The sequence below is a fragment of the Rana temporaria genome, chromosome 1, assembly GCF_905171775.1.
Source record: "Rana temporaria chromosome 1, aRanTem1.1, whole genome shotgun sequence".
NCBI lineage: Eukaryota > Metazoa > Chordata > Amphibia > Anura > Ranidae > Rana > Rana temporaria.
In genome coordinates this window covers 181,446,895-181,518,983 of record NC_053489.1, presented here as the reverse complement: position 1 = coordinate 181,518,983, position 72,089 = coordinate 181,446,895, and the positions used below count along the sequence as shown (strand labels likewise).

Sequence of the window (72,089 nt, the reverse complement as noted above, 5' to 3'; positions counted from 1 at the left end):
TTTCCTTTTGAAAAAGAATTTGCATTGTGAGCACCCCTGTCAGTGGTAAACGGTTTGTCTCAGAACTCTAATGCCGCGTACAGACGGTCGTTTTCTGCGATGTAAAAAAACGACGTTTTTAAAAACGTCACTTTAATTGACCGTGTGTGGGAGAAAACAACGTTTTATGTCTTCTGAAAAACGACCAAAAAAAATTGAAGCATGCTTCAATTTTATGTGTCGTTTTTCAAAACGTCGTTTTTTACTTCACAGAAATTGACCGTGTGTAGCAAAAAACGACGTTTCAAACGACGTTTTTACACCCGCGCATGCCCAGAAGCTAGTTATGAAGCGAGCTTCAATGGAAAAACGTGGTGAACGTAACCTCGCTTTGCTAGAGCACTGTGAAAAAACGATGGTGTGTAGGCAACATTGTTTTTGAAAATTGAAGTTTCAAAAACGTTGTTTTTTACTTCACAGAAAACGTTGTTTTTTTACATCGCAGAAAACGACCGTCTGTACGCGGCATAACTGACACTTATTTGCCAGATCACCATAAGAATAAAGGAAACATGCCCAAAAAATGCCCTAAAAATAAAACGAATGCAGCCTTGACACCTGAGGATTGGTAAATTGCAATGTATTTTTTTATTTTTATTTAACACCACTTTAAATATCTTGTACACCTTTGTTTTTGCCTTATGATAGAATAAGCCTTGTATATTATATGTACAATAAGAAAAACTGTTAAAGAAAATTATCACTTCCAGTAAAGTTATTGCTAAGGGAAAGTTTATCTGTTGTAAGATGGTGTTTACAATTGTTATCTACCTAGGCCAGATTACATAAAGGCATAGCTGCTGACAGCAGATAAAGGCCCAGTAAAGCTGCCCATTCTTTCACAAGCAATTAGGACAGACATGTGTTCAAGGTATATTTTATACCCTTTGCTATTGTTATCTAAAGACATCTGGCAGCTGCTGTGATACTACTATGCCAATAAATAAAATGTACAATTTTTCACAGTTTTGCTTCAGTGTTTTTACACCAAGTTTAGAGATGACACTTCTCTACTGTGCATCAATTCTAAACTAGCATTAGCGTTTTCTGCTGCATTCTACACATATAAGGCCAGATTCACAAAGGACTTACGACGGCGTATCTCCTGATACACATCGACTAAGCATTGAGCCGGTGTAATTTACAGAGAAAATTTGACGTGATACTGAGCATGCGCGCGCATGCGCCGTTCGTTAAGTGCGTCATTTACGTGGGGTCACGATTCATTAACATACAACACGCCCCCTACCAGCCTACTTTGAATTAGGCGGGCTTACGCCGGCCCATTTACGCTACGCCGCCGTAACTTAGGGCGCAAGTTCTTTGTGAATACGGTACTCACCTCTCTAAGTTACCGCGGCGTAGCGTATATAGGATACGCTATGCCCGCACAAAGATACCGCCTCCTACGTGAATCTGGCCCATAGTTCCTAAGAGTAAATAAGTGAAAGTAATAAAAATTTATGGATGTATTTTTCTAATAATGTTGTCTGTTTTGTTGGGTATAAGTAAAATATGTTGAAAGAAAATGAATTTAAATTTGTGGAAATGTTTTATTTCAAAATAAATGTGTCATGGTCTCTCCTATCTGTGTGCAATCTAAAGTAGGATTGTTTAACTGAACATAAAAAAGCCAGTTTACTGTGAGCATTTACATGCCCAACCCAATCTCAATGAGCAGAGGAGTTGGAAAAATGGGATTGTCCTCTTCACCATATTGATTGTTTAATGTGAATATAGCTGAAATTTACTTCCTACTTTATAAAATCGGGCCAAATGCGGGTTCACCAATAGTCAACATAACATTTCTAGATGTTCTGACTACAGTAAAGAGAAACATGATTAGTTGCCATTTGCACTATTCACATCATCACTGACTTTTCTACTGCATTACTAAAGAAGCCCAATAAGAGTAACAACATCCATGTATTAATTATCTTCCAGTGAAGTTACAGCTTTAAATAATAACTAATGGTATCAATATAACTATTTATCATTAATATAACTATTTCACTAAATAAGTCTGCGTAAACACGATCAATAAACTCATTATGAGTAAAATGCATCAGGGAAGAGGTGTTCAGGTGGTCTGCTGTGCATTGAAGGATAAGTTTGCCTTTCTTTTTTTCCAGCTCCCCTATGTACCAATATAGCATTAATGTACTTTTTTGGCAAAAATATCAAAGCTTTCCATTAAATCTATAAAAACACATGTCCTCATCAATGATTCCAAAGGTATCCATTCGTTTTGCCTTACTTCCTGGTCAGACTTTAGGTCATGACACAGGAAGGAGTTAACCAGCTGATCTCATTAGCACACACCTTGTATCATCCACCCTCCTACCCACCCACCCATTCCCAGCTACACGTTTGTGAAATATCACATTTAAAAATGCACCAAGCTCAGCTCTAAAAAGAAGTCTTGAAGCTTCTTTGGGGCAATTGTTGTGTGTAGGGCAGCTCATTCCGGTGGATGGGCTGCTCTATGCGTGACGAGTGAAAATGTTCCAAAACGCCCCCTCGCTAAAAATAGAAAACGCATGTGGGAATGCGAGGTACCATTATGCAGAGATGTGAATGGTGTTTGAGAGTGTTTCTGTCCACTCCCTCCTATGTACTTTTTTAAAGATGGCCATACACTATGCTGTTGATTATATATTGTGTATTTAGTGAGATGAGTGATCACTGAATTGCATTTCATTTAAAAAACGTGCAGCTGGGAGTGGGTGGGTAGGTAGGAGGGTGGATGATGCAGGGTGTGTGCTAATTAAGAATGAGCTCTGGCCTGTTCGCATAGAACACGTGCAGAGCCCGCCAGGAAGTGTGCACGGCGCTGCGCTAATAACAGCCAGGGAGACATTTCACGATCCCTGCAGCCGAGCATCGGGACAATGTCTCCCTGGCTGGGATTAGCGCAGCGCCATGCACACTTCCTGTCGGGCTCCGCACGTGTTCCATGCGAACACACCAGAGCTCATCCTTAGTTCAGCTGGTCAACTCCTTCCTGTGTCATGACCTAAAGTCTGATCAGGAAGTAAGGCAAAACTAATGGATACATTTGGAAACATTGATGAGGACAAGTGAAGTAAGTGTCTGTAGATTTAATGGAAAGCTTTGATATTTTTGCAAAAAAAAGTACATTAATACTATATTGGTACATAGGGGAGCTGGAATTTAGAAAAAAAAATGTGAACGTATCCTTTTAATCAATAAACATATATTATGGCTTTTAACTCCAGGAGTGTGGCTACTCTCTTTTTTGGTTGTAAATGAGAGTAAAAACAAAGTAATCAATAGGCAGCAGCAACACACCGTGGGGTTATATACTAAAACTGGAGAGTGCAAAATCTGGTGCAGCTGTGCATTGTGGCCTATCGGCTTCCAGGTTTTTGTCAGAGCTTAATTGATTAACAAGCTCAAGTTAGAAACAAATTGGTTACTGTGCACAACTGCACAAGATTTTGCACTCTCCAGTTTTTAGTAAACCAACCCCATAGTTAACTTATTGATATGGATGTGTGCATTTTACACATTGCCAATGTGTTACTGCATGATAATGATGATTATATCAGTCAATTACTACTTTATTAATGTTTTTTTCCAAAGAAAACAAACTCTATTTTTTTTTTTGCATTATTTGTCATACATGTAAAGGACACAGCAAACCAAATTTTTAGTATGTCTGGTCTAAAACCTTTAAGGAACACTAAAGGTTCGTTTTTTATTAGATCAATTGATTGCTGTAAACTAGAGCATTTAAATATCACTTACCTCGTTTTTCCTTTTGACCTCCACAGTAATCCAGGTTTGAAAATGCCATTTCCTGTCTCTCCTCTTCTTGCTTTCCACCAGCATCTGAGCCGTTTTGCATGGTGGAAAGCGGAATGTGCTCACCCCCTCCCTATGACTACAGCCCTGTGTGAAGATGCTCTCTTATCCCTCACAGGCATGGAGGCTAAGCCTAATGGGAACTGTAGTTCCCATTAGGCCGTGATGTAGCAAGAATGAATGTGCACCGCAAACCAGGAAGTCAGTGAGAATAACGATTCAGGAGTGACGGAGGTGAATAAAATAGCTCGATTTCAACAGGTATCAAACTAGTTATAATGCAAAACATTACTTTTTACTTTATCAGCTACTGTCAGACTTTAATTTAAGAGGAAAATATTTTTGTCTTTACAACCCCTTTAAGGCTGTAAGTCTTATTTTCACATACGCATAGCAGTTCATGCGATGAGCAGTTTTCAAACATTTGGGATGCAAACTGAACAGTCAAAACAGTTGTATTTTTGTTTGCTAAATACGGAGTTAACTGAATGCAAACTATGTGCAAAAGGAACTTGTTTTGGTGTCTTTTGGGCTTTACTGTACCACGTAATGTGGTTTCTACTGCATTGCAGGATGATCCCTGATTTACAGGCCATTTGCACCAGAAAGACATTTTCCATATGTTATTTGCGTCAAGGGAATGCGGTGGAAACGGTTACGTAATCTGCAAAATTTAGTTGGTGTTATATTCTTATATAAGCAGCACTCTTGGAAAAGAAAAGGTGACCCAACGGTCCACTTCTGATGATCAATTTATCTTGAAAACGTCAGGGTTATAGTTCACTAGAAGAAAACTTGGGGGAGACTTAGTTATGTGGATCTGTCACAGCAGTTGGGGTCACATAACCTAGAAAGAAGAGAAACATGGGTGGGACTTAGTTATGTGGATCTGTCACAGCAGTTGGGGTCATAACCTAGAAAGAAGAGAACATGGGTGGGACTTAGTTATGTGGATCTGTCACAGCAGTTGGGGTCATAACATAGAAAGAAGAGAAACATGGGTGGGACTTAGTTATGTGGATCTGTCACAGCAGTTGGGGTCATAACATAGAAAGAAGAGAAACATGGGTGGGACTTAGTCATGTGGATCTGTCACAGCAGTTGGGGTCATAACCTAGAAAGAAGAGAAACATAGGTGGGACTTTCTCTTCTTTCAAAGTATCGGGGATGGTCGGTGTCTTAGTCTTCGTTTTGTACGGTCGGGGTCATAACCTAGACCAGTGGTTCTCAAACTTTTTGAGACCAAGGCCTGGTAAATTCTTCCAAAACCTTCCATGCCCTGACAGTAAAAATAATGTTTTATACTCACAAACTAAAGCATGGGAAAACATGTATTGACATTTTGGTAGGCTCTGAATGTCACTGTGAAGGATGGGGGGGAGTAGGTGAGGGTTGTGGAGTGGGCTAAAAAAAAAAAAAAAGATTTGATGGCCTTGTAGGGGATGAGATCTCTGGAGGGGGCTGAGGGGAACCGTGGGGCACTATGGAAGGCTGGAGGTTCTGCAGCAGGCTGGGAGGCACTATGAGGGGTTGGGGAACACTATGGAGGCTGATGCTGGAGACCCTGGAGAAGGGAAGTTGCATCCTGACAGTGCACCATGGCCCAGTGGTTGAGGTCCAACTTCCTAGACAACAAACTGACTGCAGGTATCTGACCAAAGACCAAATGCTGCAGAGAAGGTAAGTTCAAGGTACTCTGACATTGTGTTTAGCAAACAACAGGAAACAGGACAGGTGGTAGACCCACTAAGCAATGCAATGACATCACAGGGCTGAAACTTTAGTGCTCACATAAAAAAAATGGCGGGCGCTACATCGCAACTCAGGGATCTCCGCAAGACATGTAGGGCACATTCCCTGATTGCCTTTGAAAGCAACGTTCATAGGAAAGCACTTTATAAACAATCCCACTGCAGCCTTTTTAGTGCCTCTTCCGTAAAGAAAACATAACAAATGTCATAATTAACATGTTTCTCTGAGCCAACAAGGCTCAGAAATGTGACTGGTGATGCTGAACACAGAGATGGGGTAGTTATGTAGATTTCAGGAAGCATATACTCAGCCATCTTGTGAGGGTCTCTGTCCTGTGTCACCTGCCTGGCTGCACAATGTGGTGGGAACGCATTAAAATGTATGCAAACTCTAACAATGAAATTATCCAATTTGCTTCCTATTGCCCTGTTAAATATATCATTGAATGTATTTTGTAATATCTGTATGTGAAGTGAAAAATATAACTGTTGATGCTGCCAGAAATCTTGTGGGCTGATAACTTAATTTGCTCTCTGAATGTGCTGTATTCTTTATTTAATTTTTTCAAATAACATTTTTATTTTTAGAAAGATAAAACAGCAGTACACAGGTACAAATGTAGTAAACAGACAAAATCAGAAATTAGATTATGAATATGCCTAGTATATACACAGTAAAGTTGAGGAGGAGGAAGCCTTCCTCCGATCTTTGGCATCACACATTCCAACAGTAATAACAATGCCTTAAAGCGGTTGTAAACCCAATTTTTATTTGAATTTTTTTAATTAAAACCTGCAAGACAAAGGCATAATGAGCTAGTATGACTAGCATACTAGCTCATTATGTATTACTTACCTTAGATCGAAGCCCCTGAAGCCGTCCTCGTCTTCCAATCCAGTCGCAATCATCGATCCCGGAAGTTACTTCCTGGTATCGCCGCTCCGGAGCTGTGATTGGCCGGAGCGGCGATGACGTCACTCTTGCACATGCGCGCGGAACCGTCACGATTCCCGTGCATGCACGCGTTCCCAGCATATTTCTATTCAAGACCCGGCACGCTCAATGCGTCTGCGCCATTGTCTACATGGGCTGTAGATATCGGTGCCCGATTTTCTGCAAATATCTCCTTCACCATGTAGGTTAAGGAGATATTGCAAGCACCGACAGATAAGCCTTAATGTAGGCTTACCTGTAGGTGAAAGTATGATTAGAGGGTTTACAACCACTTTAAATAAAACACAGTGGCCCGGATTCAGATAGAGATACGATGGCGTATCTCCTGATACGCTGTCGTATCTCTGAGTTCCGTCGGTCGGATCTATGCGGCTGATTCATAGAATCAGGTTCCGCATAGATCTCCCTAAGATCCGACAGGTGTAAGTGACTTACACCGTCGGATCTTAGGCTGCAATCTCCCGCTGGCCGCTAGGTGGCGTTTCGTTTTTTGTACGCAATGAATATGCAAATGAGGAGTTCCGCCGATTCAGAAACGAACGCCCACCCGTCGCTTTTATTTTATGTCGCTTGCGTTCGGCTTTTTCCAGCGTAAAGTTACCCCTGCTATGTGAGGGGTATCCTATGTTAAGTATGGCCGTCGTTCCCGCGCCGAGTTTACAATTTTTACGCCGTTTGCGTAAGTCGATTCAGAATACGTCTGGACGCAAGTTACGCTCACGCTGAAACCAATGACGTCCTAGCGACGTCATTTGGAGAAATGCACGCTGGGAAATTTATCCGGCGGCGCATGCGCAGTTAAATCGGCGCGGGGACGCGCCTGATTTAAATAGTACACTCCCCCTAGCCGCAAAATTTTAATTCCGCCGGGGGATTTACGATACGCCGCCGCAAGTTTTGAGGGAAGTGCTTTCTGAATACAGCACTAGCCTCAAAAACTTGCGCCGGCGGATCGTAAATCAGATAGATTACGCGGATCTAAAGATCCGCTAATCTATCTGAATCTACCCCATAGTGTGCAGTACCCTGAGACTGATGCCCCACTTAACTTTGCATAGGTAGCATCCAGAAAAAAAGGAGAAGAAGAAAAGAGAAAGGGGGGGGGGGAGAGAGAAGGGGAGACAAGGTAGGAGAAGACGCTAAGTTACCTAAATGACTCTATTGCCGGCTCATAACGAATCCTCCTGAGAATGCCACCGCTCCCAGACAAAGTTGTGGTCGTCCAGTCTGTCCCGTATTCTGACCGTCATTTTCTCCATTAGTTCTATGTCCTTGACCCTAGCATAAATGGCCTCCTGACATGAGGGCACAGTTTTCTTACAGTGAAGGGCTATTAAGCACCTTGCAGCCGTGAGAACGTGCCTGAACAGTTTTTTGTAGGGTTTGGCTATTTTCGGTTGAGAGAGACCTAACAGGAAGAATTTCCGCGTTTAGAGGTATGGGTGCCTCGAAGAGGCGAGTCAGTAGTTGCTGTATTGAGGTCCAGAACAGGACTATTAATGTCCAATAGATGTGGAAAGGAGTGCCCCTGGCTCACTGGCAGCGCCAGCAGCGATCAGAGATAGAGGGGTAAACTCTATGGAGTACGTCCGGAGTGTGCTGTATTCTTATTAGTTACATTGAAACAAAATTGCAGCGCTAACAATAAATCAAATGAAATAATCCATACAAGTCCATATAAAGTGCAGTGATACAAAGTCAAAATATTGGTAGAAAACTGAGTGAGAAGGGTGTTGTATTGTATTTGAGCAGAGGAGAAGAGATATTGTCATTGTGTGTGTTAATAGATTCAATAAACAAACGACTTTTCAAACTACGAATCATTATCACGAATATATATATATATATGTAGCACTACCCCCGAAGGAGCTGCTGGTTTGATTTGGGCGGCACGTTACCTCTGTCTTCCCGCCATCTAGGGTACTGGATGAAAGCTGTAATAAAGTCAATGTCCACACTGTCGATGTCTTTTCTGTGCTTTTATTACCCAGCCGGGTAAAAACGGTAAAAGTAGAAATAGGTGAATGGATGGAAGAAATGGAAATGGCGGATTTAGGGTTAACTGGTACTGGAAACAGTCCTGCTTCCAATGATAAACCTCTTCACCACTTTAGCCAGAGTGGGTATAGTGCACCTGGAAAGGCCTCTCACCAGCCTAGCAGCCAGAGTGGGTACAGTCACAGTGCACCTGGAAAGGCCTCTCACCAGCCTAGCAGCCAGAGTGTCACTCGGAAACTTTAGGTTAAAGTCTCTGTCACAGACCCTCCTAATGGTGGAGACAATCTTGGTCCAAAATCCCTCTCAACTGGATTCAGCACCCGGATCTCCTTCAAACAGCTTTAGTTACATCAGGAAACTGATAGGCGACCATCGTCCAGCCTCTCAGAAACAAAGGCCCAGATTCACGTAGGAGATATGACGGCGTATCTCCATATACGCCGTTGTATCTCTGAGTCTAAGGCGTCGTATCTTGGCGCCTTATTCAAAGATTCAGACACGCCCGAATTTGTATAAAATACGACCAACGTAAGTCTCCTATGCCGTCGTATCTTAACTGCATAATTACGCTGGCCGCTAGGGGCGTGTACGCTGATTTACACCTAGAAATATGTAAATCAGCTAGATACGCCTATTCACGAACGTACGCCCGGCCGTCGCAGTACACGTAAGGCTTTTTCCGGCGTAAAGTTACCCCTGCTCTATGAGGCGTAGATGAGGCATACCAATGTTAGGTATGGGCGTCGGAACAGCGTAAAATTTTTCACGTTTTACGTTGTTTGCGTAAGTCGTTCGCGAATAGGGCTGGGCGTCATTTACGTTCACGTCGAAAGCATTGGCTTTTTGCGGGTTAATTTGGAGCATGCGCACTGAGATACTTTCACGGATGGCGCATGCACCGTTCGTAAAAAGCGTCATTTACGTGGGGTCTATGAGGTAGATTAATGCTCCGGACCAACGTGGCCCCGGAGCCAGGAACACAGCAACACACACACACACACACCCTGGCCAGGAGGTCCACACACGGGGGTGATAGGACGTCTGCCCAGGTGGAAGGCGGCAAGGCGACGACCCCTAACCAATGGCGTCTGCCCCCTAAATACCCCTCCCCAGCATGCACAGCGAGGCGATCAACCCTCCTGTTTGGCTGCCGAGGAGAAGTATCCACACGACCCTGATTCTACTGCTACCCCCTACCGTCTGGGGGGCCTGAAGTCCCCAAACAGCAGCCGTGGGCACACAGTACAACCAGAGCTGGAACAGAGGCCTGAAATTTAGCCAAATAAACACGGTCAGAGTCAATTAACTCTCTGACCCCCCTTCTAAATTTACAACAGCACCTGCTACGAAAGTAACCAATTTTTATTTTTTTTAAACTCACCAGAAAGGGCTGTTAATATGCGGAACTAGCTCTTCTGCCTCGTCCTACGTCGCGGTGTCTTCTGGTGAATGGGGCGCTCTGCCTTCTGGGAATTGTGTGTATCCCAGGAGGCAGCTGCCCATTCACAAAGCGCTGTGCGAGTGGCGCATGCGCAGTAGGAAACTGGCAGTGGAACCGTAAGGCCGTAAGGCTTCACTTGCTGTTTCCCTTAGTCAGGATGGAGGTGCCACTTGCTGTTTCCCTTAGTCAGGATGGAGGTGCCAGGACCGAGCGATCGCCGTCGGGGGCCCATCATTGCGGGCGCCAAGGACAGGTAAGTGTCCTTATTAAAAGTCAGCAGCTACACTGTTAGTAGCTGCTGACTTTAAAAAAAAAAAACGCGGGTGGAATCCCGCTTTAACTTAACATAACAAATATAACAGAATGAAATGATGTATTTTACGAATGAAAACAAAACTAAACTAAACAAAATTTTCCACTGTGCACAAATCTATGTTACATTGTTCTCAATTATTTCTGAACCCATCCTCTCTATCCTATGAAGGAGATGACGGGGTGTTTGTAGTCCTGTGTTATGATGGCAATGCTGCTCCTCTGTAGACACCATAAGTAAGTGTAGTCACCCTAGAACAGGAAGTGTGTTACTGCCAGGGTCACCAGGTGGGAAAAAAAAGCCTTAAAAAAAAGGAAAACCTAATGCAGACACCACATATTTTTTAAATTCTTTAATTAGGAATCAGCTCAAGTGTACTTACACTATAGTACCAAAAGTATTGGGACACCTGCCTTTACACGCACATGAACTTTAATGGCATTCCAGTCTTAAGGCCCATACACACGATCAGACACGCGTTACAGCGTGACGAATGTGCTATCTCCATTCCGAACCCTAGTTTTACCAGAACGAGTGCTCCCGTCTCATACTTGATTCTGAGCATGCACGTTTTTTTCCCCTCGGAAAAGCATACACATGAGAGGTTTTCGCAACGAGAAAAAGACTGACGGGAAACACAACAGGAAAAAATAGAGCAGGTTCTAAGGGCCAGATTCACGTACAAGAGCGCCGGTGTAACGTAACCCGTTTACGATACACCGCCGCAAGTTTCCAGTTTTAGTGCGCGATCCACAAAGCACTTACCTGGAAACTTGCGGCGGTGTATCGTAAAGACGTCCGGCGCGAGGCGGGCCAATTCAAATGGGCGTGTGCCATTTAAATTAGGCGCGCTCCCGTGCCGGACCTACTGCGCATGCTCCGTTTCGCAATTCCCGTCGTGCTTTGCGCGCAGTGACGTCATTTTTTCGAACGGCCACGAGCGTAGCGTAATTCCGTATTCCCGGGCGGCTTACGCAAACGGCGTTCATTTTTAAATTTCGACGCGGGAACGACGGCCATACTTTATACAGCAATAAGATTGCTGTGTAAAGTTAGGGCACCTAAAACGATGACTAACTTTGCGACGGGAAACTAGACTAGCGGCGACGTAGCGAACGCGAAAATCCATCGTGGATCGCCGTAACTCCTAATTTGCATACCCGACGCTGGTTTACGACGCAAACTCCCCCCAGCGGCGGCCGCGGTACTGCATCCTAAGATCCGACAGTCTAAAACAATTACACCTGTCGGATCTTATGGATATCTATGCATAACTGATTCTATGAATCAGTCGCATAGATAGAAACAGAGATACGACGGCGTATCAGGAGATACGCCGTCGTATCTCTTTTGTAAATCTGGCCCTAAATTTTTTGCGTGCGTCGTGTGTACGAGGCATCAGGACCAATGCTAAACAACAGACAACAATAGCAGAAGTTGCCCAAAAGGTGGCAGTAAAGAGTTAAAAAAATCATGTGATTGATAATGTTCTGCCATGTGTATGCAGAACAAGTTCACGGCCAACGCCTCTTCGGACAAAAATCTATGGAAAAGTCCGATGGAAGTCCGATTGTGTGTATGAGGCTGTAGTCCGTATTGTTCAATATTGAGTTGGCCCACACTTTGCCGCTTTAACAGCTTCAACTCTTCTAGGAAGGCTGTCCACAAGGTTTAGGAGTGTGTCTATGGGAATGTTTGACCATTATTATTAGTTCCAGTGAAGGGAACTCTTAAGGTGTGAGCATACCAAGACATTTTGGACAATTTCAAACTCCCAACTTTTAGGGAACAGTTTGGGGATTGTCCCTTTCTGTTCCAACATGACTGCGCACCAGCGCACAAAGAGAGGTCCATAAAGACATGGATGAGCAAGTTTGGGGTGGAGGAACTTCACTGGCCTGCACAGAGTCCTGGCCTCAACCTGAAAGAACACCTTTGGGATAAATTAGAGCAGAGACTGCGAGCCAGGCCTTCTCATCAGGGCTGCTGATAAGGGGGGACCACCAGCCCTTCCGTACTGAGCTCGGAGCTGCCACCTCAAGAGGTAGAGTGGACGGGGACCTCCCAAATCCTGTCTACCAATAAGCTCATCCCCCTCCTGTGCAGCTATTTAGAAAAAAAACTTCTCCAGGCCCCCTGTATTCAGTGTGAGCCGGGGGACAGTAAGCGGACTATTTCTTAGTTTTCGGGTTGAGATAGATTAATTACCCACTCCTGACCCCTGCACTCTGCATATTAAACCCTCCTGACCCCTGCACTCTGCATATTAAACACTCCTGTCCCCTGCACTCTGCATATTAAACACTCCTGTCCCCTGCACTCTGCATATTAAACCCTCCTGTCCCCTGCACTCTGCATATTAAAGACTCCTGACTAGGGTTTTCCCGATACCGATACCAGTATCGGTATCGGGACCGATACCGAGTATTTGCGGGAGTACTTGTACTCCCGCAAATACCCCCGATGCCTAAATAGAATACTTGCCCCCCGTCCCACCCACCCCGCCGCCACGAATGCCGCCGCCGACCCCGTCGCATACCGCAACAACGCCGCCGCATGGTTAAACAGCGTGCGGGGAATATCACAGCTTTCATTTGAATAGCTGTAGTGTTTCCCACCGCGCCTCGTATAGACACTCCCCCTTGCTCGGGATTGGACGGATCTGTTCAATCCCGAGCAATGGGGAGTGTCTATACGCGGCGCAGCGGGAACACTACAGCTATTCAAATGAAAGCTGTGATGTTCCCCGCACGCTGTTTAACCCTGCGGCGGCGGCATCTAGGTATGGGGGGGACATGGCTGGATATAGGGGGGACATGGCTGGATATAGGGGGGACATGGCTGGATATAGGGGGGACATGGCTGCATATAGGGGGGACATGGCTGGATATAGGGGGGACATGGCTGCATATAGGGGGGACATGGCTGGATGCTGGATTTATGGGGGACATGGCTGCATATAGGGGGGACATTGCTGCATATTGGGGGGACATGGCTGCATATGTGGGGGGACATGGCTGCATATGTGGGGGGACATGGCTGCATATGTGGGGGGACATAGCTGCATATGTGGGGGGACATGGCTGCATTTGTGGGGGGACATGGGACAAATTTAAAAATAAGTATCGGTATTGGCGAGTACTTGAAAAAATGTATCGGTACTTGTACTCGGTCCTAAAAAAGTGGTATCGGGGCAACCCTACTCCTGACCCCTGCACTCTGTATATTAAAGACTCCTGTCCCCTGCACTCTGCATATTAAACACTCCTGACCCCTGTACTCTGTATATTAAACACTCCTGACGCCTGCACTCTGTATATTAAACACTCCTGACCCCTGTACTCTGTATATTAAACACTCCTGATCCCTGCACTCTGCATATTAAACACTCCCGACCCCTGCACTCTGTATATTAAACCCTCCTGTCCCCTGCACGCTGCATATTAAACACTCCTGACCCCTGCACTCTGCATATTAAACACTCCTGACCCCTGTACTCTGTATATTAAACACTCCTGACCCCTGCACTCTGCATATTAAACCCTCCTGTCCCCTGCACTCTGCATATTAAACACTCCTGACCCCTGTACTCTGTATATTAAACACTCCTGACCCCTGCACTATGTACATACCCCGGACTCTGGCAAACTGTACAGTACATACTCCTGAAACTATGTAAGTTACATAGTCCTGACCCCTGAACTCTGTACACTATATATTCTTGACACCTGCATTTTGAAAATGTTATACATAGACCTGGTTCCTGCCCTTCCAAGGTTAGTGCAGTTTTGCCACATCCTTATTTCTCCAAGGCACACAGTCCACGCTGCTTTCCTTTTCCCTGCTTGCTGCCTGCGGGCTAGGGGGAGCGCCGGTGGTCGGGCTCAGGCCCTAGGCCCTGTCAGTTGGGGGGGCCCTGTCAGGTAAGCTGTACAGTACTCGATTTTTAAAAAGAAATCCGGGGACATTTTTTTTTTTTACTAATAATGGTGGCAATCAGCGTCTCTCTGCCAGTCGCCATCAGCTTCACAGCCTGTCAAGTCTTACTCTCCGGGCCCCCGGCTACTACTGGGTGGGGAGTGGAGGAAGATCACTCCACCAGGGAAGGCAAGGAGATAAACAGGTAGGCGGCTGGCCGGGACTTGAGCCAAGGCAGAAGAACATGCGAACAGAGCTGAATGGGCATGCACCCGAAACTGAAGATATATTCCCTCCACTCCGACCAGGACATGATCATCAGAAAGGGACACAGATAATGGAAAAACATACACCCCCTGAGCTAGCAGGAGGGATGGAGCTGGAGGGGGGTGGGGGGGTGGGTTGGAATTCAGATTTTTTTTTTATTAATTCTGCACTGACTGTCTTTGAAATTGCCCCAACCCCTGTTCAAATCCAATCCGGGGACAAAACCAGGGAGAGACTTGGTCCGGGGACAGTGTCCTCAATCCGGAAACCGGGGATGTCTGGTCACCCTAGTGTATGGGGCCCCAGGATTTCTAACAGCAGCCCTGCTTCTCATACACATCAGTGCCTGACCTCACAAATGTGCTTCTCGAAGAATAGTCAAACATTCCCATAACAGAAAGAAAACAACAACAGGCGCCACTTACAAAAGACTGTAAACTTATAGGCCCAGATTCTGAAAGGACTTACGACGGCGTAGCGCCATGTACGCCGTCGTAAGTCCTAATCCGACCCGTCATATCTATGCGTTTGATTCTTAGAATCAGTTACGCATAGATATCCATTATATCCAAAAGGCGTAAGATCCTTACGCCGTTGGATCTTAACTGCATTTTTTTTTTGACCGCTAGGTGGCGCTTCCGTCGAATTCCACATCGAGTATGCAAATTAGCTAGATACGCAGATTCCCGAACGTACGCGCAGCCGACGCAGTAAAGTTACAATGTTTACGTTAGGCATTTCCCAGCGTATAGTTGCCCCTGCTATATGAGGCGCAGCCAATGTTAAAGCGGTGGTTCCCCCTTAAAAACAAAATTTTTTTATTCCACTGCCCCCCCACATTCCATCACGATTAATGCTCTTAATATTTTTTTCCTGCTGTACATACCTTAGTACAGCATCTTCACCCGTGCATCCGGGTTGCGAGTCCCGCGGGAGTAGACATTCCTCACAGGCTGTTGATTGACGTTTTCCCCAAAAACGAGCTCTCCCCCCGTCGCGTAAGCCGCGTCACGGTTGGCGAAAGGAGCCGAACGGCGAGTCGGCGCTATACTGCGCATGCGCATCGCCGTTCGGCTCCTTTCGCCAATCGTGACGCGGCTTACGCGACGGGGGGAGAGCTCGTTTTTGGGCAAAACGTCAATCAACAGCCTGTGAGGAACGCCCACTCCCGCGGGACTCGCAACCCGGATGGACGGGTGAATATGCTGTACCCAGGTATGTACAGCAGGAAAAAAATATTAAGAGCATTAATCGTGATGGAATGTGGGGGAGCAGTGGAATAAAAAAAAGTTGTTATTAAGGGGGAACCACCGCTTTAAGTATGGCCGTCGTTCCCGCGTCGAAATTTGAAAAAGTTACGTCGTTTGCGTATGTCGTCTGTGAATGGGGCTGGACGTCATTTACGTTCACGTCGAAACCAATGATGTCCTTGCGGCGTACTTTGGAGCAATGCACTGGGAACACTGGGAAATTCCACGGACGGCGCATGTGCCGTTCCCGCAAAAACGTCAATCATGTCGGGTCACAGTAGTTTTACATAAAACACGCCCCCCTGATCCAAATTAGAATTAGGCGGGCTAACACCGGACGATTTACGCTACGCCACCGCAACTTACGGAGCAAGTGCTTTGAGAATACAGCACTTGCCCGTGTAAGTTGCAGAGGCGTAACGTAAAGCGGATACGTTACGCCTGCACAAAATTACGCCACTGGACGAGAATCTGGGCCTTAATGTATAAACAGCATCAAGTTACTCACATAGAAGTTACTGGGCTGGATTCAGATATATCGTCGTATCTGTCCACCCGGCGTAACGTATCTGAGATACGTTACGCCGCTCTAACTTTGGGCGCGAGTTCTTTATTCATAAAGAACTTGCGCCCTTAGTTACGGCGGCGTAACGTATCTGTTGCGGCGTAAGGCCGCATAATTCAAATGTGGAAGGGGGGCGTGTTTTATGTTAATGTGTGTTGACCTGACGTGATTGACGTTTTTTACGAACGGCGCATGCGCCGTCCGTGTACATATCCCAGTGTGCATTGCTCTAAATGACATTGCAAGGACGTCATTAGTTTCGACGTGAACGTAAATTACGTCCATCCGTATTCACGAACGACTTACGCAAACGGCGTAAAATTTCAAAACTCGGCGCGGGAACGACGGCCATACTTAACATTAGCTAAGCCTCATATAGCAGAGGTAACTATACGCCGGAAAAAGCCGAACGCAAACGACGTAAAAAAAAAAGCGTCGGGCGGTCATTCGTTTCTGAATCGGCGTAACTCCTCATTTGCATATTCCTCGCGTAAACAAACGGAGACGCCACCTAGCAGCCAGCGTGAGATTGCAGCCTAAGATCCGACGGTGTAAGTCACTTACACCTGTCGGATCTTAGGGAGATCTATGCGGAACCTGATTCTATGAATCAGCCACATAGATCCGACCGTCGGAACTCAGAGATACGACGGCGTATCTCTTTCTGAATCTGGCCCACTGTATTTAGGCATAAAGATGGGGTCCATAGGACAGTCAGTCTCTTGGCCGTGTTGGTAAAGTCCACTTGTAGCAGCTGCTACAACACACAGCAGCTGCTACAAGTGGACTTTACCAACACGGCCAAGAGACTGACTGTCCTATGGACCCCATCTTTATGCCTAAACACAGTAACTTCTATGTGAGTAACTTGATGTTGTTTATACATTAAAAGTTTAGTCTTTTCTAAGTGGTGCCTGTTGTTGTTTTCTTTCTGTTACATGTTTGGAGTTTGGCTTCAGCTCCCTGCACAAGGCTGCTCAGATCCTACAGACTGTCATCTCACTTCAGAGCCTGGTGCTCAAAGGACTTTTTACTTGACATGTGTTAAATCTTCTAACTGCAGTGTGCGCCATTACTGTGTATATTTTAAACATTCCCATAAACACACTCCTAAACCTTGATCTCAGTGGGAGGAATAGTGCCCCATCATTGGTGTCAGTGGGAGGAATAGTGCCCCATCATTGGTGTCAGTGGGAGGAATAGTGCCCCATCATTGGTGTCAGTGGGAGGAATAGTGCCCCATCATTGGTGTCAGTGGGAGGAATTGTGTCCCATCATTGGTGTCAGTGGGAGTAATAGTGCCCCACCATTGATGTCAGTGGGAGGAGTAGTGCCCCATCATTGGTGTCAGTGGGAGTAATAGTGCCCCACCATTGATGTCAGTGGGAGGAATAGTGCCCCATCATTGATGTCAGCGGGAGGAATTGTGTCCCATCATTGGTGTCAGTGGGAGTAATAGTGCCCCACCATTGATGTCAGTGGGAGGAGTAGTGCCCCATCATTGGTGTCAGTGGGAGTAATAGTGCCCCACCATTGATGTCAGTGGGAGGAATAGTGCCCCATCATTGATGTCAGTGGGAGGAATGGTGCCCCATCATTGGTGCTTGTGGGAAGAATAGTGCCCCATCATTGGTGTCTGTGGGAATAATAGTGCCCCATCATTGGTGTCTGTGGGAACAATAGTGCCCTGTCAATGATGTCAGTAGGAGGAATAGTGCCCCATCATTGGTGTCAGTGGGAGGAATAGTGCCCCTTCATTAATGTCAGTGGGAGGAATAGTGCCCCATCATTGATGTCAGTGGGAGGAATAGTGCCCCATCATTGGTGTCTGTGGGAAGAATAGTGCCCCATCATTGGTGTCTGTGGGAAGAATAGTGCCCCATCATTGATGTCAGTGGGAGGAATAGTGCCCCATTGGTGTCTGTGGGAAGAATAGTGCCCCGTCATTGATGTCAGTAGGAGGAATAGTGGCCCACCATTGGTGTCAGTATGAGGAATATTGGCCCACCATTGGTGTCAGTGGGGGAAATAGTGCCCCATCGTTGGTGTCAGTGGGGGGAAATAGTGCCCCATCATTGGTGTCAGTGGCAGGAATTATGCATAAGTGTTAGCCTTCTTTTTTCTCATGAAGTTATATTTTATAACCACCTTAAAAAAGAAGCATGTCCAAAACTTTGTTGGCCATACTTCTCTTCTAGGTCACAGGAGTGCACTTACTTTTGTTCTCCTGTGACCCAGAGTCTGCTGATAGCAGGCTATTGCCCACTATGAGCTGATGTGGCAGAGTCGCTCCAGGCTCAAGAAGCATCTAGACCAGGGATCTTCAAACTACGGCCCTCCAGCTGTTGTGGAACTACGAGTCCCATGAGGCATTGTAAAACATTCACAGACATGACTAGGCATGATGGGAATAGTAGTTCCTGAACAACTGGGCGGATCGAGTGGACTACTCGACATCTACATTAGACGGGTTTACCTGCTTGCGACCGGCCGGAGCAGCAGGTTTAAGGCTGTTTTTACACTTCTAAAATGTGAGTGTGTTGTTCATATTATTTTCTATTCAATACATTTTATAAAAGGTTTATTTCGATTTGCCATTGGAGCTGATGTTTAGGAGATGATCTACGCTAGACTGTGTCTTCCCCATTCAGCACAGCAGTTTGTTATTACATGCCTGTTTGGTCTCCTATAACAAGGTGTGAAATAATGGGGCACTATTCCTCCCACTGACACCAATGATGGGGCACTATTCCTCCCACTGACACCAATGATGAGGCACTATTCCTCCCACTGACACCAATGATGGGGCACTATTCCTCCTACTGACATCAATGATGGGGCACTATTTTTCCCACAGACACCAATGATGGGGCACTATAATTCCCACTGACACCAATGATGGGGCACTATTCCTCCCACTGACACCAATGATGGGGCACTATTCCTCCCACTAACACCAATGATGGGGCACTATTCCTCCCACTGACACCAATGATGGGGCACTATTCCTCCCACTGACACCAATGATGGGGCACTATTCCTCCCACTGACACCAATGATGGGGCACTATTCCTCCCACTGACACCAATGATGGGGCACTATTCCTCCTACTGACATCAATGATGGGGCACTATTTTTCCCACAGACACCAATGATGGGGCACTATAATTCCCACTGACACCAATGATGGGGCACTATTCCTCCCACTGACACCAATGATGGGGCACTATTCCTCCCACTGACACCAATGATGGGGCACTATTCCTCCCACTGACACCAATGATGGGGCACTATTCCTCCCACTGACACCAATGATGGGGCACTATTCCTCCCACTGACACCAATGATGGGGCACTATTCCTCCCACTGACACCAATGATGGGGCACTATTCCTCCCACTGACACCAATGATGGGGCACTATTCCTCCTACTGACATCAATGATGGGGCACTGTTTTTCCCACAGACACCAATGATGGGGCACTATAATTCCCACTGACACCAATGATGGGGCACTATTCCTCCCACTGACACCAATGATGGGGCACTATTCCTTGCACTGACACCAATGGTGGGGCACTATTCCTCCCACTGACACCAATGATGGGGCACTATTGCTCCCACTGACACCAATGATGGGGTACTATTCCTCCCACTGACACCAATGATGGGGCACTATTTTTCCCACAGACACCAATGATGGGGCACTATAATTCCCACTGACACCAATGATGGGGCACTATTCCTCCCACTGACACCAATGATGGGGCACTATTCCTCCCACTGACACCAATGATGGGGCACTATTCCTCCCACTGACACCAATGATGAGGCACTATTCCTCCCACTGACACCAATGATGGGGCACTATTCCTCCCACTGACACCAATGATGGGGCACTATTTTTCCCACAGACACCAATGATGGGGCACTATTCCTCCTACTGACACCAATGATGGGGCACTATTCCTCCCACTCGTTCTGGTAAGCAGACTTGCATAGGTTGTGGTGGAGGTCTTCAGCTGCATGTCACACACCGCTTTCATCATCATCCATTGTTCCAGACATCTTATCAATATTTTGTCACTTTTGGGTGGACTTTGTTTTGTTTGTTTTTTCTTTATTCTTTTTTCTTTTGGACATTATTGTGATTTATTCATGTTTGAGGACACCAGCACGGACATTCATTCATTTGTTTTGGGGTGTTTTTGTTTTCTCACATGCTTTAGATGCTTTCACACCTAATTGTTTTTTGTTTGATTGGTTATTAGCGCGATTTTTTCCTTTCACATTGTTTTTTCTGTATATATGACACAGCAAATCGCAGCTGAAATGTTTACATCACTGTAACATTATACCACAATTCACGTATTTCTTTATTGTTTTTGAAACATTAGCGCAGTTTTTCACTATTTTTCCTACTGGAGGGCCGTAGTTTGAGGACCTCTGATCTAGACAATATTGTCAGGATTGACCCAGCTGTCTAATTGACATGATGAGCCCCTGACCCAGGACAAGCATGCAGATCAGGACTTCTGACTTCACTTGCTACTCTGGGTCAAGAAGTCAAGGGAACAAACATCCAGCATTTTCAGATGGGGGTCACAGTATATTTTCAGATTGGGGGTCACAGTATATTTTCAGATAGGGTGTCACAGTATATTTTCAGATTGGGGGTCACAGTATATTTTCAGATAGGGTGTCACAGTATATTTTCAGATAGGGGGTCACAGTATATTTTCAGATAGGGGGTCACAGTATATTTTCAGATTGGGTGTCACAGTATATTTTCAGATAGGGGGGGTCACAGTATATTTTCAGATTGGGGGTCAGTATATTTTCAGATTGGGGGTCACAGTATATTTTCAGATAGGGGGGGTCACAGTATATTTTCAGATTGGGGGTCAGTATATTTTCAGATTGGGGGTCACAGTATATTTTCAGATAGGGGGTCAGTATATTTTCAGATTGGGGGTCAGTATATTTTCAGATTGGGGGTCACAGTATATTTTCAGATAGGGTGTCACAGTATATTTTCAGATAGGGGGTCACAGTATATTTTCAGATTGGGTGTCACAGTATATTTTCAGATAGGGGGGGTCACAGTATATTTTCAGATTGGGGGTCAGTATATTTTCAGATTGGGGGTCACAGTATATTTTCAGATAGGGGGGGTCACAGTATATTTTCAGATTGGGGGTCAGTATATTTTCAGATTGGGGGTCACAGTATATTTTCAGATAGGGGGTCAGTATATTTTCAGATTGGGGGTCAGTATATTTTCAGATTGGGGGTCACAGTATATTTTCAGATTGGGGGTCAGTATATTTTCAGATTGGGGGTCACAGTATATTTTCAGATTGGGGGTCAGTATATTTTCAGATTGGGGGTCACAGTATATTTTCAGATAGGGGGTCAGTATATTTTCAGATTGGGGGTCAGTATATTTTCAGATAGGGGGGGTCACAGTATATTTTCAGATTGGGGGTCAGTATATTTTCAGATTGGGGGTCACAGTATATTTTCAGATTGGGGGTCAGTATATTTTCAGATTGGGTGTCACAGTATATTTTCAGATAGGGGGTCACAGTATATTTTCAGATTGGGGGTCAGTATATTTTCAGATAGGGGGGTCACAGTATATTTTCAGATAGGGGGTCACAGTATATTTTCAGATAGGGTGTCACAGTATATTTTCAGATTGGGTGTCACAGTATATTTTCAGATAGGGGGGTCACAGTATATTTTCAGATTGGGGGTCACAGTATATTTTCAGATAGGGGGTCACAGTATATTTTCAGATTGGGGGTCACAGTATATTTTCAGATTGGGGGTCAGTATATTTTCAGATAGGGGGTCAGTATATTTTCAGATTGGGGGTCAGTATATTTTCAGATTGGGGGTCACAGTATATTTTCAGATTGGGGGTCAGTATATTTTCAGATTGGGGGTCACAGTATATTTTCAGATTGGGGGTCAGTATATTTTCAGATTGGGGGTCACAGTATATTTTCAGATAGGGGGTCAGTATATTTTCAGATTGGGGGTCAGTATATTTTCAGATAGGGGGGTCACAGTATATTTTCAGATTGGGGGTCAGTATATTTTCAGATTGGGGGTCACAGTATATTTTCAGATTGGGTGTCACAGTATATTTTCAGATTGGGTGTCACAGTATATTTTCAGATAGGGGGTCACAGTATATTTTCAGATTGGGGGTCAGTATATTTTCAGATAGGGGGGTCACAGTATATTTTCAGATAGGGGGTCACAGTATATTTTCAGATAGGGTGTCACAGTATATTTTCAGATAGGGGGTCACAGTATATTTTCAGATAGGGTGTCACAGTATATTTTCAGATTGGGTGTCACAGTATATTTTCAGATAGGGGGGTCACAGTATATTTTCAGATTGGGGGTCACAGTATATTTTCAGATAGGGGGTCACAGTATATTTTCAGATTGGGGGTCACAGTATATTTTCAGATTGGGGGTCAGTATATTTTCAGATAGGGGGTCACAGTATATTTTCAGATTGGGGGTCAGTATATTTTCAGATAGGGGGGTCACAGTATATTTTCAGATAGGGGGTCACAGTATATTTTCAGATAGGGAGTCACAGTATATTTTCAGATAGGGGTTCACAGTATATTTTCAGATAGGGGGTCACAGTATATTTTCAGATTGGGGGTCACAGTATATTTTCAGATGGGTGTCACAGTATATTTTCAGATAGGGGGTCACAGTATATTTTCAGATAGGGGGGTCACAGTATATTTTCAGATAGGGGGGTCACAGTATATTTTCAGATAGGGGTTCACAGTATATTTTCAGATAGGGGGGTCACAGTATATTTTCAGATAGGGGGTCAGTATATTTTCAGATTGGGGGTCAGTATATTTTCAGATTGGGGGTCACAGTATATTTTCAGATAGGGGGTCAGTATATTTTCAGATTGGGGGTCAGTATATTTTCAGATTGGGGGTCACAGTATATTTTCAGATAGGGTGTCACAGTATATTTTCAGATTGGGGGTCACAGTATATTTTCAGATAGGGGTTCACAGTATATTTTCAGATAGGGTGTCACAGTATATTTTCAGATAGGGGGTCACAGTATATTTTCAGATAGGGTGTCACAGTATATTTTCAGATTGGGTGTCACAGTATATTTTCAGATAGGGGGGTCACAGTATATTTTCAGATTGGGGGTCAGTATATTTTCAGATTGGGGGTCACAGTATATTTTCAGATTGGGTGTCACAGTATATTTTCAGATTGGGTGTCACAGTATATTTTCAGATAGGGGGTCACAGTATATTTTCAGATTGGGGGTCAGTATATTTTCAGATAGGGGGGTCACAGTATATTTTCAGATAGGGGGTCACAGTATATTTTCAGATAGGGTGTCACAGTATATTTTCAGATAGGGGGTCACAGTATATTTTCAGATAGGGTGTCACAGTATATTTTCAGATTGGGTGTCACAGTATATTTTCAGATAGGGGGGTCACAGTATATTTTCAGATTGGGGGTCAGTATATTTTCAGATTGGGGGTCACAGTATATTTTCAGATTGGGTGTCACAGTATATTTTCAGATTGGGTGTCACAGTATATTTTCAGATAGGGGGTCACAGTATATTTTCAGATTGGGGGTCAGTATATTTTCAGATAGGGGGGTCACAGTATATTTTCAGATAGGGGGTCACAGTATATTTTCAGATAGGGAGTCACAGTATATTTTCAGATAGGGGTTCACAGTATATTTTCAGATAGCGGGTCACAGTATATTTTCAGATTGGGGGTCACAGTATATTTTCAGATGGGTGTCACAGTATATTTTCAGATAGGGGGTCACAGTATATTTTCAGATAGGGGGGTCACAGTATATTTTCAGATAGGGGGGTCACAGTATATTTTCAGATAGGGGTTCACAGTATATTTTCAGATAGGGGGGTCACAGTATATTTTCAGATAGGGGGTCACAGTATATTTTCAGATAGGGGGTCACAGTATATTTTCAGATAGGGGTTCACAGTATATTTTCAGATGGGGGTCACAGTATATTTTCAGATAGGGGGTCACAGTATATTTTCAGATTGGGGGTCACAGTATATTTTCAGATTGGGGGTCACAGTATATTTTCAGATGGGTGTCACAGTATATTTTCAGATAGGGGGTCACAGTATATTTTCAGATAGGGGGGTCACAGTATATTTTCGGATGGGGGTCACAGTATATTTTCAGATGGGGGTCACAGTATATTTTCGGATGGGGGTCACAGTATATTTTTGGATAGGGGGTCACAGTATATTTTCAGATAGGGGGGTCACAGTATATTTTCAGATAGGGGGTCACAGTATATTTTCAGATGGGGGTCACAGTATATTTTCAGATTGGGGGTCACAGTATATTTTCAGATAGGGGGGTCACAGTATATTTTCGGATAGGGGGTCACAGTATATTTTCAGATGGGGTCACAGTATATTTTCAGATGGGGTCACAGTATATTTTCAGATGGGTGTCACAGTATATTTTCAGATAGGGGGTCACAGTATATTTTCAGATAGGGGGTCACAGTATATTTTCAGATGGGGGGTCACAGAATATTTTCGTATAGGGGGTCACAGTATATTTTCGGATAGGGGGTCACAGTATATTTTCAGATAGGGGTCACAGTATATTTTTGTATAGGGGTCACAGTCAGTGTTGCCAACCCCCCCAAGTGAAATTTACTGGCAAGACACCAAAAATTACAAACTGCACCAATTTTTTACTGGCACTTCAAAAAAGTACCTTAAAGCGGATGTGCCAGTAAAACAAAATATTAAAAGCCAGCAGCTACAAATACTGCAGCTGCTGACTTTTAATATCAGGACACTTACCTGTCCTGGAGTCCAGCGCCGTCCGCAGCAGAGCACGAGCGATCGCTCGTCTCTCTGCTGCTCCCCCCACCATCCTCAGTGAGGGAACCAGGAAGTGAAGCGCTCCGGCTTCGCTACCCGGTTCCCTACGGCGCATGCGCGAGTCGCGCTGCGCCCGCCGATTGGCTCACACGCTGTGTGCTGGGAGCCGAGTGTTCCCAGCACACAACGGGGGACAGACCGGAAGTCTGGAAAAACCCGTCTTTTGCCCGAGACGTGTGGCCGGAAGTGGGTGCAAATACCTGTCTTTAGACAGGTATCTGCACCCCCCTCCCCCCTGAAAGGTGTCAAATGTGACACCGGTGGGGGGGCGGGTTCCGATCAGCGTGAGTTCCACTTTAGGGTGGAGCTCCGCTTTAAATGGCTGTTTTCTGTGCCCAAGCTGTGCAGCTATTAGTATTTGAACTATAAGGCCTCATGTCCACGGACGTTTTTACAGCCACTTTTCTGAGCGTTTTTTGCAGCTTAAAAATGGCTCTCCATGTTAGCCTATGTTCTCATGCCCACCATGATGTTTTTGAGCTGTAAATGGCTGAGCCGTTTTTAAGCTGCAAAAAAAAACAGGACCAGTGCTTTCTGAAGCTCCATCCCTACGGGAGCCCATTGATTTGAATAGAGGTTGCACCAGAAGTGGGATCAAGATGATCCGACTTGCACAGCGACTGGTGTGCGGAGAATCTTAAAGGGGAACCCCGCGCAAATTAAAAAAAAATTTGCGTGAGGTTCCCCCACAGGATGATACTAGACCCTTCGGTCTGGTATGGATTTTAAGGGGAACACCTACACCGAAAAAACAGCGTGGGGTTCCCCCAAAATCCATCCCGGATCCTTATCCGAGAATGCCCTTAATCACCCCCGAGAACTCTTCAAGCTGGTCACTCAGACTATGAATCAAGCTTGTTTAGAGGCCCCCAATTCTGATTCACAAGAATTTTGCAACGAATTATCGGATTATTTCATTAATAAAATTGAAAAAATACGTGAAAGTATTCAGCAAAATGGAACCGTCACCAACTCCCCCCCAAATCACAAACCTAATACCCACATAAATCCGCCGCAATCACCAAAATTCACTCTAAAACCCATTTCCATCGATGCCACTAAAAACATCATCGGGACTCTGCGTAATAGCACAGCACCCAATGATATCATCCCCACTAAACTGTTGAAAGAAAGTGCCAATATACTGGCACCAGCTATCACGCAGCTCATAAACCAATCATTCAAGGAGGGCATGGTGCCCACCTTGCTGAAACAAGGTACAATAAAACCAATTCTAAAAAAAACTACCCTCGACCCCAAAGACCCAAACAACCGGAGGCCCATAACAGCTCTAAATGTCTTCTCAAAGGTAATGGAGAAAGTAGTTGTACAACAGCTGCAACTGCATTTAGACACCCATAAATTACTCGATCCGTTTCAATCAGGCTTCCGTCCGGGTCACGGAACAGAAACGGCGCTGCTCAAAATATGGGATGACGCTTGTCATGGTCTTACCTCCTTGCTGTTCTCCTTCGTTTGACATGTGCTGGCGGCCATCTTGGTTTCTGGGTTTCTTGTAGCCTCCCACCCTGCGGCTCCTCCTTCCCACGGGGAGGAGCTGGATGCCTGGCTCATATATATAGGAGGTCTGTGGCTTCAGTTCCTTGCTTGGTCCTCCTGTGTTCACATGCTTCTAAGACTGCTGCTGCTTCTGGTTCCGATCCTGGCTTCGTCTGACTTCCCTGATGGTTCCTGATCCTGGCTTCGTCTGACTTCCCTGCTGGTGTCTGATCCTGGCTTCGTCTGACTACCCTGCTGGTTCCTGATCCTGGCTTCGTCTGACTACCCTTCTGGTTCCTGACCTCTGGCTTCGCAAAGACTCTGCTTCGGTTCCACCATCCGTTTGGACTTTTGCTTTACAGCTTGATTTTCAATAAAGCCTTCTTATTTTCACTTATCTCTTGTTGTACGTCTGGTTCATGGCTCCGTGACATTAGGACCAAGCCATGAATTCTGACGGTACAGGGCCATCCTTGCTACCCACGCTGGTTGCCAGACTTGATCAGCAGGATCACCTGTTGGGTCGGTTCGCTGTGGCGTTGCAAACCCTGCTTGAACGCACAGCTCATTTCGCTCCCGTTGCCGATGGGTCGGTGGTCGCTCCTGGGCCCGCTCCTACTGCCGCTCCGGTTGTTGCGCCAGAGTCTACCCCGACACCTGTTGTTGCGCCTGCGGTGTTTCGGGGTATGACCGGTTCTGCCCCCCTTCCACAGCGCTTTGGGGGAGAGCCAACTCAGTGCCGAGGTTTCCTTAACCAGGTGGGCATTTATTTCGAGTTGCTGCCACATGCCTTTCCTACTGAGAGATCAAAGGTGGGCTTCTTGATCTCGCTGCTCTCGGACAAGGCCTTGGCCTGGGCCAGCCCTTTATGGGAGAACAACAATCCGGTGGTTGCCGAGTTTTCCGGTTTTGTTGCTTCTCTTCGGAAGGTATTCGATGTGCCGGCTCGCACTGCCTCTGCTGCGAAGCTCCTTATGTCCGTCAGACAGGGTTCACGATCCGTAGCCGAATACGCCATTGAGTTTCGTACCCTGGCAGCAGAGGTGGGCTGGAATAATGAGGCTCTGGTCGCTGCTTTCTCTCATGGTCTCTCGGATGCCTTGAAGGATGAGGTTGCAGCTAAGGACCTACCAGTGGAGCTCGAGGCTCTTATTTCTTTCCTGATTTTGATTGACACCAGACTCAGGGAGAGACCTTCCTTTAAGGAGAGCCAGCGGAGGCCTCCTAACAGATTGGCGCCTACGTTTGCTGTCCCACCCGTGCCTCCCTCTCCTCCCACGCCTCCAGGGGTTGACTTGTCTGGGGGTGAACCCATGCAGCTGGGGTTTGCTCGCCTGTCCGAGGGGGAGAGGGCACTCCGGAGACGCGAGGGCCGATGCATGTACTGTGGTCTCGGTGGTCATTTTCGGTTGACATGTCCGAACCGTCCGGGAAACGCTCGCACCTGAGATCCTGTCGGGGGCAGATCTTGGGTGGAGTCTCCTCGTCCCCGGTTTCCCGTGTTGACAAACCACTGATCACTGTTGTCCTCTCCTGGGTCGGGGGCTCGGTGACGACCCAGGCGTTGGTGGACTCTGGTGCTGGTGGTTTGTTCATTGATAGTGTGTTCGCTGCCGCCAATTCCATTCCTCTGCAGGCTCGAGGTTCCCTGCTGGCTCTTGAGGCGATAGACGGCAGACCCCTCCAGCCGTCACACGTGACTCATGAGACCCTTCCAGTGGGGATAGCCATTGGTGCCGTTCACAGAGAGTCGGTCTGCCTCCAGGTTATTTCGTCTCCACACTACTCGGTGGTCTTGGGGTACCCCTGGCTCCAGAAGCATAATCCGACTTTCGATTAGAGATCGGCCGAGATCCTCTCGTGGTCACCGCAGTGTGGGGCTAGTTGCATCCATGGGCCTGTCAAGTTGCTGTGTACTTCCTCGGACTCTCTGTTGCCTCCTGAATACGAGGAGTACCGGGATGTATTCGATAAGGTGCGCGCGGTTGCCCTACCTCCGCACCGCCCATACGATTGTGCCATAGAGTTACAACCTGGTGCCGTTCCTCCTCGTGGCAGGGTCTATCCACTGTCGGTAGCGGAGAATGAGGCCATGGAGGAGTACGTGATGGAGGCGCTTTCACGCGGGCACATTCGCAAATCCTCGTCCCCGGCAGGGGCTGGATTTTTCTTTGTGAAAAAGAAGGGCGGTGAGTTGAGGCCTTGCATCAATTACAGGGGTCTCAATCGCATCACGATCAAGAACGCTTACCCGATACCCTTGATTTCCGAGCTGTTCGATCGCCTTAAAGGGGCCACGGTCTTTACCAAACTCGACCTGAGGGCGGCATATAACCTGGTAAGGATCAAGGCGGGCGATGAGTGGAAGACCGCGTTTAACACCAGGACCGGTCATTATGAATCCTTGGTTATGCCCTTTGGGTTGTGCAATGCGCCCGCAGTCTTTCAGGAATTCATCAACGATGTTTTCCGTGACCTGTTGCAGCAGTGTGTGGTGGTCTATTTGGATGACATCTTGGTATATTCTGAATCCATGGAGGCCCACATTCTGGATGTCAAACGAGTGTTGCAACGGTTACGAGAGAACAAGCTGTTCGGTAAGCTTGAGAAATGCGAATTTCACCGATCCCAGGTAACCTTCCTAGGTTACATCATTTCCGCTGAGGGGTTCTCCATGGATCCTGAGAAGGTTTCGGCTGTCTTACAGTGGCCCCAGCCCAGTGGTCTTCGTTCCCTGCAGCGCTTTTTGGGTTTCGCCAATTATTATCGGAAGTTCATCAGGGACTTTTCCATGCTGGCCAAGCCTCTCACGCATCTGACCAGGAAGGGCAGTAATTCCCAGGTCTGGCCGCTCGAGGCCATCCGAGCTTTTGAGGCCCTAAAATCCGCCTTTGTGTCGGCTCCGATTCTGTCGCATCCCAACCCTGGGTTGCCCTTTGTCCTCGAGGTGGATGCTGAGACGGGAGTAGGCGCTCTTCTGTCTCAGCGTAGAACACCAGAGGGTCCTCTGCTTCCTTGTGGGTTTTACTCCCGGAAACTGTCTCCCGCGGAGTGCAACTATCAGATTGGTGACAGGGAGTTATTGGCCATCGTGCAGGCCCTTAAAGAATGGAGGCACTTGCTCGAGGGCTCGGTGGTTCCGGTTCTCATCCTGACGGACCACAAGAATCTGACCTACCTTTCTGAGGCCAAGAGATTGACACCACGTCAGGCCAGATGGGCTCTGTTCTTGTCACGTTTTAATTACGTGGTCTCCTACCTACCCGGTTCCAAGAACATCAGGGCGGATGCCTTATCACGGCAGTACTCCGAGCTGTCCAGGGAGGAATCGATTCCGACTTCGGTCATACCTCCGAATCAGATCCTGGCCGCCATTCGCACCAGCCTGACCTCTCCCCTGGGTGAGCAGATTTTGGCGGCTCAATCTGGTGCTCCCTCTGGGAGACCCAACGGCAGATGTTTTGTGCCTGAGGAGTTGCGCACTCGGTTGTTGCGAACCTACCATAACTCCAAGACCGCGGGGCATCCTGGAAAGAATCAGCTGTCCTGGGCTGTTTCACGTCTGTTCTGGTGGCCTTCCCTACGTTCCGACATCGCCGCATATGTAGCGGCATGCTCCGTTTGTGCCCAGAGTAAGTCCACTCGGCACCTTCCGTTGGGCCTTCTGCAACCCATAGCCACCGGGGAGCGCCCATGGTCACACCTGGGGATGGATTTCATCGTGGACCTCCCTGCATCCCGAGGCCATACGGTCATTCTCATGATTGTGGATCGGTTTTCCAAAATGTGCCACTGTGTTCCTCTCAAGAAGTTACCCTCTGCACAAGAGTTGGCCACGATTTTTGCCAGGGAGGTCTTCCGGTTGCACGGTTTGCCCAAGGAGATTGTGTCGGATCGGGGGAGTCAGTTTGTGTCCAGGTTCTGGCGCGCCTTTTGCTCCCAGTTGGGGATTCATCTCTCCTTCTCCTCGGCCTACCACCCTCAGTCCAATGGGGCCGCAGAACGATCCAATCAGGCCTTGGAGCAATGCCTTCCTTGCTATGTCTCCGATCACCAAGACAATTGGGTTGACCTCTTGCCTTGGGCTGAGTTTGCCAGGAACACGGCGGTGAACTCTTCCTCTGGGACGTCTCCCTTCATGGCCAATTATGGGTTCTAACCTGCCGTGTTACCGGAGGCATTCTCTCCCCAGGATATTCCGGCTGTGGAGGATCACCTTTCCGTCCTACGTGCTTCTTGGGTACAGATCCAGAAGTCCCTTGAGGTCTCTGCGCAGCGCCAGAAACTCCAGGCTGATCGCAGATGAGCGCCTGCTCCTTCCTACCAGGTCGGAGACCGTGTATGGTTGTCCACCCGCAACCTCAACCTTCGAGTGCCCACTCCCAAGCTGGCTCCTCGCTTTGTTGGTCCCTTCCGAGTGCTTCGCAGGGTAAACCCGGTAGCCTATGCCCTTGCGCTTCCACCTGGCATGCGGATCTCCAACGTGTTTCATGTCTCCCTGTTGAAGCCACTGGTGTGCAAGCGCTTCACTTCCTCGTTTCCTCGGCCTCGTCCGGTCCAAGTGGGTAATCATGAGGAGTATGAGGTGAGCAATATCCTGGACTCACGCCTGGTCCGCGGTCGGGTGCAGTTTTTGGTCCACTGGCGTGGTTATGGTCCAGAGGAGCGTTCCTGGGTTCCCTCCGCAGATGTCCATGCTCCTGCCTTGCTCCGAGCAATCCACGCACGCTTCCCTCAGAAACTGTTTTTTGCTCCGCGGAGGAGGGGCCCTTGAGGGGGAGGTACTGTCATGGTCTTACCTCCTTGCTGTTCTCCTTCGTTTGACATGTGCTGGCGGCCATCTTGGTTTCTGGGTTTCTTGTAGCCTCCCACCCTGCGGCTCCTCCTTCCCACGGGGAGGAGCTGGATGCCTGGCTCATATATATAGGAGGTCTGTGGCTTCAGTTCCTTGCTTGGTCCTCCTGTGTTCACATGCTTCTAAGACTGCTGCTGCTTCTGGTTCCGATCCTGGCTTCGTCTGACTTCCCTGCTGGTTCCTGATCCTGGCTTCGTCTGACTTCCCTGCTGGTGTCTGATCCTGGCTTCGTCTGACTACCCTGCTGGTTCCTGATCCTGGCTTCGTCTGACTACCCTTCTGGTTCCTGACCTCTGGCTTCGCAAAGACTCTGCTTCGTTTTCACCATCCGTTTGGACTTTTGCTTTACAGCTTGATTTTCAATAAAGCCTTCTTATTTTCACTTATCTCTTGTTGTACGTCTGGTTCATGGCTCCGTGACAACGCTCTAGAGGCCGCAGACGAAGGAGAATCTGGTCTCCTGATACTGCTGGACCTAAGCGCGGCTTTTGACACTGTAGACCACGGACTACTACCGGCTAGGCTAGCTGAAGTAGCCGGAGTCGCTGAATGTGTTTTACCCCGGTTCTCCTCCTTCTTGGAAAACCGATCACAAATAGTGAAACTGGGGTCTTTCACTTCTGAAAAACGTACAGTGTCATGCGGAGTCCCTCAGGGATCTCCCTTATCGCCCGTATTGTTTAATATCTATCTTCGCCCTCTCTTTGAAATCATCAGTAACCAGAAGTTACTTTACCACTCCTATGCAGACGACACACAACTGTATTTCCGCATCTGCAACAAAAAGGATCATTCTCTTGGACTAGAGAAATCCCTCTCTCTAATAGATAACTGGATGACAAACAGTTATCTTAAACTCAACGGTTCAAAAACAGAACTTCTCCTGTTTCACGCTAACCGGAAAAATCACCCCGCGTCAACATGGACTCCCCCACCTATTCTGGTTAAAACTATCACCCCTAGCACCAAAGTCAAAAGTCTCAGTCATTTTCGATACCTACATGATAATGGATGCACAAATAGGGTCAGTAGTCAGCGGATCCCACCATCTGCTGCGCCTACTACGCAGACTCACCCCCTTTATCCCGAAAGAGGACATTGCAGTCATGGTGGGAACAATCATCAATTCCAGACTCGACCACGCAAATGCCCTCTATCTAGGACTCCCCAAATACCAAATCACTCGTCTGCAAGTCGTTCAAAATACGGCCGCTCGACTAGTGACCGGCAAAAAACATGGGAATCAATCTCATCTTCGCTAAGATCCCTTCATTGGTTTCCAGTAAAAGACAGAATCACTTTCAAGGCACTCTGCCTAATACATAAGTGTATTCAAGGAAACGCCCCCCAATATCTATGCGAAAAAATAAAAGCCCATAACCCCAATCGCATTCTGCGATCCACCAATCAAAACCTCCTCCAGATACCCAAAGCCAGATACAAGTCCAAAGGAGATCGAAGATTTGCAGTCCAAGGACCCCGCCTGTGGAATGCACTACCAACCACCATCCGACTGGAGTCGGACCACTTGGCCTTCAGGAGAAAGGTTAAAACCCATCTCTTCTGAGGTCAAGGGGTTCCTTACCCATGAAATGGATACAGCGATTCAGTTCGCATGTGTTGCGCATTACAAGTCTCTCACTCACTCAATGCCGCCCGGCCGGTCAGGAATGGGGGTGGGGATGAGCGAGCACCCCCCCCCTCCTGAGCCGTACCAGGCCGCATGCCCTCAACATGGGGGGTGGGTGCTTTGGCGCAGGGGGGCACTGCGCCCCCCACCCCAAAGCACCTTGTCCCCATGTTGATGGGGACAAGGGTCTCTTCCCGACAACCCTGGCCATTGGTTGTCGGGGTCTGTGGGTGGGGGGCTTATCGGAATCTGGGAGCCCCCTTTAATAATTTTTTCGGCGTAGGTGTTCCCCTTAAAATCCATACCAGACCGAAGGGTCTGGTATCATCCTGTGGGGGAACCTCACACAATTTTTTTTTTAATTTGCGTGGGGTTCCCCTTCAAGATTCTACGCACACCAGTCGCCCCGCAAGTTAGACCATCTTGATCCGACCTCTGGTGCGACCTCTATTCAAATCAATGGGCTCCCATAGGGAACCATTGATTTTGAATAGAGACAGAAAAACGCGGCTGAAAACTAGCGCGGCAAAACGTGCATTGAATTCAATGCAAAATGCATTAAAAAACGTGTTAAAAACAACGCTTTTTTCCTGGCGTCTGTACTAGCTTTACAGCCCGTTTTTTTAAACGTCTGTGGACATGTAGCCTAAACATGTAGCTGGTGCTATTAGCAATGTGTTTAAGTTAAACAAAAGTCAAAAAACAAATTTCTCTATTTACTTATAGTGCAAGGGAGAACTCTGCGAACCTTGATGTAAAGGACAATGCCACAGATCATGATCTAAGGGTGAACTCTGATGTAAGGGGGGGGGGCTCTGCGCTTCCATTTACATCAGAGTTCCCACTTACATCAGTGTCTGCAGCATTGTCCTTTACATCGGGGTCCGCAGAGTTCTCCCGTACTCTGTAACAGGAAGTCCTGCAGAATCTGATGTAAAGGGGAACATTGGGAACTCTAATGAGAGGGGAGGGCTCTGGGGACCACAGATTACCTTCCATAGAGTGAATACACTAAGGTAAAGGGGGGGGGTTACTAATATAAGGGTTAACCTTTATTTCAGTACCCCCTTACATTATTGTGTTCACGCCCCCCTTACATCAGTGACCCCCCTCAGACTGACCTCCTCTCTCAGGTGCACCATGCAGGTCTCAGTCAGGCAACTCCAGCTTGGCGGCTCTGGTTTTATTCTATAGTATCCGCTACACAGTCCACACACCTCTGACTTCTCTTGTGATCCCCAATCTGGCGGCGCTCCCACTCTTGACTCCTCTCCAGGCTCCCCCTCAGAGACTGCAGAAATAGTAAAAGATGAGATGGTCAGAGACTGCAGACATGGTACAAGAGATGGTCAGAAATTGCAGACATGGTACAAGAGATGGTCAGAGACTGCAGACATACGACAAGAGATGGTCAGAGATTGCAGACATACGACAAGAGATGGTCAGAGATTGCAGACATACGTCAAGAGATGGTCAGAGATTGCAGACATACGACAAGAGATGGTCAGAGATTGCAGACATACGACAAGAGATGGTCAGAGATTACAGACATGGTACAAGAGATGTTCAGAGATTGCAGACAAATGACAAAAGATGGTCAGAGATTACAGACATGGTACAAGAGATGGTCAGAGATTGCAGACATTGTACAAGAGATGGTCAGAGATTGCAGACATACGACAAGAGATGGTCAGAGATTGCAGACATACGACAAGAGATGGTCAGAGATTGCAGACATACGACAAGAGATGGTCAGAGATTGCAGACATACGACAAGAGATGGTCAGAGATTGCAGACATACGACAAGAGATGGTCAGAGATTGCAGACATACGACAAGAGATGGTCAGAGATTGCAGACATACGACAAGAGATGGTCAGAGATTGCAGACATACGACAAGAGATGGTCAGAGATTGCAGACATACGACAAGAGATGGTCAGAGATTACAGACATGGTACAAGAGATGTTCAGAGATTGCAGACAAACGACAAAAGATGGTCAGAGATTGCAGACAAACGACAAAAGATGGTCAGAGATTGCAGACATACGACAAAAGATGGTCAGAGATTACAGACATGGTACAAGAGATGGTCAGAGATTGCAGACATACGACAAAAGATGGTCAGAGATTAAAGACATGGTACAAGAGATGTTCAGAGATTGCAGACAAACGACAAAAGATGGTCAGAGATTGCAGACATGATAAAAGATGAGATGGTCAGAGATTGCAGACATACAACAAAAGATGGTCAGAGATTACAGACATGGTACAAGAGATGTTCAGAGATTGCAGACAAACGACAAAAGATGGTCAGAGATTGCAGACAAACGACAAAAGATGGTCAGAGATTGCAGACATACGACAAAAGATGGTCAGAGATTACAGACATACGACAAGAGATGGTCAGAGATTGCAGACATACGACAAGAGATGGTCAGAGATTGCAGACATACGACAAAAGATGGTCAGAGATTACAGACATGGTACAAGAGATGGTCAGAGATTGCAGACATACGACAAAAGATGGTCAGAGATTACAGACATGGTACAAGAGATGGTCAGAGATTGCAGACATACGACAAGAGATGGTCAGAGATTGCAGACATACGACAAAAGATGGTCAGAGTTTGCAGACATATGACAAGAGATCAGTGGCGGTGCATCCATAGAGGGCGCAGGAGCGCTGCCCCCTCTCGCTCCTGCACCACCACTGAAAAACAATACATAGATTCATGCATTGCATGAATCTATGTATTGTCGCCGCTGCTCACTATTCAGATGGCCGGCCCCCTGGTGAGCGCCGGCCATCTGAATAACAGCAGCTGGTTGGCTGTGGAAGTGTCTATCAGAGTCAGCCTAAGGGCTGTAATCGGCTTCCAAATAATTAACCAGGGGACGCACGGGGTGTGCATTCCCTGGTTAACACTGATACGCATCTCAGCCAATCAGGTTCACCGGATCTGGTTACCGGTAACCTGATTGGCTGAAGTGACATCGAGGACGGGACTACTTTGAGGGATCGTGGAGGAGGATCCGAGGATGGCTGACTGAGAAAGGCAAGTGCCAGGCGGGGGGCAATCTGGCTGCGTTTTAGGGGCAAACTGCCTGCTGGAATTAATGGGCACAGTGGCAACAATGGCATGGAACAGTGGCTGCGTTTGGCATGGCACAGTGGCGACAATTGATGGGCACAGTGATGACAATGGCATGGCACAGTGGCGACAATTGATGGCACAGTGGCTGCGTTTGGCATGGCACAGTGGCGACAATTGATGGGCACAGTGGCGACAATGGCATGGCACATTGGCGACAATTGATGGCCCAGTGGCTGCGTTTGGGATGGCACAGTGGCGACAATTGATGGGACAATGGCATGGCACAGTGGCTGTGTTTGGCATGGCACAGTGGCTGCATTTGGCATGGCACAGTGGTGACAATTGATGGGCACAGTGGCAACAATGGCATGGCACAGTGGCGAAAATTGATGGCATGGCACAGTGGCGACAATTGATGGGCAATTGATGGACAATTGCAGTGGCTGCGTTTGGCATGGCACAGTGGCGACAATTGATGGGCACAGTGGTGACAATGGGGGCACAGTGGCGACAATGGCATGGCACAGTGGCAACAATTGATGGGCACAGTGGCGACAATGGAATGGCACAGTGGCTGCATTTGGCATGGCACAGTGGCGACAATTGATGGCACAGTGGCTGCATTTGGCATGGCACAGTGGTGACAATTGATGGGCACAGTGGCGACAATGGCATGGCACAGTGGTGACAATTGATGGCATGGCACAGAGGCGACAATTGATGGGCACAGTGGCAACAATTGATGGCACAGTGGCTGCGTTTGATGGCATGGCACAGTGGCGACAATTGATGGACACAGTGACTGCGTTTGATGAAATGGCACAGTGGCTGCGTTTGATGGCATGGCACAGTGGCGACAATTTTATGGCACAGTGGCGACAATTTTATGGCCCACTGGCAACAATTTTATGGCACAGTGGCTGCGTTTGATGGGCACAGTGGCTGCGTTTGATGGGCACAGTGGCGGCAATTGATGGGCACAGTGAGGCTGCAATTGATGTTTTTTTTTGTTTGTTTGTTTGTTTGCGCCCCCCAAAAAAATGTGAGCACCAGCTGCCCTGTCAGAGATTGCAGACATACGAGAAGAGATGGTCAGAGATTGCAGACATAGTACAAGAGATGGTCAGAGATTGCAGACATACGAGAAGAGATGGTCAGAGATTGCAGACATGGTACAAGAGATGGTCAGAGATTGCAGACATACGACAAGAGATGGTTAGAGATTGCAGACATATGACAAGAGATGGTCAGAGATTGCAGACATACGAGAAGAGATGGTCAGAGATTGCAGACATGGTACAAGAGATGGTCAGAGATTGCAGACATACGACAAGAGATGGTTAGAGATTGCAGACATGGTACAGGAGATGGTCAGAGATTGCAGACATTGTACAAGAGATGGTCAGAGATTGCAGACATGGCACAGGTGGTCAGAGATTGCAGACATGGCACAGTTGTCATAGGATATGGACAGGGCACAGGTGGTCAGAGGATATGGACAGGGCACAGGTGGTGATTAGAGGCTGCGGACAGGATACGGTCATGCGGACAGGATATGGGAGATGGTCATGCAGACCATCTCCCATATCATATGCGCTGTCCATCTCTTGCGGTGCTGCATCCCCCTCAATTGCAGGCCATGTCCACTCTGTCTGCGGTATGACAATTACATCATCAGCAGGCCCAGGGGGCAGGGCGAGCCAGGCGGCGTGGGGTGGGCTCATGCTCGGATTATCTCGGGGATTTCCGGACTCCGAGTTGGCGCATACGCAGTTCTCACCTGAGCCCGCCGCGGCTATTTTTACTGCCACCGTTCGGCTCCCACGGACAATTATGGACACCGGAAAAGTGCCCTGTTTTTACGAACTGTCCGTAAATCTACGGACGGTTGGCAACACTGGTCACAGTATATTTTTCGGATAGGGGGTCACAGTATATTTTCAGATAGGGGTCACAGTATATTTTCGGATACCATCTAGGTATCCAAAAATACAGTATATTTTCGGATAGGGGGGTCACAGTATATTTTCGGATATGGGGTCACAGTATATTTTCAGATGGGGGGTCACAGTATATTTTCGGATATGGGGTCACAGTATATTTTCAGATGGGGGGTCACAGTATATTTTTGGATAGGGGGGGTCACAGTATATTTCGTCTTTTACTGAAAAAAACAGCGGGCTAGATTCAGCAAGCATTTACGCCGTAATTTCAAATCTGTGTCGGCGTATCGTTACGCCGATTCTCCAAGGCAGATACGTCTAAAAAATATTCTTCCTCCGCCGACGTAAAATGCGGCGGCGTATAATTGTGTGCAAAATTACGTTGGCCGCTAGGGGCGCTTCCGTTGTTTTCGGCGTAGAATATGCAAATTACCTAGTTACGTCGATTCGCGAACGTACGTGCGCCGGGCGGTAGTTTTTTACGTTGTTTGCATAAGGCTTTTTCGGTGTAAGGTTGCTCCTGCTATTAGGAGGCGCAGCCAATGTTAAGTATGGACGTCGTTCCCGCTTCGAAATTTGAATTTTTTGCGTCGTTTGCATAAGTTGTTCGCGAATAGGGCTGGACGTAATTTACGTTCACGTCGAAACCAATGACGTCCTTGCGACGTCATTTGGAGCAATGCACACTGGGATATGTACACGGACGGCGAATGCGCCGTTCGTAAAACACGTCAATCACGTCAGGTCATCACATATTAGCATAAAACACGCCCCCCTTCCACATTTAAATTACGCGGGCTTACGCCGGCCCCATTTACGCTACGCCGCCGCAACTTACGGAGCAAGTGCTTTGTGAATACTGCACTTGCTCCTGTAAGTTGCGGCAGCGTAGCGTAAATACGTTACGCTGCGCTGCCGTAAGAAGGGGCGCAGCTACCTGAATCTAGCCCAGCATGTGTACAACACACATGTTCTATAGGAGGTGATATTTTCGTGAGTTACTCTGACGGCCAGTGTTATTACTGTTCCCCTCATGAGAACATGGGAAATGCAGATTGGCTCCATAATGTACCTGCACTATGACCTATGTAATATCTCCTTTGTCCGGCAGAGGGCAGCAGACATCAGGTACGAGCTCTACTTCCTGCATAGGCATGTTTATCACATCCGGCTGCCACCTGTAAGATGGCGTCTCTCAGTAGGCGGTTTGTGTGGAATGTCTTTCGCCTTCTAAGGTATATAGATCGCGTGTGGTATTATATTACTGAGCCATGTCATATTTATCTAGGCCGGACCGGGGTTGCCGGGGCTTGTCATTGTTCCAGGCGGTCCTGGCCGGGCAGTGTGTTGTTTGAGGAAGTTGGGGTTTTCTGTATGTTAGGAGAGAGGACAGCACGGCTTGTGTATCACACACTGACATTGTACAGCTGCTGTATTCATTGGAGATGTTGTGTGACACGCAGTGATTGTATGGAGGAGGCTGACCTGTCACACTGGCTGTGCTAATGACTTCCAGGGGCGCACAGTGATGTCACCGGTACCATGTGATCCTCCCAGACACCTATGGAGGAGGGGAGAGTGATCGGTATACACCACTGTTGTCTGATCCAGCTGGAATCAACCAGGCTAAGGAAAGAGCCCTATACACCTTGTTCTAATCTGACCCTACAGTGTCTATACAATCAGATCTACATACTATGTATTATTAGGAGGGCCTATCCAATCTGTCAGGCCCTTACACTACATACCTAGTGGTGATCTAAAGGAGGCTGTAACGTGTGGTAAGCTTTAGATCTACCAACTATGTAGTGCACTGGCCTGCCTGATTAGATACGGACTGATTGGACGGTTTTGAGTAGAGCATCATGTCACTTAGTGTTGGGGAATCTAGAGTTAATTGTGCGGTCAGATTGTAACTGCTTGCAGCCCACTGTCCAATGATGGAGGGACAGTGCGGGTCTCGTTCTGGGTGATGGCGCATCAGAATGGCCACATGGAGATCGCGACCCGCTGTGTTGCTAGGACACGGCGCGACCCCGATCTCTGTAAAGAGCCGTGGGTGATCAGCTGTGTGCAATCACAGCGGGTTGCATGTAAACGCAGAAATTCTGGTAATCGTCTCTCATCACCTCACACTGAGAGTGTGTGGAGAGCCGATCAGCAGCATCTCCTTGCAGTATCAGTGCCCATAAGTGCGTCATATTAGTGCCGCCTCATCAGTGCTCATCGTTGCACATCGGCAAAGGAGAAAAATTGTTTACAAAATGACAAACTAAGAAAAACTTTATTTTTTTTCTCAATTTTTGATTTTTTTATTAAAAAAAATACCACCGAAAGAAAGCTCTATTTGTGCGTAGAAAATGATAAAAAAAATTCACATGGTTACAGTGTAGCATGACCGCGCAATTGTCATTCAAAGTGTGACAGCACAGGAAGGGGGTGAAAGTGCCTTGTAGGCAATCCTTTAAAAGGGCAGTTCCAGACTCTGAAGTGAAAATTAAAAGTCAGCTACAAAAACTGTAGCTGCTGACTTAATAAACAGCCACTCGCCTGTCCCACGGTCCAGCAGTGTGCTCACCCCTAGCCGTCTTCACCCTGTGTCCTCCCTCGCCGGCATCTTCACTATGGGCACCCAGCTGTGACAGCTTTCAGCTTCCCAACCGGGTTCCTGCTGCACTCCGTGACTGATCCTATAGTCTTCTGGGACCTGCCATGTGTTCCAGAAGACTTTGGGAGGGGAAATTTTGATCGCCTGAGGCCCCGTACACACGACCGAGGAACTCGACGTGCCAAACACATCGAGTTCCTCGTCGAGTTCAGTGTGGAAGCCGCCGAGGAGCTCGGTGGGCCGACTTTCCTCATTGAACAACGAGGAAATGGAGAACATGTTCTCTTTTCGGCCCGACGAGTTCCTCGACGGGTTCCTCGCTGAAAAGTGTACACACGACCGAGTTTCTCGCCAGAATCCAGCTCCGACCGAGTTTCTGGCTGAATTCTGCCGAGAAACTCGGTCGTGTGTACGGGGCCTGAGGCAGTGTTTCCCAACTCCAGTCCTCAAGGCGTTCCAACAGGTCATGCTTTCAGGATTTCCCTCAGATGAAACAGCTGTGGTAATTACTAAGGCAGTGAAACTGATCAAATCACCTGTGCAAAATAATGGAAAGCCTGAAAACATGACCTGTTGGGGTGCCTTGAAGACTGCAGTTGAGGAAACACTGGCCTAAGGCAATGGAAGTGGGAGCGGGTACCTGTCAAAATCGAGTCCCTTCTTCCCCCTCCCCTTCCCAAAAAGCTCCATTTCACAAACAGGAGCTGGGGAGGAGGCCTTAAAGGAGTTGTAAAGGAAAACGTTTTTTGCCTAAAATTAATGTCTGCAAGGTAGACAGACAGAATAGTGTAATGATTCTGTTAAAAAACAAGTAAATACCCATTAGATTCCTTATCTATCACCTCCGGCGTTCTAGTTTCTATTCTCTCATTCACTTCCTGGTTTGCACCGTTTGTTCATGTAAGAACTACATTTCCCAGTATGCATTGCGGCACGCCCACTAATTCACATCTCCTTGAAGTCTCTAACACGTAGAGAGCGTCCTGCCACACAGATGTAGTTCCCAGGAGGGGGCGAGCACGTCACTGACCACCGCAGTAAAGCCTCCCTTCATGGTGGTGAGTAAAATCAGACAAGCAGGAAGTGAACAGAACAGAGAAGAAATAGAGAAACTTCTGAGCAAAAACAAACAATAAGGAAGTGAAAAGAGGAATGTCTGCAGGTAAAGGATGCTTATTATGAAAAAAAAATATTCCTTTACAACCCCTTTAAAGTGGAACTTTCCCTTTTGGGTGGAGCTCCGCTCTAAAACAGTATTATACATATAAACTAATATTATTATATAGCAGCTTAACAGTTCTTAGATGGGATGACTGCATGTTTTTTTTTTTAATTGAGGCTTTTGATACAGCCAGTAACAAGCTGTCCTGCAGATGTAGTAGAGGATTGAGACAAATTAATTTGGTGTCAATTTGTTAGTGTACCTAAATCTGCTAGTTCATCTGAACCCCCAAGAGAGCCTGACAATTCTGCTGTCCAAAGGTGCTCCTTCACCCAGAGTGGGGGCACTTATACAGGAGGTGTGTTACTGGCCTGTGCTGTATAAACTGTATTTGGCATCAGCTACATTCAGTATACGGTGCCGTGTTCCGGCAGCAATAGGGGGACTTCCTGGTCCCGGAATAAATTTGAGTCGGGCCATTCACAAGACTCTTTGAAAAAAAAAAACAATGTTTTCTACTTTGTTATAAAACGTATTCAATAAAAAAAAAGTTTTTCTTTAAAAATTTAGGCCAAAATGTATTCCGCTACATGTCTTTGTTAAAACCAAAAAAACAACCTCAGCAAGTGTACAATAATTGGTTTGTGTAAGTTATATTGTCTATAAACTGTGTGTGTGTGTGTGTGTGTATGTATGTATATAATTTGCACAGCTATAGACACTATACTGTAATGGCCGTAATCAGCAACTTAAGCTGGGACTGTGATATAGTGGCAATCTGGCACTGACAGACCCTCACTGGGTGGTACACGAAGAACCCTTTCACACTGAATGCGCTTTACAGTCATTTTGGTGCTAAAAATAGCGCCTGTAAACTGCCTCCCCAGTGTGAAAGCCTGAGTGCTTTCATACTGAGGTGGTTCCCCGTGCAGGACATAGAAAAACAGCCCAGCAAGCAGCATCTTTTGGGGCAGTGAGGGAGAGGTGTATACAGCGCTCCTAAACCGCCCCTGCCATTGAAATCAATAGGCAGCACTGACGAAGCCCATTCTTTCTCCTGGCCGTACACCGCTACTAAAAAGAGCAGCGCTTTCCTGCTAGTGAAGGTGGTCTTCAGTGTGAAAGGGGGTCTGACTGGCGTAGCTAGTGACACTAATATGGTGATCTGATATAATACTGTAGTGATGGGGGGGGATAATGTGTGTATTTGCGCTGCTTAAAACTGATTGCCTAATTATATGACCAACCTCTGGTATTAAGTAAACATAATCCAAGGTGCTTAAACATTGTTGTCATCCGATAATAATTTTCATCATCCCCTTATACCCTTAGAGCCGGTTCACACTGGGGCGGCACGACTTTGGGGGCGACTCGGCAAGGCGATCTCAAGACGACTTCAGAGGCAACTTGCAAAATGACTTCTGTATTGAAGTCAATGTAAGTCGCCCTGAATCGCCCCCAAAGTCGTACAAGAACCTTTTTCTAAGTCGGAGCGACTTGAGTCGCTCCTATTATAACCGTTCCATTGAACAGAGCGGAGCGCGACTTGTCAGGCGGCTGAGTCACCTGACGAGTCGCCCGTGTGAACTGGCTCTTAAAGGGGTTGTAAGGTTCTGATCTCCCAAGGGGGTTAGCTTGTGGGCGTTCTGATACAGCCGGCAGCTATAGCCACTGACTGTATCACTCGGCCCCCGGTCATTGGATGTGATTGATAGCAACGTGAGCCAATGGCTGCGCTACTATCAATTTATCCAATCAACGGCTAAACTCTGTGGAGAAGAGGACGCCGGACACGTGCGCACAGCAGGTGAACAGGCTCAGGTAAGTAAAAAGGGGCAGGGCGTCATTGCTAGGAGTTTTTTCACCTTAATGCATAGGATGCATAAAGGTGAAAAAACACGAACCTTTACAACCCCTTTTAATGACAAAAAAAAAAAATCCAAATATTGAAAAAAAACTGCAATAAAGTGAAAGTGCTACAATTCAAACACGTGTCAGTGTTTAGTGCCCTTCACCCCTAAAAATGATGATGTGCTTAACTGAAAAAAAGCTTCCTAATAGTCCACAGTTTTCTATATCTAAAAAAAAGTGCAAGTGTGGAGGGCTCTTCACCCTTATAAACCATGTACTCCACTACCACACAGGTGCTCCTCTACCAGCTAAAATGTTCGCTCACCTTGCAAGTGGATCTGAATATTACTGCAGATCAAATGGGCATTTAGGACAGCAATCCTTCTATGGGTATGACGATCATCTGGTCTCATCCACAAAGTATAGCTCCTAGATGTATGTGCCGATCTCAGCTGGCTGTATCTCCATACATTCTGCCATACATATAGAAAGAAAACGTCCGCATGTAAGGGGTTGATTACGAAAGGCAAATCCACTTTGCACTACAAGTGCACATGGAAGTTCAGTCGCTGTAGATCTGAGGGGAAGCTCTGCTGATTTTATCATCCAATCATGTGCAAGCTAAAATGCTTTTTTTAATTTTCCTTGCATGTCCCCCCCAGATCTACAGCGACTGCACTTGAAAGTCCCGTTGCTTCAGCTAGTGTGCCGTTACCAGTGGCTCCCATACACATGTGCGGGAGTGATTTCATTGCGGCTCCGGCCAATCACAGCACCGGAGCCCACGATACCTGGAAGTAACTCCGAGAGCGATGTCGCCGTCCGGAGCTGTGTGCGGGGACCGCTACAGGGGTTTTGAGCTAAGGTGAGTATTTCATAATGCGCTAGTATGCTCTGCACAAAAATGAGCATAATGAGCCTTTGTCTTGCAGGGTTTTTTTTGGGGGGGGGGGGGGTTTACAACCACTTTAATGCCATGACTACAGCAAGGGAGATGTATGATTTGCTGACCAGAACATTCTTTTTTTTTTTTTTTTTCTTCTCCTGAGATCCATGCCGTGGTAGGTCACAATGCACTTTAAAGTGGTTGTAATCCTTTTAACCTACAGGTAACCCTAGATTAAGACTTACCTGTAGGTGCTTGAAATCTCCTAAACCTCCATGATTTAGGAGATATTGACAAAAATCACGGGCGCCGATGTCTACGGCACAGGCGCACTTTAGCAACGGCGATCGTGACGTTTCTAAAGGAGGCCGTGACTGGTGGCTCCCGCGCGTATGCGTGGGATTGACATCATCGCGGCTCCGGCCAATCACAGCGCCTGAGCCGTGATACCCGGAAGTAACACCCATCACGGCTCTTTCCTCTTGCTCCCCTAAGGGCTGGATACCCTTTCCTTTCACCGCCCTCTCTTCTCTTTTCTCTCTCTTCCTCACCACGGATTGATTCAAAGTTACATCTCACCAGCGGCGCTTAGACGCTCACTTCACAGTGGGCATTTGGCGCCTAATTAAAGGAACACTAAAGGTTTGTTTTTTATTAGATCAATTGATTGCTGTAAGCAAGAGCATTTAAATATCACTTACCTCGTTTTTCCTTTTGACCTCCAATATACAGTAATCCAGGTTTGAAAATGCCATTTCCTGTCTCTCCTCTTCTTGCTTTCCACCAGCATCTGAGCTGTTTTGCATGGTGGAAAGCAGAATGTGCTCACCCCCTCCCTATGACTACAGCCCTGCGTGAAGATGCTCTCTTATCCCTCACAGGCATGGAGGCTAAGCCTAATGGGAACTGTAGTTCCCATTAGGCTGTGATGTAGCAAGAATGAATGTGCACCGCAAACCAGGAAGTCAGTGAGAATAATGATTCAGGAGTGCTGGAGGTGAATAAAACGGCTTGATTTCAACAGGTATCAAACTAGTTATAATGCAAAACATTACTTTTTACTTCATCAGCTACTGTCAGACTTTAATTTAAGAGGAAAATATTTTTGTCTTTACAACCCCTTTAAGCTCAAAAATCAATCAATCAGGAGAAATGTCGGCCGCCCAAGCGGTGAACGAGGATGGCTGCGGGGGCTTCGATCTGAGGTGAGTATTACATAATGAGCTAGTATGCTATGCATACTAGCTCATTATGCCTTTGACTTGCAGGTGGTGTTTTTTTTCCTCTTTAAGGTCCATTATTAGCAAGACAATTGGTACCTATAATCTGATGTCCATGTCATATTTGCTACCTTTTTTAGATAGTGGTTAAAGTGATGGTAAGGTTCACGTTTAAAAAAATTAAAAATAACAAACATGTCATACTTGCCTCCACTGTGCAGTTTGTTTTGCACAGAGTGGCCCCGATCCTCCTCTTCTGGGGTTCCACAGCTGCTCTTGCTGCTCCCCCCTGCAACAGCTAACACCCTCTGGGAAGGTCTCGTAGGGTGCATTAAGGTGAAAAAACACGAGGCTTTACAACCCCTTTAAATATTTACATGGGATCCAGTCAATAATTTATCCCACCTGGTTAGATATCCACTACAGAAACCTTCTGATGCAGTTGCTTGTGTCAGGGCAAAGCATTCCTTTTGTTGGTATGTATTTCTTAAAGTGGTTGTAAACCCTTACATATACCCAGTGAGGTGACTGGCCTCATGAAATGGAGATTCAAAAATCCTCCTACATAAGTTGTACTTGTTTATCAGCAGTCTTCCCTTCTTTACATGCTTTCAAAGTGCTCAATCGACAAGCTTGTCTGAGAGTTCAGAAAAAAAGAGGGGGCGGATAGCTGAAATTGCACCCTGCAGAGCTCAGTGCAGAGAGGTCTGAGAGCTGATTGGAGGGAAGGGACACAGCCCCATTCATACAGCACACAGGAACATAAGTGAGGCTGTCACTCAGTTGGAGCTCCATCCCCTGTCACCATTTTTCTCTTGGTGTCAGGAAAACGTGTCAGGCCCCGTACACACGACCGAGGAACTCGACGTGCCAAACACATCGAGTTCCTCGTCGAGTTCAGTGTGGAAGCCGCCGAGGAACTCGGCGGGCCGACTTTTCCCATTGACTAACGAGAAAATAGAGAACATGTTCTCTTTTCGGCCCGACGAGTTCCTCGACGGGTTCCTTGCTGAAAAGTGTACACACGACCGAGTTTCTCGGCAGAATCCAGCTCCGACCGAGTTTCTGGCTGAATTCTGCCGAGAAACTCGGTCGTGTGTACGGGCCTCAGAAGTTGTTCATGCTATAAGCAGAGGAACGAAGTAGTGGACAGAAAGAACACTTGGTGCTCTTAATTGAGATAAGTACACACTATACAGGGAAATGATTTGTTCATATTTCATGCTCTTTGATTTATAACCACTTTAAATATTTTGTGTTTATTTTCAAAAAATGTGTAATTTTTTATTTTCACTTTTTTCTTTTTTTCAGGCAGCCATTTTCAGTTGTCCAAAACAGATCTTTTTTGGGCCTTTTTAAAGGTTCATGGCGTCAAGTACTTTCTGTTGGAGTTGGGACAAGTCTCTGTGCTATTCCTGTGGGGCAGGTAAAGAAAATATAAGAAACTATAGCATTATTGTGCAGTGTTATCAATTAATGTGGAAAGTTTGACCTATAAGTGATATCATTTAAAATGATTAAAGAAGTAGGGCCAAGGCTCATTTGGTCCTACTTTTTGTGTGGATCACTTCTGTGACCCATATTCAGCCAATGGGCTAATGTCCACTGTCGCCTGACATCACTCAGCCAGTACAGGCTTTGAGAGATCCTGACCCAGAGGCCTGACTGGCAGCTGGCTCAGCCTCTCAGTACTGTGGAGATCCTGAGCCAACTGCTTCTGCCTCCACAGCCTGGCACTGGAGGGGCAGAGCAGAGAGCTGGTGACTGACAGTCACTGGTTTTCTGCTAACTTAAGACTGAGAACTGAACAAACAGGGGTGTTTGATTGCTGAGTTCTCAGTCTAGAGACAACGGGGAAAGATGCTGCATCGACCTAGGTGACTGTTTATGTTTTGTTTAAATCACATACACCTTTTTTAGGCTGGGTTCACACTAGTGCAAATTGGATGCGGGTTTCCCTATATCCCATTTGCACAGCAGGAGATTGTGACCCGCTCTGTATGCAGCCGGATCACATATCTCCGGTGCGATTTGCATCCTGTGCATCTTTTGTTCAGTTTTTAGGTCCAAATCCAGCCAAAAATTTGATCTGAAATCAGACCTGAAACTGTGAACGAGGACTCGCCGGACTCCTGCTGTGAGCTGCTGCGTGCTCTTATGTGAACCAAGCCTTAACCACTTGACAACCAGGCCAATTCTGACACTTCGCTCCTACATGTAAAAATCATAATCTTTTTGCTAGAAAATTACATAGAACCCCCAAACATTATATATGTTTTTTTAGCAGAGACCCTAGAGAATACAATGGCGGTCATTGCAACTTTTTATCTCGCACGGTATTTGCGCAGCAATTCTTCTTTGGAAAAAAAAAGTTTGATGCTTTAAAAAAACAAAACAGTAAAGTTAGCCCATTTTTTTTGCATAATGTAAAAGATGAAAGTAAATAGATACCGAACATGTCACGCTTCAAAATTGCACACGCTCGTGGAATGGTGCCAAACTTCGGTACTTAAAATTCCCCATTTTTTTTTTTACTGGTTGCATGTTTTGAGTTACAGAAGAGGTCTAGGGCTAGAATTATTGCTCCAACGTTTGCGGCGACACCTCACATGTGTGGTTTGAACACATGTGGGTGGGACTTGCGTATGAGTTCGCTTCTGCATGGAACGGGAGACAGGGGCACTTTAAAAAAAAAAAAAAAAAAAAAAATTATTGTTCATTTTACTTTTATTTTGACACAAAAAAAAAATGTTTTGATCCCTTTTATTCCTATTACAAGGAATGTAAACATCCCTTGTAATAGGAATATGACATGACAGGTCCTCTTTACAGTGAGATATGGGGTCAATAAGACCTCACATCTCACCTCTAGGCTGGGAAGCCTAAAATAAAAACTAACCTGGCTTCCCAGCCGCGGCTTTTTTTTTTTTTAAATGCAGAGGCCGGGCGTGGCGTCATAACATCGGGCCCGGCCTCCGACAATCCTAGAGACTCCGGCGACCATCTGGTCCGCCGGAAATCTCTATGGTCAAGAACCGGGGCGGCGGATCCTGTCACCGACTCGCCAATTGCACAGGTGAGTCGGTAGAAGCACCGGTGGGGGGGGTTGGACGTCCCCTTTCACCGCCCCCTTTCACTGCTCGTAAGAACGTTTAAGCGGCGGAGCAGCCGCTATGATCTTTCCTATGGTGTGCAGAATTGCCAACAAAAACCGTCAATATCTGAATGATGCCTGTAGCTGCAGGCATCATTCAGATATCACCGCTTGCAGTTGTTAAGTGGTTAAAGATGCTACCTGCTTCTTTCTTGTGTAAAATACTGCTCTGTGATCCCTCTGTGTCTGATTGCATAACAGATATCAATCTTTTACTTTCATCTGATCTTTGTTGAAGGAGAGATTTTAAATTGTTTTAAAAAAAAAAATCTTCCCTTTAGCCATGCTCCTAAATACCAAGGGTTTTCACAGGTTGCTTATACCACTTCAATAAAACCTATACTAGGAGAAATACAGAAGCCGCCTTCTGAAAATAGTAGTTGTTACGAAAGGTAAGCTTTTAATACTTTCAGTTGCTGACATAGAACAAATGTGCAGATGTCAGACTTGCAAGTCTTTGTTTACTTGTTCCATGTGACTCAAAGTATTAAAAGAGAAGGGTGAGCATGACATCCAGGCAATTGGCATTTTCAGGAGATGTCAGCAATGGCAGCCTTCTTGTTTCAATCATTACAGGTGTCCATTAAGCCAGGTTAACGCTTCTTTCACAGGGAGGGTTCAACAATGGCAGCCTCTATAGTCAGACAAGTTTCCTTTAATGTGTCTGTACAAGATGAAGATTTCAGCTACTGTATATGTATGTATGTACCAGGTTCATAACAAAAATCTGTGTTTGTATAGTACTAATGGTGTCTGCCTGAAAATGTTTGTCGGACATCTGTCCTGACCTTAGTGTAATGTCTCACTCTTTGAAAAGTTGGTTTAATTTATTTTGCAATGTAGAGTGCAGTACAGAAATCATACTGAGGGTGGCAGAATCGGGAAGTAGATGTTCTCAAGAAATCTAAGAGACGGTGGATGATTTTTCCATGGTCTTCTGGTGTCCCACTGTTGAGTAGTTCTTCCCTGTGTCTTGCACTGATGTTTGGCAGCAGAAACCACTCTGTGCAGCTGGAAACCAGAAGATCATCACACTCAGAAGTGTTGGTTGTAGTAGAAGACAACTCATCGGTAGAATGACATTCCAAAGTTTGGACAGCAGTAGAGGTATTACCTTTTTTTTTTTTTTTTTTGCCAGGACAGTCTCATTTTTATGAGGAGCTTGGTTAGATTTCCAATTCTACTCAACAGTTTGCTGATTTCTGCTCAGACATGGTAACTACGATAGATGGTCGTTGCTTCTAAGGACTTTCTCACAGCAGCCAGTTAGAACTGTAACACAATGCCCTGAAGGACAAGTTATTCTGGTCATTGTCTTTTATAGTAAAAGCAAAAAGGTGCAATCAGCGCGAAAACAACTTGGGATAATATTAATAATGACCCCCTTTAATGCAAGCTGAACACTGAAGGAAATTCACAAAAATCCAATAGATACGTAAAATTAAAGTGTTAAGTGGAGCGCAAAAATATAAAATGGTGTACAAAAGTCCAAATGATGCAACAAATCCAAACTTTGTGAAACAAAAGTCCGAATGATAAAAGTGAAATGAAGTTCAAAATTGTGTAACAGCAAGTTCCTGAAAACCTTCACCAGTGACGTTAAATTAAATTGGTGATCCCCCCACCTCTGGTAAGGTGAGAGTAGCCAACCTTATCAGAGGTGGGGGGGGGATCACCAATTTAATTTAACGTCACTGGTGAAGGTTTTCAGGAACTTGCTGTTACACAATTTTGGACTTCATTTCACTTTTATCATTTGGACTTTTGTTTCACAAAGTTTGGATTTGTTGCACCATTTGGACTTTTGTACACCATTTTATATTTTTGCGCTGCACTTAAAGCGGAGGTTCACCCTAAAAACAATTTTCTAACATTACATTGTGCTTACTCTCGACATTGACTGTACGCTGATGTTGTTTTTTTTTTTTGTACATACCGTTGTATCGCTATTTTCCCCGCCGGCTTCCGGGTAGTGGCTCCTGCGGGAGTGGGCGTTCCTATGCACAGGCTAAGTGATTGACGTGATGACAAAAGCTTCACCCTGGCACATAAGGCGCGTCACGAGTTGCCGAAAAAAGCCGAACGTCGGTGCGCAGGCGCCGTATAGAGCCGACTCGCAGTTTGGCTTCTTTCGGCAACTTGTGACGCACCTTATGCGCCGGGGGAAGTTTTTGTCATCACGTCAATCACTTAGCCTGTGCATAGGAACGCCCACTCCCACGGGAGCCAGTACCCGGAAAGCCGGCGGGGAAAATAGCGATACAACGGTATGTATGGGGAAAAAAAAAAAATCGGTGTACAGTCAATGTCAAGAGTGAGCACAATGTAATGTTAGAACATTGTTTTTAGGGTTAACCTCCGCTTTAACACTTTAATTTTACATTGTCTTTTATAGGACCATGTTGTGTGTAGTTGTAGCCAAGTCACTATATTTCACTTTAAAGCCCTGGTGTGATACGCTCCGACTTTGGGAGCACATGTCGCATGACGTGTACAAATCAATGGTTCCCTATGAGAGCCGTCTTTACTGGTCCGACACAAGTCGGTCCGACTTTAGAAAATTTTCCTGCACTACTTTGGTCTGAATTTGGTTAGTTTTTCAGCCCATTCTATATAATTGAATGCGGATCAAAGTCTTATCCTCGTCCTAACCATCTGACTTGTGACATCCGACTTGGTGATTACAGAAACAGGAAAATAATTTTATGTTACATTGGGATTGTTTTGAATGGTCAAAGGACAAGTCGACTATCTCAAAGTCGGAGCAAAATCGTATCCTGTTCATTCAAGTCAGATGGAAGTAGGACCCAGATATAGGACCGATATTGCAGGGCAAAGTAGGATAATAGTGGTGTTGTACCCGTGTGAACCCAGCCTAATGCCCCGTACACACAATCCGAAAATCGTACGGAAAATGCCGCTTTCGAAACGATCGTACGATAATCGGATCATTAGTACAGCGCTTCCAAGAGCCGATCAGGACAGTGCATCCGATTTTATTTATCGGACATGCACGAAAATCTTTTTCGTACGATGCCAGATCGTACGATTTTCGTATAATCAGTACAGCTGTCGTTCGGATATGCAATACAAATGCATTACAACACATGACATCACTTCCGATTTTTTTATTCTGCCGTACGAGAATTTTCGTGACTTTAGTCATCTCATCAGATTCGACATGAGATTAGCATACAAAATAAAACGGACGATCATTCGTCGGATAATCGGATCGTGTGTACGGGGCATAAGTATGAGCGGTGGTCAACCACATGTTATAGGAACGCTGGTGCAAGATTATTTTATTCTTCCTCTTTCTATACATTTGTGTTCAACCACTCGGATGGTGTGACAAATTGTGTACAGGAATAACCGACAATACATGAGAATAATAATGAAACCACAGAGGAAGTGCAAGAGCATACATGATGTAACTCCAGGCCTATAAAAAAAAAAACTTTTAATACTTGTATAAACATAAAGACGTTAAGTCATTTAAAGAGATCTTGTGAAAACATCTCTGTTAAAAAAAAAAAAAAAGACATTCTGTGAGGATAAAAATGGAGAGGCTACTTTGTTTTAAAAGTCATCCTGATCTTGGCTTACCACCTAATGGGTCATTAACCTGGAACATGCAACATGGCAAGTGAAGGCAGCGTCTGGATGAAAGCCCTGGAAGCTGATTGGCAATGGCAGTCCCATATTTCTGTCCTTCTAGCTTCCCTTCTAGCTGTGTTTTAAGTGTAGGGCCAATTATGAAATTAATCGATTACCATTTTCATAATCGATAAATGGGCCAGTAACACAATGGGGTTAAAAAAAACTAAAATTAGCCCTTTATAGTACAAAAAGAGCAAATCGCTACTGTAAATATTTTTCACTGTCCAACAGTAAAAAATGTACTTCTTACAGTAGCTATTATTTGCTCTTTTTGTACTAATTTTATTTATTTACTAAACATCTCAGGCCTGGGTCACACCTCTGTGTGTTTTTTGGTGCTTTTTGCAGAAACACACTACAGTTCATTTACATGGTTTCCTATGGGACACGTTCACATCCATGATTTTTTTTCGGCTGCTGCGTATTTGGAAAGGGCAAGGACTTTTTTTAAGGCAAAACGGTGCTATTTTGTTTTTTTGGTTCAATATACTTCAATGGAGAAGCTGCAGAAAAGCATGTAATGTGTTTTTGTGGTAATTTGTGTTTTTTAATCTGCCCAACAACAATTTGGTAAAAAAAAAAAAAAAAAAATGCAAATCGCTGCAAAATTACTTTTTTTTTTTTTTTACGTTAACCAATTAATCCAAACAATAATCAGCCAACTAATCGATTATGAAAATAATCGTTAGTTGCAGCCCTATTTTAAGTGTGTGTTCTGTTTACCCTCCCAACATCCCAGCCAGGAACTGAACTTTTATATCAAGCTTACTTTGGTGTAAGCATTTGGAGGTAGGTGGAATGAAGGTTTTATGTTACACGAGGCAAGGTTGTAAGATGATGATTTTTACCAGTATAGATCACTCTACCTGCTGAATTGGTTTATCCACTTTTTAACCGCTTCAGCCCCGGACCATTTTGGTGGTCAAAGACCAGGCCACTTTTTGCGATTCGGCACTGCGTCGCTTCAACTGACAATTGCGCAGTTGTGCGACGTGTTTCCCAAACAAAATGTGTCCTTTTTTTTCCCCACAAATAGAGCTTTCTTTTGGTGGTATTTGATCACCTCTGCAGTTTTTATTTTTTTCTGCTATAAACAAAAATAAAGCGACAATGTTGAAAAAAATGCTTTTATGCTATCATAAATATCCCCCAAAAATATATAAAAAATAAAAAAAATCGCAATAAGCGTTTGGTTTGCGCAAAAGTTATAGCTTCTACAAAATAGAGGACTGTTTTATGGCATTTTTATAAATATTTTTTTTTAAACAGTTATGGTGGCGATCAGCGATTTTTATCGTGACTGCGACATTATGTCGGACACTTGACACCATTGTAATTTTTACAGCGATCAGTGCTATAAAAATGCACTGATTACTGTAAAAATGACCATGGCAGTGAAGGGGTTAACCACTCGGTGGCGCTGCAGGGGTTAATTGTTTCCTAGGGAGTGATTCTTGCTGTTAGGGGGCGTGGCTGCAAATACAAGAATTGCTTTTTTAAGTGTCTAACGGTTCTTACCTTTTCTAAAAGGATCATTATTAAAAAAAACCCCTGTAGAGGGGAAAAAAGTTAAATAGTAGATTTGCCTTTCCTGTGTTTACCCCCCCCCCCCCCCCCCCCCTCCCCCGCAGTACCCAGGCCGGATTAATGTCGTCCTTCTGGCAACATCTAAATCTCACTGAGAAGATGCTCCCAACACTTTACTGCAGTATATTCCTATGAGATTCGGCATACTCGCCATTGCCTGGGATCTTGTACGGCAGGAGGAGAATGTCACTCTTGTGCCATGGAAGCCAGAGGGAGTGTAAGTAAGTAAATAAATAAATATATTTATATATATATATATATATATATATATATATATATATATATATATATATATAATCTCCAATCAAAAATCCTTTCTTCCTTCTTGCCCCCTACATATTCTTATGTGGTAGTGCAGTGTTTATTTTGACTTTAAATTTAGGTTTAGTCATAGACTTTTGACTAAAATGCCATTTTAGACTTGGTCGTATTTTAGTCATCTCAATTGTTTTAGTGGTATTTAGTCTGCGAAAAATAAAATTAACACTGCTTCAGTGAAATGTTTTTTATGTTGCATATCTATCTCTAATGTGAATAATCCACGTATGCTACAATAATTGTATTTTTGTGTTTCCTAGCAGAGGTCAGAGCCAGGATTATCAAATGAATCCCTCATAAAAAGGGCCGCATCTCTGGTAACAGACAGCACCCAGACTTTCCTGTCTCAGACTACATATGCACTTATTGAATCTCTTACAGAATATACCAAGGTAAGCAAAGTCCCCACAGTGTGCGTGCTTGCATATTATAATGGGTACTTCAGTTAAAGTGGTTGTAACCCTAAAAAATAAATTTAAAAAACTGCTTCTGTCCCTTTAAGGCACAAGATGTATAGCCCAGTGCCTTTGCCATATTAACCACCTAAGCTCCGGACCTTTAGGCAGCTAAATGCCCAGGCCAGGTTTTGCGATTCGGCACTGCGTCGCTTTAACAGACAATTGCGCGGTCGTGCGACGTGGCTCACAAACGAAATTGGCGTCCTTTTTTCCCCACAAATAGAGCTTTCTTTTGGTGGTATTTGATCACCTCTGCGGTTTTTATTTTTTGCGCTCTAAACAAAAATAGAGCGACCATTTTGAAAAAAATTCAATATTTTTTACTTTTTGCTATAATAAATATCCCCCAAAAACATATATAAAAAATAGTTTTTTCCTCAGTTTAGGCCGATACGTATTCCTCTACCTATTTTTGGTAAAAAAGATCGCAATAGGCGTTTATCGATTCATTTGGGCAAAATTTATAGCGTTTACAAAATAGGGGATAGTTTTATTGCATTTTTATTAATTATTTTTTTTTTACTACTAATGGCGGCGATCATCGATTTTATTTTTTTTTTTTTCAGGACTGCGGCATTATGGCGGACACTTCGGACAATTTTGACACATTTTTGGGACCATTGTCATTTTCACAGCAAAAAATGCATTTAAATTGCACTGTTTATTGTGAAAATGACAGTTGCAGTTTGGGAGTTAACCACAGGGGGCGCTGTAGGAGTTAGTGTTCACTTAGTGTGTGTTTACAACTGTAGGGGGGTGTGGCTGTAGGACTGATGTCATCGATCGAGTCTCCCTATATAAGGGATCACTCGATCGATGCAGCGCCATAGTGAAGCACGGGGAAGCCGTGTTTACATACGGCTCTCCCTGTTCTTCAGCTCCGGGGAGCGATCGCAACGGAGGGCCAATAAACGAATAGCCGCGCCGTCGTCCCGGATCGCTCCCCGAGGGAATCCGACCGCCGCATGTAGCGGGGGGGGGGTCCCGATCAGACCGCCCCACCCGCTAGAAGGCAAGGACGTACCTGTACGCCCATTTGCCTGTACGTGCCATTCTGTGGACGTACATATACATGCGGCGGTCGGGAAGTGGTTAAAAATCGCAATAAGCGTAAATTGTTTGGCCTGCGAAAAAGTAATAGCGTCTACAAAGCGGGACAGATTTATGGCGTTTTTATTAGTAATGGCGGTGATCTGCGATTTCTATCGGGACTGCAACATTGCAGCGGACAGATCAGACACTTTTGACACTTTTTTTTGGGGGACCAGTGAGATTTATACAGCAATCCGTGCTATAAAAATGCACTGATTACTGTGTAAATGTCGCTGGCAGGGAAGTTGTTAACACTAGGGGGCAATCAAGGGGTTAAATGTGTTCTCTGTGAGGTGTTTCAAACTTGGGGGCATGGGACTGACTGGAGGAGAGAGATGCTGTTCCTGATTACTAGAAACAGCAGATCTCTCTCTACTCCCCTGTCAGAATGGGGATCTGTCTGTTTTACATTGACAGATCCTCATTCTGGCTCTCCGTGGAGTGAACGACGGACATTGCGGCCGCCAGCTCCGGCATTGCTCTTAAAGTGGCTGACGTACACCTACGGCGATTCGCACAGGAGAGCCAACCTGCCACCGTATGACGGCGGCTGGTCCTTAAGCCGTTAATTACTTTCATCTTTTCTGTTTGAGGTCCCTGTTCAGTACAGTTGTTGTGTTTTCCTAAAAGTAATGCTAAATACCTTATTTGCAGAGCCCTGCTTTGCAGACACATGACCTCCCTCTGCTAGCTTGCTTTCATCAGAGGGAAATCTCAGCCCCTCCCACTGTACTCCCTGGGAAGGGAAGCAGAGGGAGGTCACATGACAGGACAGCAGGGCTCTAAAAGGGAGGCTCAAAGTAATTGGTACATGTGACTTTACAATCACTTAAAAACCTGAATAACTGGATAAACATAATATTAATGTTCAAACGTTAATATATTAATTTCTATAAACATTGAGCCAAGCAATGTTTTTTGTTTTTTATTGCGTTTTTAGTCTAAATTTGAGATCTGAGGTCTTTTTTTGACCCCAGATCTCATATTTAAGAGGACCTGTCAAGCTTTTTTTCTATTACAAGTGATGTTTACATTCCTTGTAATAGGAATAAAAGTGACCCAAATTTTTTATAAAAAAAAAAAAAAAAAAAAACATGGTCAGAATCAAAAAAAAAAATATGCAAAATTATTATTATTTTTTTTTTAAGCGCCCCATCCCGACATGCTCCCACGCAGAAGCGAACGCATACGTGAGCATCACTCGCATATAAAAACGGTGTTCAAACCATACATGTGAGGTATCGCCGCGATCGTTGGAGCAATAATTTTAGCCCTAGACCTCCTCTGTAACTCAAAACATGCAACCTGTAGAATTTTTTAACCACTTAAGGACCTTGCCTGTTTTTCAGATTTGGCGTTTACAAGATTAAGACCCTCTTTTTTTGCTAGAAAATTACTTAAAACCCCCAAACATTATATATATTTTTTTCTAACACCCTAGAGAATAAAATGGTGGTCTTTTTGTCAAAACGTATTTGCGCAGCGCTCTTGCAAGCGCATTTTTTGGGGGAAAAATTCACTTGTCTTATTTTTTTATAAAAAAAAAAAAAAACAGTAAAGTTAGCCCAATTTTTTTACATACTGTGAAAGATAATGTTACGCCGAGTAAAACATGTCACGCTTTAAAATTGCGGTAAAAGGTGAGGTACAGCGCAAGACCGATACATGTGAAAATTGTGATATTGCTACCAAAATAAAAAATAAAATGAATAATATTATACAAACACTATGAACCAGTAAATTTTGCCGTGACTGGCTGTGATAAATATGAATGTAAATATGACAAAACTGAAGTTATCAAATACAAACAAAATAAACAATGTAATACTAACTGATAAGTGCCATGAGTGGCTAGGTTAGTATAAGTATGACAAAATCAAGGTGTGTGGTGACCATCTAATATTGACCACCCGTGAGAACAATGAGTGATTAATGAAGAAAAAGAATTGATATCTTTATCTCAGGTAAAAATAAAAATAGTAGCTTTAAAATTGCACCCGCTCGTGGAATGGCGTCAAACTTTTACCCTTAAAAATCTCCATAGGCGACGTTTAAAAAATTCTATAGGTTGCATCTTTTGAGTTACAGAGGAGTTCTATGGCTAGAATTATCGCTCTCGCTCTAACGTTTGCGGTGATACCTCACTTGTGTGGTTTGAACACCGTTTTCATATGCGGGCGCTACTCACGTGTGCGTTCGCTTCTGCGCGCGAGCTCGTCGGGACGGGGCACTTTAAAAATTTTTTTTTTTTTCTTATTTATTTTTATTTGTTTATTTTTTTACACAAAAAATAAAAATAAAAAAATGGGTCACTTTTATTCCTATTAGAAGGAATGTAAACATCCCTTGTAATAGAAAACAAGCATGACAGGTCCTCTTAAATATGAGATCTTGGGTCAAAAAGACCTCAGATCTCATATTTAGACTAAAATGCAAAAAAAAAAATATTCCTTTAACCACTTAAGGACCGCCTCCTGCACATTTACGTCGGCAGAATGGCACAGGCACGTACGTCCCCTTTAAGTGCCCAGCCGTGGGTCCCGCGCTCCAAGACTGCGGCCGCAGGACCCGCGGACCCGATCGCCGCCGGTGTCCCGCTATCGGTCACAGGAGCTGAAGAGCGGGGAGAGGTCTGTGTAAACACACCTTCCCCGTTGTTCACAGTGGCAATGTCACTGATCGTCTGTTCCCTGATATAGGGAAAGGCGATCAGTGATGTCACACGTCCAGCCCCCCCCCCCCCTACAGTTAGAAACACATATGAGTCACACATAACCCCTACAGCGCCCCCTAGTAGTTACCTCCTAAACTGCAATTGTCATTTTCACAGTAAATAATGCATTTTTTGCTGTGAAAATGACAATGGTCCCAAAAATGTGTCAAAATTGTCCGATGTGTCCACCATAATGTCGCAGTCACGAAAAAAATCGCTGATCACCCCCATTAGTAGTAAAAATATTTTTTTTTTTTTACCAAAAATATGTAGAAGAATACATATTGTTTTATAGTGCAAAAAATAAAAACCGCAGAGGTGATCAAATACCACCAAAAGAAAGATCTATTTGTGGGGGAAAAAAGAACGCCAATTTTGTTTGGGAGCCACATCGCACGACTGCGCAATTGTCAGTTAAAACAACGCAGTGCCGAATTGCAAAAACTGGCCAGGTCCATTACCTGCATAATGGTCCGGGTCTTAAGTGGTTAAGTAGCATGGGCGGAAGTGACGTTTTGACGTCGCTTCCGCCCTGCTATGCTATGGGCACCATCTTGCCCTCATTCGTATCCCAGCCGAGCAGGAGAGAGGACCCGATCGGCTCCGGTAAGCGGCGGAGGGGGCCCTCTCCCGCCGCCGAAAACGGTGATCTTGCGGCGAATCCGCCGTGGAGACCACTGTTATCGTTTAAAGCAGTAGTCATCAACCCTGTCCCGCAGGGCCCACTAACAGGCCAGGTTTTATGTATTACCTTGGGAGATGCAGTCTAGAATACTGCAATCACTGAGGAGCAAATGATATCCGCTGTGATGCATTTCAGTTATCTTGCAAACCTGGCCTGTTAGTGGGCCCTGCAGGACAGGGTTTATGACCACTGGTTTAAAGAACCGCTCACTGAAAAGATGGATATCTCGGTTGTGGCAGCAGCTGCTGCCGTTACTGAGATATCCATCTTTAAAAAAATTACAGCTATATACAGTGAGGGGTCCTTAAGTGGTTAAACGTCGCCTATGGTGATTTTTGAGGGTAAAAGTTTGTCGCCATTCCACGGTGCAACTTTGAAGCGTGACATGTTGGGTATGAATTTACTCGGCGTAACATTCTTTCATGATATAAAAAAAACTGGGCTAACTTTACTGTTGTCTATTTTTTCAAAAAAGTGCGCTTGTAAGACCGCCGCGCAAATACAGTGTGACAAAACGTATTGCAATGACGCCATTTTATTCTCTAGGGTGTTAGGAAAAAAAATATAATGTTTGGGGATCTAAGTAATTTTCTAGCCCAAAAAAATGTTTTTACCTTGTAAACACCAAATCTCAGAAAGAGGCTCGGTCCTTAAGTGGTTAAAATGGTTCTAGAGGCAGAATGTTTTATTCTATGCAATAAGATAAAAAACCTGTGTGCAGCCCCAGACTTTCCCTCCTGATTGGCTGAATCACAGCAGTGGGTGCCATTGGCTCCCTCTACGGTCAATCAAAGTCAGTGAGCCAATGGGGGGGGGGGGGGGGGGCGGTGGCTGCTTGTCTGAATGGACACACAGCAGCGGCTCGGGAGCCCCCATAGTAAGCTGCTTGCTGTGGGGGTATATGGCAGGAGTGAGGGGCACAAGAAAAGGAGGAGCTGGGCCGCTCTGTGCAAAACCACTGCACAGAGCAGGTAAGTATAACGACATAAAAAAAGTCTTTAATTTCACTTTAAAGTGTTTTATTACTGCATTGGGTAAGGTCAGTATCATCTGTACTGGTAACAAAAAAAATGAAAAAAAAAAAAAAATTCTTCTTCTTTTAACCCTCTTCCTTTTTTTTTTTTTATTTATTTATACAGACTGTGTATGCACTTGTCTCGCTTCAGAAAAAATATACTTCTCTTGTGAACAAATTGAACTCAAATGAAGAAGGTGCCATCTGGCAGGTGATCATTGGGGCACGTGTGCAGGTAATCCTGATTTGTTTTTCATTTTGCCTGATTGGAGTCGCATGTAAAATTAGTGTCCCAACATGCTGTCCGCAGGGCTAATGGGTCTCCCACTTGTCACTTACGTATGGTGTAGCAATAACGCTTTCACATGCTGGGGAAAAGAGATCAAGGCCTTGAAGTAGTCATACATAACACCTGCTTTGTGTCCTGTTTTACAAGGACTGTAGGCTCCAAAAATGGGAAATGTTTACTGAACTTTTTTGGGCACGGTTTTTGGACATTTGGGTGCAGTAACGCTTCTATTGTCATTTAGCCTGCATCCAATCCCACAAGCAAGCTATTTCCCACTGAGCCACGTAACAGAATAATGTGGGTCAAGCCCCTGATGGTAACCCCTTTCCTGCCAGTGCCTTTAGTACAATGTCGGTGCATATTTTTAGCACTGATCACGGTAATATTGTCACTGGCTCCCAAAAAAAGGTAGTTCGTTCTGTCCACCGCAATGTCGCAGTCCTGCTAAAAATCGCAGATCGCCGCTATTGTTAATATAAAAAATAAAAATGCCATAAATCTATCCCCTATTTTGTAGACGCGATAACTTTTGCGCAAACCAATCAATATACACTCTTTGGGTCTTTCTTATTTTTGTTATATACATTTTTTTTTTTTTTTGCAGAATACAAATTGGCCTAAATTGATATATCTATCCTTCCTTTTTTTTTTTTTTTTTTTTTTTTTTACTGTTTTATAGCAGAAAATATTTTTTTTTTCAACATTTTAAGTTTTTTGCTTATAGTGCAAAAAATAAACCACAGGGGTGATCAAATTTGATTTGGGTACAGTGTCGTACAATTGTCAGCTAAAGTAACGCAGTGCCGCATTGCAAAAAATTGCCTGGTCTTTTAAGGGGGTAAATCCTTCTGGGGCTGAAGTGGTTAAATATAAAAGGAATACGTTTTTTATGCTCTAAGCCTGTTATCCGTTTTCACTAGCCATGTAGAATGAAGGTAAGAGTTTAGCGCCTCTTTAAATTGCTAGAGAAGGAGGTGTATGTTGGCCTAGGTTCACACTGACAGCGGGAATGAAATTGCGCGAGTTCAGCTGAACAATTTCATTCCTGCATGTCAGCCCCGACTTCTGGGGCGATTTCAGAGACATCTGTGCGGATTTCTGCACAGATGTCAATAGAAATCGCACCTGACATCTGCAAAAGTAGTACAGAAACTACATTTGGGAATCGGAACGGCAAAGCAAATGATTCCGACAGTGCTATTGCTGCCGATTTTTGGCATGCCATTTGACATGTCAAATCGCTCCAGTGTGAACCATGGCTAAATCTGTGAGCCTTCTTTTTGTCTTAATTAACCCCTTTGTGACCAGGGTAAAACAAACCTTAACACCCAGATTTTGCAACTTTGACATGTGCAGATCATCACAACTATTTTGTGTATCTGGGAGGATTATATCTTGTTGTTTTAGGGGTCTGTGAGCCCTTTTCATCAGAAGCTTATATTTGTCAAAACTGACTTTTCTTTCATGTAATGGGGCTCATGCACATGGATGATGAGGGCCAGCCACTGCCCAGGTTGGCATATTTCTGCAGCAGGTGTGGACTGGTTTATCCAATCAGCTGCAGGTAGCCTGTACAAATCAGGGGTGCTATTACCTGCCTTGATGCAGGCCATACTCATCAATTCTGAATTAATTTTACTTTTGAAAATCAGAAATTTCATCGGATGATGAGCCACCATTGGTTTTAAAATTCGACCAACCAAGCCTTCCATTTCACCTCCTGTTGCTATAGAAAATAATATTCATGGCTGAGAATCTTTCTTTCTTTCCGGGAATTTTCTTTTTCTTGCGTTTTTAATACGCATTTCTTTTTCGATTATTTCTTGCACGATTCTCCCATAATGGATTAGAAAATCATTTGTTTTTCAGAAAATTTCCAACATGCCCGATCACACCGATTCGATGGCCGCACGAAAAATCGGCCGTTGCTGCAGCCGACTATTGGTGCGAAATTCAAAAGAAAATTATTTTGGAATTCGACCCATGCTTTAAGGATGAATTTGCGCTCCTGGACACAAACCCCATGGGTGCACATCTGTCCCTAACTGCAGATAATCACTCCATCTATGATTACATGTAAATGGTTGCAGACAGAAGCAGACTGACTGTGTCGGCATGTGACTTAGCTGTAAGTGTCTCAAAAATGTGTATGGCCATAGTCATCCATTGTGCATGAGCACATACAATTATAAAGCAAGAAACAGACAATGGAGGTAGGAAATTTTGTTTTTGGTTTGTAAATATGTAACCATTTCCTCATGTCCTAATTTTTCTTAATTTCTGTCTAGACTAAAATATTTAAACACACGTTGTCCAGCTAGCCGGTGGTGATCTACATTGAGAATCTGTTTATAGAGGGCAGTGTGAGCAATTTACTAGAACCAGAGCAGACACAATCTGGAGTGGCTTTATTTATACAGTAGTTTATATTATAAATGGTTCATTAGTTTCTGCTTGTTCAATTAGGCTTTGAAAATGAAAGCGAAAAGGTAACTCTTTACCATGCACAGCTGATCCAGATTCTGTCTGATCCAGATTTATTAAATTCTCCTCAATGAGTCTTTATAGCAAAAAGATTCAATCAAGCCTTAGGCCCCTTTCACACAGGGCGGATCAGTAATGATCGGCCCCGTGCACCTCCGCTTGCTCAGCGGGGATCGCTCCATTGATGCCCGCTGAGCCAGCGGATGACAGGGTGGTCCCCGCACACTGTGCAGGGACCCCCTGTCTTTTCTCCGCTCTCCCCTATGGGGGGATCGGATGAACACGGACCGTCTGTCTGTGTTCATCCGATCCGCCAGACGGATGGAAAAGTAGTTTTTTCCTTCGTCACACTTTGGCGGGTCGGATGTCAGCGGGCAGCGCTGACATCCGCGGCTCCATAGAGGAGCACGGAGCGCCCGTTCAGGTCCGCATAAAAACCTGGCAGGCAGACCTGAACGGGCTCGCCCGTGTGAAAGAGCCCTTAGAAGCTGCAACACAAACAGTGGGGGAGATTTACTAAACCTGGAGCACTCAGAATCGGGTGCAGCTGTGCATGGTAGCCAATCTGCATCTAATCTCAGCTTGTTCATATAAGCTTTGACCATAAAAACTGGAAGCTGACTGGTTTCTATGCAGAGCTGCACCAGATTTTGCATGCTCCAGTTTTGTTAAATAACCCCCTTTTGTGTCTGTTGTTCTGCCTCTATAACTAACCTACAGTGCTCTGGGAATCCTCTGTCAGTTGTACAAATAAATATTTAATACCCAAGACTCAATAACACTTTTTGTAAAAAAAAAAAGACTTAAAAGAACCAAAAAAAATGCAGTTTAAATATTTTTAAAGAACTAATAATATTGACCCAAAGCCATTATACATTTCTTTCATTAACTTTTGTGCTTTCCATTATGACACTGTACTCGCTTGTGCCGTCTCATTGCAGTCAGATGTTACTTTTTGTTTTTAGATGAAGAATTTGCAGGATGAATATCTGAAGTACGAGGGTAACTGGGCGCGGGCTGTAAGAATATCTGAGATGGCTGCAGAAGCGGCTTATCTTGCTGGTAAGAGCTCTGTACAGAATTACACTGATATACTGCTGTTCTTGCTGGAGGGTTTTCTGAATGATTGTTTTCTTTCTCCAATACTTCTGTGTGTGCTTGATAGAGATGTGTATGTATGTGTGACAAGACTTGCAGTAAACACATTTGAATTAGTGAAGTATTAAAACAGTACAGATGTTTATTCATAAACTATAATGTATCATGTTGTATACATTGTTTTTTTTTTTTATAATCAACTTTCAAATTGTGATCACATTGAACTGCTTCTGCTCAGTGACTGAAATTCATTATGCCTGATCGATCCATTCCAAGGCCGCATATTGACCTATAGAAGACGGTTGGGTTCCCTTACTTTGTGAAAGAATGCATGCCAAATTCAAGAGGCATCCTGAGAGCCATTTTACAGCATTGACACCTTTTGCTAGGGCCATCATTTGTGTGCACTCGTTTTTTTCCTTTTTTTTTTTTTTTTTTCCCTCTCACTACTTCCAAAATATATATAATTCTCTAGCTCTGTAAACAGAATATGGCACTTTATAAATAAATTCATAGGATGCTATTCCTTTCCGACTTCCTTCTCTGCTATTTCTGACTTCCTTCTGAAAAGTCTAATTGCCAAGTCAGAGATTTAAATACCAGTATGTAGATTTTGTCAACATCTTAACCTTATATGTGTTCCATGTCAGTGACTTAAACTATACTGAAGTCATTAGATCAGTATAAACACCAGGCAACTAGCTTGCTTAGGAGGAGAGATTTGGGTGGCATAATATTTTTCTATTATGACAGTTTTTTGTTTTTATTCTTGTAGTTCCTATGGTTAAATGTACTCTTATTAAACAGGTGCTGATCAAGCTTCTGTAACAGTGCGGAATCACATTCAGCTGGTCCAGACACAAATACAAGAGACACGTGAACTTGCTCTTAAGGCAGAAGCTTTGCTAGCTGCCTTTCAATCAGAGGAAATCAAGAACGAAGACAAAGTCAATCCTCCTGATGGGGACAGTCCAAGAAGCAGGGACGGGCCAATAAGCAGCTTGTCGGACGAAGAGGTCCCAGAAGCTTACTTGCGAGAAGATTGAATCTTCTTTTTTTTTTTTTTTTTTCCATATGCCTTTCGCCAGGAGCAACCAACAGCGCAAGGCACTACTGCCTCACATGTACTGCTGATCATAGTACAGAGCCAATGCTAGAAAAGACCTAGGTGAATGAAAGGCCGTTAAAATACTTCAAAGAGGATATATATATATATATATATATATATATATATATATATATATATATATATATATATATATATATATATATATATATATATATACGCAGCCCCTGACTGTGAAAACATTAAATATTCAGCACATTGAATATACAAATTATGCCCCTTTTTTTTTTTTTTTTTTTTTTCTGCTAGTTTAGCAGAAAATATATTGCCTGTTTGTTTTCATTCTTGTAATGGACAGTGCTACAGTAGAGTCTCCTCCTGCTTCAGATCCCATGGTACAGTATTGTGTTGGTGGTTTTGACCTGCTGAAACATGAAGAACAAACATGCACTGAACTTTATCCATTTATCCCTTCAGCAATGGAAGTTTTCTATTTAATCATGTTGTGGAAAAGAACTTTTGTATGTGATGTCAGACCCCATTAAATGGCTTTAGAAAGAATAGACACATTAATGGACTTGGCAGGCAACCACTGATATATATTTTTTGAGAGTTTTAATAAAATTAGCCATGTACTAATATTGTTTGTTTTGATTCTATATTATTTATCTTTAAACAGTTGGCTCTTTTGCAGTTATAAATGAAAATTATTAAAGTGGAACTCCAAAATATTTTTTTTATCTTGAAGTGTATCAAAATGTCCATGCAAAAATGAAAACCCCTGCAACTATAGACACCATAGATCTAACACTTGCCTCTCTATCCCTGTAAAGAAAAAATGAGTATACATAACTTTTTGGAAACTGATCTGACCCGATTCCCAGTGGCGGAAGCTCTGCAGAGGACACGGCCGAAAATGACTGTGAAATGAAAGGGAAGTGACATCACCCATAGCGTTACTATGGGGCGTCCGTCGTCGTCCGTCTCCTCATCACCTGCCTCTACAGTGTAGCCGCGGCTGGCGGCTCGGCATCCGGTCGGAGCGGGTCAGATCAGCTTCCAAAAGGGTATGTATACTAATTTTATATTTACAGGTATAGAGAGGTTAGTGTTAGATCTGTGGTGTCTATAGATGCAGGGATTTTATTTTTTGCATGGACTTCCACTTTAAAAGAGAAGTATGGGTTAAAAAAGAAATTTAGATTCATACTTACCTCAGTGGATGGAGCATCAGACTGATGCTCCATCTGTCCCCTGCCGTCCATGCACTGAGAACATTGCTAATGGCTCGGTTCTCACAGGTCCCCGAGAGGAAAGCCGCCGATTGTCAGTCAGCGTCTTTCCTCTCTGCTTCTCCACGCTCATTGGAGCACCGAGCAGTGGAGGGTCGGGGAGAGGCTGTCTCAGCAGCTCGCTGAGACTGCCATCAATCAGGGCAGCTGGCGGATCCCGACTTGGAAGTTGTGATGACGCGCTGCCCCGACTGATGGCAGTGGGGTCAGTGGATATTGGACTTCAGACCGTTCTCCGCTGAAAACGGGTCACAGGAGTGCAAAACGAATTGTACTCCTGTTACCCTGAGGAGAAGCCTAGCCTAAAAAGCTCAGGCTGGTTTATTGCTGTCTGTGTTCCTACTGAGGAGATTCACCCATTCCATTGGTCTTTGTGTCCATTTGTCATTGGGACAGAAAGCAAGGTAAAAACATTAACTGTACCAACTGGAAGATTCCCCTCTATTCTGGTTTTGGTAGCACTTGTTCCAGTGATTTCTCCTTACTTTTTGGTTTTCTCTCACTTCCAGTTGTGTGTTCAGGACTAAGGCCTGTGTTGACACCTATGCACTTTATTTAGTACATTTTCAGTTTTGCAGAAACACGCTACAGTCTATTTACATTGATTCCTATGGGTCGTGTTCACATCTGTGCATTTTATGGAAAGGGCCAGGGACCAGCAGGTTATTTTTGGTTCCATAGACTTCAATGGATCAAAAATGTGTATTGAAAAATGCACCTGAAATATGCATCAACTGCAACCTGCATCGGTGTGACCAGGTTTGAAAGTGAAGGAAATCTCACATTGCTGCAGATGGCATAATAAAGCCTGACTGTTCCATAGGAATTCATGAATAATACTCTCTATAAAGGGGACCACAAAGCTGAAACGTCTCTCCCAAGGGGATAAAGTAAAGCATTCAAATATCTAGGCATCCCTTGTTTAACTTTAAAAAAGAGATGTCCTTAAAGCTTCAAATTTCTTTCTGCCTTCTCCTGTTGCTACACTTATTAGCTGTTGGGGGCGTGGCTTGCAGCGTATGGAGTAGGTAGTGTGGTGTGACCGTTCTGCCGAAAATCTGGGCTATTATCCTGCCTACACCATCCTTGCACAGCTCACCTACACCTCTTCTGCTTTGTTAGAAGCCTGGCTACAAACCCGTGTCATCGGTACTTGTAAATCCCATGGCGGACACTCCCAGCCTGTGGCAGACCATGAGAGGAAAGATGGCGGACCGAGGGCCAAGTGAATGCCATGGGGGGGACGGGGTCCCCCTACGGAGGCAGACTCAAGTTCCTCTTTAAGTGTTTAATGACGAACTTTTCTCCGAATATACATTTCCGGAGTGGAAATGTAAAAATTGTGCTGGTCCATAAGGCATATGAAGGTGTGGGAGCCAAAGTGGTTAAAACATAAAATACATTTTTGAGTGGAGTGTTGCAGTAACATTTTTATTAAACACATTTATGTGTCTGTCCTGTGCCACTTAGGTCGGCCATACACAGTTTAAAGCTTGGCCGGTTCAGCAGGAACCACCCAAATTTCGAACCATTAATGGGGCAGGCTGAATGTAACAAGTTGATCGATCAATCTGCTTGGGTACAACCAGTCTGCCGGATTGTCTTGCAATTTTCTCTAGCGATGACCACCATCTTCTGCCGCTGAGAGAAGACATTTGCCGATTCCCCTGCCAGCACTATCTGTGTTGATGGAGGAATCGTGCAAATTTCTTTCCTGCGACCTGTGGTTGCAGGAAACAAATTTGCACCGTGTATGGCCGACCTTAGTTCACACACATTTGTGTCGATCAGTTCCCAGAGTGATGAAATTCTCCCTTGCAAAGCCTAGAGGGGCATTTACTAAGACTACTTTCACACTGAAGGCACCCAGCGTTTGCAGTAAAGCGCCGCTAGGGTTAGCGGTGCTTTATGGCCGTTAGCGGCCGAAGAAAGGGTTAAGATCGCCCGTTTTGCTGTGCTGCCAAATCGTTTTGCAGACGCTTCAGCAGTTAGTGAAGGTCGGCAGCAATTAGGTTCACAGCATAGCGATTCAGGAACCAGCGAAATTAAAAAACGCCTGTTTCCACATCGCATCTCTCCCGCAGGCAGTTTGCACTGCCTTCTGTGAAATATTAATGACACCCCCAGATTGGTTCACAGATTTCAGTGCGAGCTGTGGATTCGAACAGGAATCGGATCGCATAGGTGAGAACACCTATGCGATCCGATTACAGCGCACCTTTTTTATGCAAATTCAATGCGAGTTCAGCCATACAACTGTATTACTGAACTTGCATTCCACAGACACCGAATGTGATTGGCACTGCAGGTGCGAATCACATGCTGAATCACATGCTATGTCTGTGATCGCTATAGTGTGAACCCAGGCTGACGGACTTTTATCTACAATTGGTGATAACAATGAGGTTGGTTTACTAAAGGCAAATCCGCTGTGCACTTTGCAAGTGCAGTTTCCCTCTTTTTCACCAGAGCTTCATGAATGTGGTGAAGTTTCACTTTGTAGAGAATACACAATCAGGTGCAAGGAAAAAAAACAGCATTTTTGAGTGCTAATGATTGGATGATGGGAATACCTTTGCGTCCGTATACCAGTGCAACAGTTTGTAAAGACCAAAGGCAGATTTAAAGCTGATGTCCAGGTTTACTTTCACATTAGTTTGGACCTTTCAGGTCGTTACACAGCAGTCTCACAGTGGACATTTATAGTTGAGCCCTATTATGGGTAGTTCTGATTTTCTTTCGGCAGTCCTCTCTTTTATGCGTTGGGGTCAGTTTGTGTGTTTATTACATAATAATTTTCCTTTCAGGTGAAACTATTTGGCTGGGAGAGCTGTCATCTCTTGCTGTTCTTGGTTTAGTTTTCAGTGTCTGTGTATCCTGCACCACACTGTCGCACATAATAAATGCACAAACCATTCTTTTCAGTATATGTTTGTGAAGGATATGTCAGTGTAATTCTCCCTGCTTGGTTAAATTGTGGGTTAGAGGTAAAATGGATTCATGTCTACAAGCTATTGACATGTTAATGACCCGTCTGCAGCTAGCTCCTTATTTCAAAGGGATATTAATCATGTTTTACTGTGATTAGAGGTGACTCATGTTATGTATTCTGATTGCTTCATTATGCGGTGCCAGGCTGCCCAGCTAATGTGTTCTGTACACCTTGTAATTAACTTCCCTGATGTCATTATTTAAAGAAAATGTGTCTCAGGTCGGCTTCGAATTGTCTGGCTATATTCTGTATGAGAAACTCCAGAGTGTGTGAAAAGGGGGTGGAGCTCCCATTGTTCCTTGATTAAGGATTTAGCTTGTAAAACTGTATTTATAACCAGCAGCAAGCTGCCAATAAATCAGTCTTGGTTCCAGCATTCAGTCTTGACTCATGTGTGGATGATCCTGTGATGTTCTTCTATGGAGAGGAGGGAATGCTTGACGGGGATATCGTATCAATGCCGTCACAATGTTGTCAAATGCTTATCATTTAGACATAATGATATAAAAAAAAACTAAACTAGTTACAATTGTGCTGTTTCAAATATTGAAAACATTTGTTTCAAATTATGATGATAATTTAGCTGCAGGTTTATGTGTGAAGGATTTCTATCTGAGATCTTATATTTGTGTTCTGTTGTCTGAAAAGGACTTATGAGCTAAGGCTCTATTCACACTTGGGTGTCACACATATGCACGCTTCATTTCGCACTTCACTTCATATTTTTCTGCAGGAAATGTGCATGTCTGCTTTTTACATTTTGGGTGCAGCTTAAGGCTCCTTTCACACTAGGCGCTACAGAGTCCGCCAGCTCAGCGGGAGATCTGTCTGCAGATCTTCAATGAGCCGAGCGGGGACGGGCTTGTCGGGCGCCGCTGTCTCCTATGGAGCGATCTGATGAAAACGGACAGTATGTTCGTTTATATCAGATCTTACCCGATCCGATCTGCCATAGACGGATGGGGACGTATCCCCATACATCTGTTTTTATTGAATCGGGTTGGATGTCAGCGGACATGTCTCCGCTAACATCCGACACTCCAGATGCATGGAGCAGCCGTTCAGGTCCCCTGTTAAAACTGACAGGTCCGTCCGTGTGAAAGGGGCCTAATAAACCTATGGTAAAAAAAAAAAAAAAATAACTCTGTCATCATTGAGCATGACCTTTTAAAATAACATATCTCTGTAATTAACAGCGTTGTAAGCCACTATAGGTTTCTGTAACTTAAAGCTATTAAACACTTCCAGAAACTGTATTTCTGGCGGCGGAATTCAAATCGGCGATCAGGGGGCGGGTTTTCATTTAAATGAAGCGCGTCCCCGCGCCGAACGAACTGCGCGAAATGACGTTGCAACGACGTTTTTTTTTTTTACTTAGACGTGAGTTACGTCCATCCCTATTCACGGACGACTTGCGGAAAAAAAAAAATTCAAATTTCGACGCGGGAACGACGGCCATACTTAACATGGAAAGTCTATCTATACGCTGCAAAATACCAGCTTTAACTATACGCCGGAAAAAGCCGACTACAGACGACGTTAGAAAATGCGACGGCCGCGCGTACGTTCGTGGATCGTCGTAAATCGCTAATTTGCATACCTGACGCAGAAAACGACGCAAACTCCACCCAGCGGGTACCGAAGTATTGCATCTAAAATCCGAAGCCGTACGCCTGTCGGATCTTACCCAAATGCCGTTGTATCTTGGTTTGAGGATTCAAACTAAAGATACGACGCGGGAAATTTGAAAGTACGCCGGCGTATCAGTAGATATGCCGGCGTCGTTGCTCTGTTAATCTGGCCCGAAGTGTTTTGCCAAAGGCCTCACAAAGCCTAGAGCCGCCTCTGGTTACCAGGGCATAATTGGTCAGGCTTGAAGAGGCTTTTTCAGCTGTAATTCTCCGTTCTAGACCTGCCGTTGAACAAGGTAAAACCAAATGAGACTGATAGAAATTACTTTTTTTTTTTTACTGTCCTAAGAGATAAAAACGCTCATGGGAGACTATTCCTAAGCTTAACAAGCATAAAAATTACAGGGGAAGATCTGAGAACTGTAATCATAACTGTACTGCATGTTCACTATTATGAAAGACAAAGTAGTCTATTTACAGAGGTAGATGTTAACAAAAACATCATCATTAA

The 72,089-nt window shown here is 44.9% G+C and overlaps 1 protein-coding gene across 4 annotated transcripts; it reads left to right on the top strand.

Annotated features, from left to right (window-relative positions):
- Positions 1-39,444: 39,444 nt before the first annotated feature.
- On the top strand, positions 39,445-65,666 carry DIABLO (diablo IAP-binding mitochondrial protein). Of its 4 annotated transcripts, none has more exons than XM_040347160.1 (6): positions 39,445-39,552; positions 47,356-47,470; positions 55,027-55,155; positions 60,851-60,961; positions 64,465-64,561; positions 65,405-65,666. In XM_040347160.1, exons 1-6 carry the CDS (start codon positions 39,503-39,505, stop codon positions 65,641-65,643), a joined length of 741 nt encoding a protein of 246 aa, XP_040203094.1. In that variant the 5' UTR covers positions 39,445-39,502; the 3' UTR covers positions 65,644-65,666. The 4 variants fall into 4 exon arrangements, with proteins under 4 accessions (XP_040203094.1, XP_040203077.1, XP_040203086.1 ...); XM_040347143.1 differs by having other exon boundaries at positions 55,024-55,155; XM_040347152.1 differs by lacking the exon at positions 39,445-39,552 and adding an exon at positions 44,736-44,803.
- The last annotated feature ends 6,423 nt before the right edge of the window (positions 65,667-72,089 follow it).

Excerpts from the sequence above, each read along its gene's own strand:
- DIABLO (XM_040347134.1), top strand. The coding sequence starts at position 44,751 with ATGTCGCCGTCCGGAGCTGTGTGCGGGGACCGCTACAGGGGTTTTGAG. Across the intron at positions 44,804-47,355 it reads TACAGGGGTTTTGAGCTAAG|GCAGCCATTTTCAGTTGTCC; the intron begins GTGAGTATTTCA and ends TCTTTTTTTCAG. Across the intron at positions 47,471-55,023 it reads GTGCTATTCCTGTGGGGCAG|CAGAGGTCAGAGCCAGGATT; the intron begins GTAAAGAAAATA and ends TGTGTTTCCTAG.